At 40.9% G+C, this 60,948-nt stretch overlaps 6 protein-coding genes across 14 annotated transcripts in view; 3 read left to right on the top strand and 3 right to left on the bottom strand.

Annotated features, from left to right (window-relative positions):
- The window catches only part of LOC119137430 (MAGUK p55 subfamily member 7-like), a 21,272-nt gene extending 1,226 nt beyond the window's left edge, over positions 1–20,046 (top strand). The window contains exons 3-16 of the mRNA XM_037276728.1: positions 588–668; positions 2,088–2,222; positions 6,751–6,832; positions 7,154–7,239; positions 8,549–8,623; positions 11,588–11,784; positions 11,853–11,911; positions 14,534–14,587; positions 16,258–16,431; positions 17,866–17,946; positions 18,038–18,131; positions 18,237–18,345; positions 18,888–19,031; positions 19,163–20,046. Coding sequence (XP_037132623.1) covers positions 588–668; positions 2,088–2,222; positions 6,751–6,832; positions 7,154–7,239; positions 8,549–8,623; positions 11,588–11,784; positions 11,853–11,911; positions 14,534–14,587; positions 16,258–16,431; positions 17,866–17,946; positions 18,038–18,131; positions 18,237–18,345; positions 18,888–19,031; positions 19,163–19,393 — 1,602 coding nt within the window. The 3' untranslated portion in view covers positions 19,394–20,046. The remainder of the gene's footprint in view (positions 1–587; positions 669–2,087; positions 2,223–6,750; positions 6,833–7,153; positions 7,240–8,548; positions 8,624–11,587; positions 11,785–11,852; positions 11,912–14,533; positions 14,588–16,257; positions 16,432–17,865; positions 17,947–18,037; positions 18,132–18,236; positions 18,346–18,887; positions 19,032–19,162) is intronic.
- A 6,381-nt stretch (positions 20,047–26,427) lies between these two features.
- Positions 26,428–32,908, top strand: LOC119136826 (homeobox protein Mohawk-like). Of its 2 annotated transcripts, none has more exons than XM_037275590.1 (6): positions 26,428–26,945; positions 27,057–27,216; positions 27,294–27,447; positions 27,574–27,867; positions 32,236–32,269; positions 32,342–32,908. In XM_037275590.1, the coding sequence occupies exons 1-6, from the start codon at positions 26,776–26,778 to the stop codon at positions 32,673–32,675; spliced, it is 1,146 nt and encodes a 381-aa protein (XP_037131485.1). In that variant the 5' UTR covers positions 26,428–26,775; the 3' UTR covers positions 32,676–32,908. The 2 variants fall into 2 exon arrangements, with proteins under 2 accessions (XP_037131485.1, XP_037131484.1); XM_037275589.1 differs by having other exon boundaries at positions 26,431–26,945; positions 27,535–27,867.
- A 1,571-nt stretch (positions 32,909–34,479) lies between these two features.
- Positions 34,480–37,786, bottom strand: LOC119136827 (ras-related protein Rab-18-like). Its single transcript, XM_037275592.1, has 7 exons — positions 37,568–37,786; positions 37,213–37,268; positions 37,055–37,116; positions 36,633–36,705; positions 36,349–36,467; positions 36,128–36,194; positions 34,480–35,632 (listed from the first exon to the last, which is right to left on the bottom strand). Exons 1-7 carry the CDS (start codon positions 37,633–37,635, stop codon positions 35,460–35,462), a joined length of 618 nt encoding a protein of 205 aa, XP_037131487.1. The 5' UTR covers positions 37,636–37,786; the 3' UTR covers positions 34,480–35,459.
- A 38-nt stretch (positions 37,787–37,824) lies between these two features.
- yme1l1b (YME1-like 1b) lies at positions 37,825–43,054 on the bottom strand. The gene is made up of 18 exons (XM_037275588.1): positions 42,892–43,054; positions 42,140–42,271; positions 41,870–42,050; positions 41,596–41,688; positions 41,348–41,457; positions 40,996–41,146; positions 40,828–40,911; positions 40,482–40,655; positions 40,248–40,400; positions 40,013–40,145; positions 39,820–39,882; positions 39,641–39,753; positions 39,389–39,544; positions 39,135–39,286; positions 38,927–39,053; positions 38,778–38,851; positions 38,596–38,682; positions 37,825–38,503 (listed from the first exon to the last, which is right to left on the bottom strand). Exons 1-18 carry the CDS (start codon positions 42,922–42,924, stop codon positions 38,360–38,362), a joined length of 2,160 nt encoding a protein of 719 aa, XP_037131483.1. The 5' UTR covers positions 42,925–43,054; the 3' UTR covers positions 37,825–38,359.
- Positions 43,055–44,211: 1,157 nt separating this feature from the next.
- Positions 44,212–49,631, bottom strand: LOC119137698 (acyl-CoA-binding domain-containing protein 5-like). 3 transcript variants are annotated; one of them, XM_037277229.1, is made up of 14 exons: positions 49,502–49,631; positions 49,194–49,311; positions 48,796–48,919; positions 47,501–47,573; positions 47,029–47,173; positions 46,892–46,924; positions 46,355–46,468; positions 46,037–46,219; positions 45,859–45,941; positions 45,212–45,365; positions 44,904–45,103; positions 44,776–44,826; positions 44,570–44,685; positions 44,212–44,488 (listed from the first exon to the last, which is right to left on the bottom strand). In XM_037277229.1, exons 2-14 carry the CDS (start codon positions 49,270–49,272, stop codon positions 44,476–44,478), a joined length of 1,368 nt encoding a protein of 455 aa, XP_037133124.1. In that variant the 5' UTR covers positions 49,273–49,311; positions 49,502–49,631; the 3' UTR covers positions 44,212–44,475. The 3 variants fall into 3 exon arrangements, with proteins under 3 accessions (XP_037133124.1, XP_037133125.1, XP_037133123.1); XM_037277230.1 differs by having other exon boundaries at positions 45,239–45,365; positions 46,346–46,468; XM_037277228.1 differs by having other exon boundaries at positions 46,346–46,468.
- Positions 49,632–49,743: 112 nt separating this feature from the next.
- On the top strand, positions 49,744–60,653 carry abi1b (abl-interactor 1b). Of its 6 annotated transcripts, none has more exons than XM_037277221.1 (11): positions 49,744–50,146; positions 52,808–52,975; positions 54,042–54,218; positions 54,861–54,875; positions 55,059–55,165; positions 55,234–55,434; positions 55,736–55,836; positions 55,967–56,182; positions 56,946–57,032; positions 57,659–57,844; positions 57,915–60,653. In XM_037277221.1, exons 1-11 carry the CDS (start codon positions 50,030–50,032, stop codon positions 58,088–58,090), a joined length of 1,551 nt encoding a protein of 516 aa, XP_037133116.1. In that variant the 5' UTR covers positions 49,744–50,029; the 3' UTR covers positions 58,091–60,653. The 6 variants fall into 6 exon arrangements, with proteins under 6 accessions (XP_037133116.1, XP_037133118.1, XP_037133119.1 ...); XM_037277223.1 differs by having other exon boundaries at positions 55,294–55,434; positions 55,961–56,182; XM_037277224.1 differs by having other exon boundaries at positions 55,294–55,434.
- Positions 60,654–60,948: the final 295 nt, after the last annotated feature.

Raw genomic sequence — 60,948 nt, forward strand, 5'->3', positions numbered from 1 at the left:
ACTTGAATATCTCAAAGCAGCCTTTCCACCCGCGTGTCACACGGACAATAAGTCCTGCCACTTTTCCATACTGACCATCAACTCCGATCCTTGTCTCTCTCTTATTGCTTCTGATTTTGTCCGACAGCCACTCTCCGCCTGGCTTAAATCATCAGGACCTACTGGAATGGCCAAACCACGAGCCTGTTTCCCCTCAGAGACGCTCCCGTTTGCTCACAGTGGAAACTAATGACCTTCATGCTTGTGTCTCAAGAGTATGCCTGGACATCTTGAAGCAGTAGAAGTCATTAGAGTAACACGCTTGACAAGTGGGCGAATGCGCTCAGACACCGGCCGACTGTCGGTCAAGGCCGCTCTTTTTTATCTGTCGCCGCAGCTGTCGTGTAGCCTTGAAGAAGCCGGAGCTTCGGGGATTTTTTTTTCCTCGTGGCCAACTTGGGTTGAACGGGGACATTGAAAGTACTAATGATGTGCCGCTGTCGTCTGAATCAGTTCCGGTTCCCACCCGACCCATATATAAAAGCTTCCGTACATAAAGTGAGGCTCATAATATTAAACTACTCTTGTCTGTTTTTCTTTATTTCCAGTTATTCCAAGAGCTGATTCACCATGAATGGAGAGATGAAGTCAAAGAACTTTTCGCCCTCTTTTGTAAACCTCACTTCAAGGTACAGTTTCCATCAATGAAGACCTTCGTTGTTGAGCCTTTTTATCAAAAATTTGCTTTAATGCATGTGTGTCAAACTCAAGGCCCGGGGGCCAGATACGGCCCGCCGCATCATTTTATGTGGCCCCCAAGACAAATTTCGACTTTGTGTCATTACTAAAATTACAAATTGTCTTCACTTTTAAAAAATAGAGATATTGCAAGCAATTTCTTTTTACCATTTGTCTTTTTAAAATATTTGAACAATTTTTGGCCCTCTGAGGGAAACTATGACTACAATGTGGCTCGCGACAAAGATTTGTTTGACACTCCTGCTTTAATGGATTATGATGCGGCTATTTCATCTACAAACATTGTTGTAAACATTTACAAAATGCTTAATGATAAATGTACAATATAAAGAGTTTTGCAAAAAAAAAAAAAAAAAGCAGTATAAGCTCAAGGCCTACTTTCTCTTCGGTGAGTTAACAGGGATACTATAGCGCTCAGAGCAATTACAAGTCTAGTTTCCGACATTTCCCTCTCATATGGGTCATGTGAAATAACAAATTTGTTCAACTTGATTGCCCCTCTTTGTCCAAATGAGGGGTTGCTGCCTTCGATCAACCCTAACCTCTCACTTGTGTTTATTAGTGTTCACTGATGTGGAGGCGGCCTACTTCCATACAGTTGTCCTACGAGTGAACTGACAACTAGAACGTTTATTTGAATAGTCCTAATGACCTGCTTGTTCTTGGCCGAAGCTCAGCTACGTGAGCGTACTTAGGATCGACACCCTGTTTTGATGTAGTATTTGTTTTTTAAAAAGGCTTGATTGTAGTCACAGGCACGTCTCAGGTAATAGCAGTGTCTAAGCAGAGCAACTGTTGATAGACAACAAGTGCACCAAATGACAGATTTCTGAGTCACTGTTAATAATTAGAGGCAGATATCGAAATATTATTTATGGTAATACGTACATACTTCCAATGGAGAAAAACATTCACATGCCGAATACTCTCGGCAATGATACTCATAGATGACCGACATATATTTATATTTTCAACTGTTTTGCACTCAACACATGACATAAGACATGATGTTTGAGCAGACCCACTTGGTGGTGTCGAGAGTTCTTCCAGGTGGCCAGCAAGCTGGCTGTGCATTCCAAACATAATCACATTTGGCATGTTGCGAACAGAAAGTGCTGCATTTGTCGACCTAATGTGTTGTAATGGGTCAGACAGGCCAAGAGAACATGTTCAAATGTTTGCACTTATTCACCTCTGATTTGTCAGGAAAGCTTAGCTGCACCTGCTATCTAAATATCTAAGGTTTAAATATATTTTTAAATGACCATCATTCGTTCTTCGATATGAAACAAAAATACCTGTCTGACCATCTTCCACATTGTGATTGTACATTTGTTCTTGTTGGCCAGAGTCTTATATTCGTCCATGATGCAGTAGCTCAGAGGGATTATGAGCCTACTCTGCCACAAGTACCTGAGGGCATTATAGATGACGGAGAAGATTCAGTGAAGATTGTCAGTCTGGTTAAAACCAAGGAGCCACTGGTCAGTAGCTATGTTTACATTAATAGGAATTCAATAATATAGCAATAATGTATCGTAGTACAATAATAAAGCATAATATACATGTACAGAAAATATAAGTGTCCTACTAGATACTAGGGTTGGGAAGATTCACCGATATGCATCGGAAAATCGATACGACCTGTAAGATGCAGTTGCATCGATTTGCAAACGTCTGCATCGGTAAAAAGCACAAAAACTCGAGATGCATCGTATCTAAATTATTTGCATTGATAAAAATCGATTAATATTTATAATTATAACTTTTTAGAAACGGGTCTCTGGGTTTCAGTCACTCCTCCTACTCAAGTCTCTGCTCAAGTCTCAGCTCAGGTCTCGCGCGAATAGGCGGGTCCAAACTGGCCTTCTTCGAATTGTACGGAGGCGGCAAGTCAGCCATATAGCGGGTTAGCATGGAGGAAAACGAGACGGAGATTATACACTGCTCAAAAAAATTAAAGGAACACTTTGAAAACACATCAGATTTCAATGGTGAAATTTTTTGGGGGGGATATCTATACTGATATGGACTCAGGAACAAAAGGATGCCACATCTTTTGATGGAAATAAAAGTTTTCAGCCTACAGAGGGCTCAGTATACAGACACCCCAAAAATCAAAGTGAAAAAATGATATGGCAGGCTCATCCTTTTTGCCTAAATTCAATTTCTGCAACTCAAAATTCTTTTCAATATCTTGTGTGGCCCCCACGAGCTTGTATGCATGATTGACAACATCGCGGCATGCTCCTAATGAGACGACGGATGGTGTCTTGTGAGATGTCCTCCCAGATCTGTCTAAGGGCATCAGTGAGCTCCTCTAAAGTCTGAGGAGCAACCTGGCGGCGTATGATGGACCGAAACATTATGTCCCAGAGGTGTTCTATCGGGTTTAGATCAGGTGATCGTGAGGGCCATTCAATTGTGTCAATTCCTTCATCCTCCAGATACTGTCTGCATACTCTTGCCACAATAGGCTGGGCATTGTTGTGGATCAGGAGGAACCCAGGACCTACTGCACTGTCTGACCATGGATGCAAGGATTTCATTCCGATACCTAATGGCAGTCAGACTGCCGTTCTCTAGCCTGTAGAGGTCTTTTCGTCCCTCCATGGAAATGCCCCCCCAGACCATCACTGACCCACCACCGAACCGGTCAGGCTGAATGATGTTGCAGGCAGCATAGCGCTCTCCTTGGCTTCTCCAGACCCTTTCACGTCTATCACAGGTGCTCAGGGTAAACCTGCTCTCATCTGTGAAAAGCACAGGGCGCCAGTGTTCTATGGCAAATCCCAATCGAGCTCCACGGTGCTGAGCAATGAGCACAGGAAACACTACGGAACGTCGTGCCCTGAAGCCACCCTCGTGAAGTCTGTTTCTGACTGTTTAGGCAGAGACATTCACACCAGTAGCCTGCTGGAGGTCATTCTGTAGGGCTCGGGTAGTGCTCAACCTGTTCCTCCTTGCACAAAGCAGCAGATATCGGTCCTGCTGATGGAATGAGGACCGTCTACGGCCCTGTCCAGCTCTCCTAGAGTAACTGCCTGTCTCCTGGAATCTCCTCCATGCTCTGGAGATTGTACTGGGAGACACATCAAATCTTCTTGCATGGATGTGCCATCCTGGAGGAGTTGGACAATCTGCGCAACTTCAGGAGGGTTAAGAAATCGCCTCATGCTCCCAGTCGTGATAATGACTCTGGCTAAAGCCAACACTTGTGGAAAAACAGTTAAAAAAGATCAAAAGGGAGGAATTTGAAATGGCCTCCGCCTGCAAAATCAGTCCTGTTTTGGGGACCATCTCGTTGTTGCCCCTCTAGTGCACCTGTTGTTAATTCCATCAACACCAATGCAGCTGAAACTGATTAACAACCCCCTCTGCCACGTACCTGACCAAAACCTTATCAGAAAAGTCTAATTGAATTTATGCCATACCCTGATAAAAAACTGTTCCTTTAATTTTTTTGAGCAGTGTACATTCGGTGGTGGGCTTTAAGTCTGCAGTGTGGAAAAATGTCGGGTTCTACAAACGAGATGGAGAGCTGGATAAGACAACGGCCATATGTAAACTCTCCCGTGCAGCTATAAGATACACAGGCAGCACAAGATACACACAGATAATGAGTACACCTCTTATTATTTATTATTATTATTATTTCCAAAATGTGCATGGAAATGGAAAAATATGTAATTTAAGTTATATAATTAACCTTACTTTTCTGTTGAAATGCAATGTCTCCCTTTGTTAGTTTTTTTTTATCTCATGGCCTTCACCTTTTTTATTAGCCCATTCTGTTTTACCTCCTGTATAAACTTAATGCACTTTTAAAAGCTTAACTTGAAAACATGGCTTTGTGTAGGCCCTAAATTGCTCTACAACATGCACTTAAGAGAAATCTTAATTTTTGTTAAAGGTTATACTTATACCCTAAAGTTCCAGAGAGACCTGCAATTAATCACTCTCTATGTTGTACTTCCTGTGTTTCAAAATAAAAAAGCACAGCCAGCTTTAATGCTTCAAGTGCCAAAACTTGAACTATGTATTCAATGGTGTATTTTTCTTCTGCATTGCATCGTATCATATCGCACTGGATCGCATTGTTTTAAAATTAAATCATACTGTATCGCAGGAGATGGGAGAATCGTATCGCATCTTATCTTTGGCAATTCCATGAATTGTGAATGCATCGAATCGTTGGCAGTGTATCGAGATGTGTATCGTATCACTTTGATGGTGAAGATTTCCATCCCGTCCTAGATACATACTTTTTTTTTCATATTGTCAGGTGGGCGCGAACGTCAAGTCATGCACGTCACAACATAAAGCAGAAAAATACACACGAAAATGTTCTCTCAGAAATGTTGTGAAAGTAACATGTCATTGTTTCTATGGATCTCACATGGAAGCAGAGTTTGAGTATGGTCGTCTGGTTGTTGAAACCACTCGATCATTTTGTCGCATTAATGTCGACTGAGATCATCCCTCTGCTGCGTCTGATATAGATTAACTTTCAAGGTTGCTCTTTAATCATGACTAATTTTCTTGGTCCTACCAGAACATTTTATTCCGCCATGTTCCAAACTATTGTCACTCGTATCTGGAAATTTCCTGGATCAGGTGGAACTGGACTGAACAAGGATGAAAGTTCAAAGAACACAAGTCCACCAAGGCCGCAAAGTCCTCTAAATTTGTTATTCTCCTTAAAATCAAAAGGACCTGAATTTTGTGGATTTTAAACATCCATCAAGGTCTATATAAAGCACTTATAGTGGTTGTCTGCTGTGAGTAACATTTCCCAGATTTTGTTCCATGAGCAGGTCCAGTAGTTCATTAGAAAATCACAGCTACATATTTGATTCCTGATGGATCCCCATCAAAAGTAAAGCATTTGTTTCTAATCATATAGTCTTACCGTAATTTTCGGACTAAAAGTCGCTCCGGAGTACAAGTCGCATCAGCTATAAAATGCCCAAAAAAGTGAAAAGAAACATATAAAAGTCACTCCGGAGTATAAGTCGCATTTTGGGGGGCAATTTATTCGACAAAATGACGCCGGCCCCCGACTTCTATCCACGGAGGTGAAAGAGAGCTCCGTAGAGTAGGACCGGGCGTGCGTAAAAGCCATAATAGTTTTTCAAACCTTCTGTGTCACTCCAAATCACTAAATCCTTCAAACTCTTCGTCCTCCGTGTCACTTAGAAACAAAGCCGCTAATGATGCCGGTAGTACGTGGGGCCCTTCGTCATCCCGTGATCAATCTTTGTCCTTTTTGTAAACAACCGCCGCGCTGCGCTGCTGACGTCACTTGAAATTCAAATTACAGTAATCCCTTGCTACATCACGGTTCGTTTATCGCGGTTTCATTTTATTTATTTTTTTTGAAAATATTTGAAAAAAAATCACATAAGTCGCTCCTTATTATAAGTCGCCCCCCCACCCAAACTATGAAACGCGACTTATAGACCGAAAATTACGGTACTTCCCATTCAATATTTTTGACAACTGTTGAGAGCTTGGAAGAGAAGTGGAAGATTTCTCAAATGACAGTGGTCATTTGAAATATACTTCTTCATCGTGGATTTATTTACTAATATGATTAGCATTCAGGGTAAATTTGAAAATGCAGTAATTCACTTAATGAGTGGCATTTTCTTTGCTCTATGAAGGGAAGAATGAAAGCAATAATGGGGAACAGACGCTTGTATTGATCCCAAAAGCTAACTGGAAAGAGCGTGACCTTTGTCTGACATGCCTGTTTTGATTGATGCAACATGTTTTCCACACAACAGGACGACACCCCAGTCTGGGATGATTGTTTTCAAGTACACAAGATGCTTTTTCCAGTCTGATTTTCACTGTATATTTGAAATACTGTGAATAACCTTTTCCAGTGTTACATTGACGGCTCCATCTTGCCTCAAATAACCTTCATTCAAATCAAGTGACTCCTATTAAGAATCTTACATTAGTTTTGTTTGACTTTACACTTCTGCTCCTCTCCACATGTTGAAGGGTGCTACGATTAAGAAGGATCAATCCACAGGGGCGATTGTTGTGGCGAGGGTCATGCAAGGAGGTGCTGCCCACAAGAGTGGTAAGCTTAAAATTACTCAGAGTGTTAGTAAATCATGTTTGACATTAAGAGTCTCCAAATTTCTTCTGTGATGCTCCATGTTGCTGGTTGAAGACTTTTCTTTGAGCTGAGATTTGAATCTAAAGTTGTGTACACATATCCATTTTATAAATATATTTTTTAAAGTTTTATTTATTTATTTTCTTTTTTTATTATTTCATGATTTTTATTTTTTATGTCGATTGTAAATATCAAACAAGTTTAGCCTGTACAATTATCTGTCACCAAAAGAGAAGCTTTTTACTGAAGCTCATGATCCATATGATATGTACCACTCTGAAGGTCTGATTCATGAAGGAGATGAGCTAAAAGAAGTCAACGGCGTCTCCCTGGATCGCAGGAAGCCGAAAGAAATTCTTCCTTTGCTGGTTAGTCTCACTGCATTTCAGTGCTTTACAGGCACATTTTGCTTCAAATTTATAAACATCCTTTTGTCTATTTTCACCAGTGTCTCCCAAACTCCCAACGGGCCATGGGTTATAAGGCCCACATTTACTGAGTCTCTTAATTGTTCAGAATACAATGTACAAGATTTATTTTAATAATAACACAAATAAAGCAAGTCAAGTGACTCCGACTGTTTCAGGCTGAACACGGTTGTTTGTGAAAACTGAGAATGTGTGCTAACACAATACCTAAGCATCAAAATAACAATGGTGAACTATTATGTCTAGTGGTGTCACATTAGTTATACACAGTAAATTTTACACTAAACCTACTCAAAAACTAAGGGAAAATCTTTCTTCTGTTTCCACATTTGGCTCTTTGTATGATGTTTATGACAAAACGTAATTGTAGTTGTGTGTAGTGAAACAAAATGTCTCATTGAGTTTTTCCAAGTTTTGGACAACACAAGACAGACCAACAAAGTATTTCCTGTTTTGGCTACGCAAACAATATGTGTCAGTAAGATTAATTTCATGTTAGGTTTGCTCTTTTTTTTTTTTTTATAAAAATATGAAACATAAGAATTTGACGCTACACAGCCAAGAAATGGTTAGTTCAGCGTGGACAAAAACACTTTCAATGGATATGCCAAGGAATTGTCTTTTCCTCCTAATTTGCATGAAATATGCCTGACATTGCATGCTGATGATTGAGTTTGGAAAATGCAGATGTGAAGACGGCTGGCAAAGAAAAACTTGAATATTTTAGACACATGAGAAGATTTGAGTTAGGAATTATTGATTGTGATGCTGAAGGCATGTTTGTATAAATTAATGTGTTTCTGTAGAAAGACGATGCAGACTAATGCAGTATTTAAAAAATGCATTGTGTCAATGAATAAGGAATATGTGCATAAGGCAAATCTTTGACTGATATGGGTGACTACGCTCCATAATTATGAACAAAAACACAAAAGAATTTTTCTTATTTTTGCAATAGCCTTTTATAAACTATGCCAAGGTATTGATGCTGGCTAACCACTCTACAAAGACACTTAGAATTCTTTTTCCTTGATTTCCCCCGCCATCTGTCGGTACTATTCCACTTTTTTGTTGACGTTTTTGACAGATCTAGGTCTGCCTAAATTTTTTTCGGTGCAAAGTTAATGTCACCCAGCTGCACCTTTATGCCCGGCAAACAAACACAGAAGGAGTAGCAATCAAGTCTTGTAAGACGATAACAAAGCAAATCAGTTTTTTTTTCCTGACTAGTTCCTTTCATATGTCTCAGGCACGCTCGCAGGGTGACGTTACGTTCACAATTGTTCCTGCCTCCTCCAAGCAAGAAGTGCAATCCAATAAGAAGGTACAATAGATGACGTATTCTCTTTCTTTTACACGAGCCCTCCATTGTGGTTTTATGCGCAGAACTGCTCATCTGGTTACAGTAAAAGTAGATGGAGAAAAGTGTCATGTCATGTTTAGTGCTGCCACAATCATGACAGCGACCACCGTGCAATTATGCATCAGATTTTTACAATTTATGGAAAGTGTCAAATAAATTAAGTGCAATGGACGAAGACAAATTATCATCGGTGACTATATGGTCATTTCTCAAAGCCATCAGATGATGACATAAGGCAGTGTTTCCCAACCTTTTTTCATTCACGGCATACCTTTTCATTGGAAAATATCTCGAGCCACACCACCAACAAAAATCTGTTAAGTGTTACACCAGCTTCTACATTAAAATCAGTTATATTACAACGAAAGACGTAAATTTCTATTCCTATATATATATGGAGAGTTGAATAATTGAATAAAAATAAATACTAAATATTCTTTAAATTGTATTTCTTCTGTAAATAAAAGTGACAGTTTTTAAAAAAAAGGTTTTAGACAGTATAAAGTCAAAGTCTGCTTTATTGTCAATTTCTTCACGTCAAGACACACAAAGAGATCGAAATTACGTTCCCACTATCCCACGGTGACAAGACATAGTACACAATATACATACAAGTAAACAACACAAAAAGTAAAAACAAGAAGGCACAAACAATGAATAAATAAGAGTGATGAATAAATAATAAATAAACAAATAACATTACAAATAAGAGGAGCAAAAATGGAGCAAGTGTGCATACAGCAGACAGAATATAGCGCAAAAGTACAGGACGCTACGCAGAAGAGGGGAGAGAGTTCAGGATCCTAACAGCCTAACAGTATGAAGCTGTTGGTGAGTCTGGTGGTGCGGGAGCGCGGGCTCCTGTACCTCTTCCCAGAGGGCAGAAGATCAAACAAAGAGTGAGCGGGGTGACTCACATCACTCACAATCGTGGTCGCCTTGCGGGTGAGATGGGAGGTGTAAATGTCCTTCAGGGAAGGGAGTGAAGCACCAATAATCTTACCAGCCGTGTTCACTATGCGCTGCAGGGCCTTCATGTTGTATTCAGTGCAAGGAATAAACTATTGAAAGTGATTGTGATCAAATTCCAAAAGAATCAATATGACTTTGTTTACTGTTTTAGACTAGCTCTATAAATATTGCGACATTAAGAACAAAGTCACCTTTAAAGACGCTCTGCTGTTCTGACAGCGGCTATCACAGTAGAGGTGTCTCGACCTGACTGTGTATTTTATGTTGGTGAAAAATGAACAATCCAGGTTCTCCCGTTGAATTACATGCTCTGATTTCCATCGGACCGAAAACGCACCACAGCCGTCATAGTGTCACTGTTAGTAAAAGTACACAGCAACACACACATAAACTGAGTACCGTAATTTTCGGACTATAAATCGCGTTTTTTTTCATAGTTTGGGTGGGGGGGCGACTTATAATGAGAAGCGACATATATGTGAATTTTTTTCAAAAACTTTCAAAAAAAAAAGTGAAACCGCGATAAACGAACCGCGATGTAGCAAGGGATTACTGTAATTTGAATTTCAAGTGACGTCAGCAGCGCGGCGCGGCGTGGCGCGGCAGTTGTTTACAAAAAGGACAAAGATTGATCACGGGATGACGAAGGGCCCCACGTACTACCGGCATCATTAGCGGCTTTGTTTCTAAGTGATAAGTGTTAACGCTACAATATAGTTATATAGTAGATCTGTGGAATAACGACGAGGCTGACGTCAGGGCGCACGCACGCGCGGCGTTGTTGACAAAGGATGAGGAATTTGATCGATGGATTTAATGATTTAGAGTGCACAGATGGTTTGATAATATTATTGTTTATATAATAGTTATCCATCCGTCCATCCATTTTCTGAACCGCTTAGTCCCCACGGGGGTCGCGGGAGTGCCGGAGCCTATCCCAGCCGTCAACGGGCAGTAGGCGGGGGACACCCGAACCGGTTGCCAGCCGATCGCAGGGCACACAGAGACAAACAACCATTTGCACTCGCACTCACACCTAGGGACAATTTGGAGTCTTCAATCGGCCTACCAAGCATGTTTTTGGGATGTGGGAGGAAACCGGAGTGCCCGGAGAAAACCCACGCGGGCCCGGGGAGAACATGCAAACTCCACACAGGGAGGGCCGGAGGTGGAATCGAACCCGCACCCTCCTAACTGTGAGGCGGACGTGCTACCCAGTGCGCCACCGAGCCGCCTTATAATAGTTATTTGATATCTAATTTATATATCGTTATATGGGCCTGTGGAATATTTTGAAGTGCAAGCGCCGTCAGCGGCGCGCACCCATTGTTGACAAAGAACGATCGATGGATTTAATGAATTGGAGTGACACAGATGGTTTTATAAACGTGTTATTTATGTAATAGTTTTTTTTAATAACTCTGAATGTTACGTCAGGCCCGTTCTCAGCTCTTCGTTTGTGTTTATGTCACGTTAGCATACCTATCGTTTAGCCTGTTGTTGCTCGTTCATGTCTGTTCTTGGTGTTGGATTTTGTCGAATACATTTCCCCCCAAAATGCGACTTATACTCCGGAGCGATTTATATATGGGTTATTTTCACGTTATTGTGCATTTTATGGCTAATGCGACCTATATTCCGGAGCGACTTTTAGTCCGAAAATTACGGTATGTGCCGATGCCACAACATGAAATCTCAAGAGTCTCCGATTTGCCCCGCATGCACAATAAGCAAGTGGCTGACCAGGCCTTGTGCTAACTGACCAGTGGTTTGGCGATCCTGTTTACAATGCGCTCCGTAATTAATGTTGGACAATTTCCCACGGCACAGCTGAACATCTCTCACGGCACACTGGTTGGAAAACACTGACATAAGGAAACGCATACGTCTGAATATACAGTAGATATTGTGATATTTCTCATTGTTTAAAAAAAAAAAATGTCTTTTTCCTAGCTATTTGTCAGGGCTCTGTTTGACTACAACCCCAGTGAGGATCCCGCTGTCCCATGCAAGGATGCAGCAATTGCTTTTAACAGAGGCGACATCCTCCAGATTGTCTCTACAGAGGACGATACCTGGTGGCAAGCCTGCCATGTTGGGGGTGGTGACACACGAGCGGGGCTTATCCCCTCACAGCAGCTTCAGGAGAGGTAGAAATTTTTTATCATGTCATCATTCCACGACGCACTTTGTTTGATTAACATTCAACAATCTTTAGGAGAGTTGCACTGAAACGACCCCAAACCTTGTTCCGACAACAGCAAGTCAAGGCAGCAGGTGATCTGCAAACATTTTCTTTCCACATCACTGGCAAAATGAGCAAAACACTTATCAATTGCAGCCAGTAAACCAGGGCTGTCAAACTCATTTTTGTCGCAGGCCGCATTGTAGTCATAGTTTCCCTTCGGAGGGCCATTATGACTACCGTAATTTTCGGACTATAAGTCGCGTTTTTTTCATAGTTTGGGTGGGGGGGCGACTTATACTCAGGAGCGACTTATATGTGTTTTTTTCAAACATTTTCCAAAAAAAAATAAAAAATGAAACCACGATAAACGAACCGCAATGTAGCAAGGGATTACTGTAATTTGAATTTCAAGTGACGTCAGCAGCGCGACGTCAGCAGCGCGACGTCAGCAGCGCGACGTCACCAGCGCGACGTCACCAGCGCGACGTCACCAGCGCGACGTCACCAGCGCGACGTCAGCAACGCGACGCGGCGTTGTTTACATAAAGGACAAAGATTGACTCGACGGAGCGCTCTTTCACTTCCGTGGATTGAAGTCGGGGGCCGGCGCTCAGCCGGGGGGCTGTCCAGGGACGGTGGATGGGGCTCGGACAATGCTTTTACGCACGCCCGGTCCTACTCTACCGAGCTGTCTTTCACCTCCGTGGATGGAAGTCGAGGGCCGGCGCTCGGCCGGGTGGCTGTCCGGGGACGGTGGATGGGGCTCGGTCATGGCTTTTACGCACGCCCGGTCCTATTCTATGGAGCTCTCTTCCATTTCCGTGGCTGGAAGTCCACGCCGCCACACGCCTGGAAGTTTGTTTTGTTAAATAAAGAGCCGTTTACCAAACCCACGTCTTTCCTTGAACTTTGTTAACGCTACAATATAGTTATATAGTAGATCTGTGGAATAACGACGAGGCTGACGTCAGGGCGCACGCACGCGCGGCGTTGTTGACAAAGGACGAGGAATTTGATCGATGGATTTAATGATTTAGAGTGCACAGATGGTTTGATAACATTATTGCTTATATAATAGTTATTTGATATATAATTTATATATCGTTATATGGGCCTGTGGAATATTTTGAAGTGCAAGAGCCGTCAGCGGCGCGCACGCATTGTTGACAAAGGACGATTGATGGATTTAATGAATTGGAGTGACAGATGGTTTTATTGACGTATTATTTATGTAATAGTTTTTTGAATAACTCTGAATTTTACGTCAGGGCCGTTCTCAGCTCTTAGTTTGTGTTTATGTCACGTTAGCATACCTATCGTCTATGGAGCTCTCTTCCATTTCCGTGGCTGGAAGTCCACGCCGCCACACGCCTGTAAGTTTGTTTTGTTAAATAAAGAGCCGTTTACCAAACCCACGTCTTTCCTTGAACTTTGTTAACGCTACAATATAGTTATATAGTAGATCTGTGGAATAACGACGAGGCTGACGTCAGGGCGCACACACGCGCGGCGTTGTTGACAAAGGACGAGGAATTTGATCGATGGATTTAATGATTTAGAGTGCACAGATGGTTTGATAACATTATTGCTTATATAATAGTTATTTGATATATAATTTATATATCGTTATATGGGCCTGTGGAATATTTTGAAGTGCAAGAGCCGTCAGCGGCGCGCACGCATTGTTGACAAAGGACGATTGATGGATTTAATGAATTGGAGTGACACAGATGGTTTTATTAACGTGTTATTTATGTAATAGTTTTTTGAATAACTCTGAATTTTACGTCAAGGCCGTTCTCAGCTCTTCGTTTGTGTTTATGTCACGTTAGCATACCTATCGTTTAGCCTGTTGTTGCTCGTTCATGACTGTTCTTGGTGTTGGATTTTGTCGAATAAATTGCCCCCCAAAATGCGACTTATACTCCGGAGCGACTTATATATGTTTTTTTTCACTTTTTTGGGCATTTTATGGCTGGTGCGACTTATACTCCGGTGCGACTTATAGTCCGAAAATTACGGTACACAACAAACTGATGAATGACTAGTTTCAAAATCAGAGTTGTAAAAACGGTTAAAATATTTTTAAAAAATAAATGGTAACAAAATTGCTAGTAATAGCTCTATTTTTAAAAAAGTGAACTCAAATTTTAATTTAGTATTGACACAAAGTCGATGCACAATTTATCTTTGCGGGCCACAAAAAATGTGGTGGGTCGTATCTGGCCCCCGGTCCTCGAGTTTCACATAGTGACTTGTTCAGGGGGGAATGACACCTGATCTGTTGTGTGTTTTCCTCTACATATGCTGCAGATGAGGGCAAAGGTACGTTCAGATTCCTTTACATGTAGACATTTACTTGCGCAAACAACCAGGAACCTCCAAAGTCAAAGCAATCCATTATGTGACCTTAGAAGACACCTGACAGACATAAAAACTAGAGAGAAGAAGAAGACACATTTTTCAAGATTTACTTGCCAAAACAAATCCTCTTGCAATGTCCCCACTGTATTTTTCCCAACATGCGGCTGATTCAGTTAGTACGAATAAACACTCGTAATCAAATTATTAATGTTTCTAGATTCTGTATAGCATGTGTCAAGCCAACTGTAATTACAATTTCCAAAGCAAAATAGTTGCGTGAGAACATGTGCTAATACTTTGAGCGTGACATTTCAGAGCTTTATGTTCACGATTTCCCCTCACTCTAGTTTTTCCAGTTGACGAGGATGTTGACTATGGAGCTATAACTGGAATCCACATTGGTAAGATGTTTGACTTGTTCCACATAAATCCCAATGATACTGGAAAGAGGAGTAGAACACAACACAAGTTGGGGCAATTGGACATGACAAGTCACAACTACCGTCCCCAAGAAAAACAGATAGAAGAGGCCGCTTGATCTGATGAAGCATTTTATGGATTTAACGATTTAAAGGAAAGGACAAGAACAGCAAATGTGGTTTTGAGCCCGCTAGTTTCCCCATCTGACTCCAGCAAACGTTTGCGCCAATTGTCATGTGTGCGCGCGTGAGCAGAAAAAGTGTGAGCTACTGTGCCCAAATCCTGACTGTAAAAATCGTATCGAGTCGGTGCAATCCGAGTTGCACTGTAATTATGTGCAAATAATCGTGTGCATTTTATCTACTCTGAGGCCAGAGGCTGAATTACTTTGGATCACGGTGGTGAGAGGGCAGAAGGGATGATGCAGTTCAGCAACTTTTTCCACAGACACCATTCGTTCGTTCATTTGTTCGTTCGTTCATTCATTTCTTTTGTTGGTTCATTGATTCGTTCGTTGGTTCAAGTTTAAAGATAAAAGATTTTGCTAAAAATTATATAATTTTTCCGTCCACAAGTTATTTGATACCAAACGTTATTTTGATCAAAATAGTGGTTTTGGCTTTCTTACATTTTTATCAACCTATGCCAAATCCTCCCAGATGCAGCAAACCGTTTTGTTTGAGGTGTCAAGATGTTTTCTCCTTCAACTTGTTTTGACTCTAAGCAATAGAGTAACTTTGTCCGAACGCTTGAAATGGCCACTCACCGTGTGACGGTGCAAGGAGAGGAAACAGAGAGATGTGCTTACAAAGTCAAATTACAGCCTGTGTCAAAGAAAGCCTGGCATGACTGCTGCTGCGGTACTTAACGTCATGAAAGAGAGCGTGCAGGCAAAGACGGGCCAAACCGCAGGCGCATGGCAGACGCTGGCTGTCAGACTGCGGACAAATCACCTCTGGCACACTTGGATTCTTTGATTCTGGGGGGCCTGACCTTTGGGGTCCAAGACTGTTGACTTGCTGAATGACAACACGTTTGGGGTGGAAACGGTTTATGGGCCATTGTTAGTAACATTACTGTATCTTGTGTAAAAGTTGGAGCCACTGCAAATGTTAAACAAGTCAGTCGGTCCAGAATTATTGGGCCAATAAAAGTGTTAGTGATTTTTTGCCACAGTGGATTTGAAATCAAGCAAGCAATGTGATTAATGAGTAGATTAAATCTTTAATGTGAGTGGAATTGCAGCCATCATATGCAGATAAGATACATTTCCAACACCTTTCAGCTTTCAGTTCACTTGGAAAAGGCTCTAATCATGAAATGATGGAAATTAAATACAGACTGGGAGTTGAGTGAGCATGGAATGTTCTCATGTAGGGTTGATGTTCTTTTGAGCCCAATTTTCCTAAAAAATTGTCATTTCTGTGCTTTCAGATTTGCATGAAATTCTTGTGCCCTTGGGGAGCATGTGTGCCTCACAGTCAAGTTTTCTCAGGGTGCATCAGCTTCCTCACTCCAAATAACCATCGGTGTAGAACAAATAAATAAATAAATAAATAAATATAAAAAGTGGCTATGCAACCTTCTCTGACCTACAACAGTACCAACTGACTGACAAAGCTTAAGGCCTCACTCTTTCTCCTTTCTCCAGCTGGTTTAAGAAGTAGTTTCCGACTGGGCAAGAAGAGCAATTGGGTCAAAGAAGCAGCTCGGTCCAAAAGGTGGAGCTCTGGAGTTCATGAGTCCATTTGTCCTCCTACCTACATAGAAGTCATCCCTTCCAATAAAGACTGTGGACAAAGACAGCAACTGGTTGTCTTGCTTGGTAAGTTGAGGATGCAAACCTTCTCCATCAGGAGCGTTTTGTTTAACATATTAATAAAAGATTAAGTTTGTATAGAATTAACCTTGTACTCAACTCTGCTCTATTTGGGGTCATGCCCACCGCATTTTGTTGACTGCCGTTATTGAAATTGATCAAAGGGAAGAAAATAAAGCATTGGGTGAGATTTATGTTCTTCGTTATGAATGCAAAATGATCCTTTCCCATCACACACACACATAAAAACTCACAATAGTTTGAATTATTTTTTTAAGTTGTGCAATGGCCCACCCCAGATTTGGCTTCTCTGCCAATCCTGCAGGTCTGCTCTATGTATTTTATGCTTCCTTGAGAGTTTACGTTAAACTCTGCTGAAGGTCTTTTTATGTCAGAATATTCAGACAAAACTAAAGGTTATTGGTAAACAAGCAGAAAGAAACAGGAAAAGGTTGAAGCAATTTAGGGAGGAAGACAGGTAGGTGAAAGGGGAACAAATAGATTGTGAAGAAAATCCCTCCAAATGTCAGCCAAGCGGAAGACTTAAAGCAGCTTGGATTTGAATCTCTTTTAATTGGGTCGGATTTTACCCACACTCAGGACTCAATTTCATTGTCTGCAGTGCAGGCCAGAGGTCATCATTAAAAATCTTTTGGCATTGAGAAATATAAAAACCCACAACCACAATACTTAAAGTAGGACCAGCCGGATAATATTTGAGCAGGTTGGAAGAGCCATCCAACGCGCTCTGAACAAAACAATATTCCTTTATGCCCCGCATAAGATGGTGGAAATGACTACCGGTGTTAAATGTCATGTAACTTAAGGAAAAAGGTCAGTAGACAGTATCCACGCGTCACCATGCGCCTTCTCTCTGCTTCTGAAAAAGTCATTAGTGGTGTAGAGTCTTAAAAACTTTACATTTTGAAATGTCCCTTCAACACTGTGATGGAAAAGGCAAGTATTTTAGGAATTCTTACAACTAAAGAGACTGATGCAATGCAAGGCTGCGGAAGTTGTGTGTGCCTATGTTCATCCAATGACATGCGTAACTTTGCAGATGTGATGCTATGGATTTTCTGGGGCATTAATCGTGCCACAGGCAGACACGAAAAGGAGTAAGATGGGTTGGAGAATCACTCTCAGACTCACAACAGCATGAAATCAGAGCTCCATCTGTCTGAATGTTCTGCTCATTTTTTCTTTTATTCTGATGGCAAATGCAGATGCGATCATCAAATCTATGGGATGCTGGATTTATTGTTCAAGTGCACGCGTGGAATCATTTTTGCTGCCGTTTTTTGGAATTAAAAATCAAAATCATATAAATTAAAGTCAGATTTCTGGCCCTGTGAGGACAAGCCGAGATGACCTTACATGTCCTGACCATCCATCACTGCAAAACATAAACAGCGCAATGTTTTTGCTCTTTGCCTTGAGGGCCCAGCGGTGTTGGTGTTAATGAACTGAAGAGGAGGCTCCTGATCTCAGATCCGGACCTCTATGCTACAACTGTACCATGTAAGCCAAAAAAAAAGCAATCTTGTCACTTTCAATGTATGTGTCACGTTTATTATAAGGGAAGTGTTCTTGCCAACATCTTATCTTCCAGACACCACACGTGAAAAGAGAAGCCAAGAGAGCGAAGGGATGGATTATCATTTTGTATCCGTCCACAAATTTGAAGAGGACATTCTCAACCGCAGGTACATTAAACTGTAGTCTGACATGTGTGTTGGCCATTCCATACTATTCATCTGTGTTTTGCAACTTTTATGTCCTTGTCTGGCCCCGTTAATGTCTACCTTCAGATTTATAGACTACGGGACATACAGAGGCCACTACTATGGAACAAATCTGGACTCTGTTTATCGTCTGATGGCTGAGGGAAGAATTTGCCTACTGGATGTGCGTCCTTGTGTGAGTAATGAGCTGTCCGGAAAACACTGTCATAATTACTGTACTCAATTAGTATTATTGTGATAAAAATATACATTGTGACACTAGATTGTGTCTGCAAAAACATTTGCTTTTATAATGTACAACACTGAAATAAAAAAAATAAAAGAATGAATAAAAGAAAATAAAAGAAAAGAAAAAAAAAGTCTCTCTTTCTGCAGTGAAAATGTGTCTTTTATCGTGACACACAGGACCAATGCAAAACAAGGGAAAAATTGTCCATCAAAATTTGAGAAACTCTTTGATACTGGAGACTACAAGGTCTGTGACGGTGCAAGTAGAATGTTCAAATGTTAAACGCTGCGGACCACGCTCACACCAAAAGATTTTTGGATCTCTTAAAAATGGTGCAAATGCAGTTGTGGCTCACACATCTCATTTTTCAATTGCGAAACAAGACGTTTTAACAATAAAATGTTAAAAAAAAATTAAACTTGTCTAGACAACAAGACCTTATCTCTGATGACTCTCGACAACCTCCGTTTGCTCTTTTCCACACTTAGAAACTGAAGCATGTCTACACACTGGAATTCAAACCATACGTGGTTTTTGTGAAACCCCCGCGTATCGAGGAATTACGCCTCACCAGGAGAAGAGCCAAATTCATCTGTGATGAAGAGGAGCCCAACCAAGTCAGGATGTTCTCGGTAGGAAACTACATTGACTCTGTGCCGTGTCTCGAGAGCATTTCCTGGAGAACATTCCCTCACCTCCAGGCTAACTGGACAATTATTCCGTCACTCAACAAAATAAACAGCCAAGTGTTTTCTCTCCACAGGAGGAAGATTTTGAAGATATGATTCACTCGGCCGAAACCATGGAAGCCCAGTACGGTCACATGTTTGACAAGGTGATGGTGAACGGCGATATCACCTTGGCCTTCAGAGAGCTTAAAGCGGATCTCCAGCGGCTTCAGGAGGAAGAGGTTTGCTGGATTCCCGCAGAGTGGCTTTGCTTCTCGCCAACAACGGCGAGGAGGAGTTGCGGCCTTTTGGGCGGCTGGATTTGAGCTGAAGTTGAATGATCAAGTGTAAAATAGGCACCACCGCTTCTAAATGTGTTAATAAGTAAGTTGAAGCACAATTTCCGTCATATATGAAAGGCTTTTACTTCTGTAAACAAGTCAAGTGATGAGGTTTGTCCCTGAACATGTTAATTGGCTAACCAGACAACCTTCTTTTTTTGTCGCAGTGCCAGTTTTCTATTGGCATTTGGCTGAAATAAGGTCGGCTCCAACTATTAAATTAAAAAAGGTGGGGAGAGTGGTTTTGGAGGGGGGGGCTTGCAGAGCTTGCGGCAGAACCTAGCCCAACTCTGCCAAGTCGCAAACATTAGCATGGAATTATTCTGACAGCTGCTGCACTTCAATTAACAGAATGTAATGCGCACCAGAGAAATATTATTAGTAGCAGGCGTAGGGACTGTACAATTTAGAGGCATAAACAAGAAAACATTCTTGCATTCAGTATTGAAAGTGGGCTCAGTCCAAGTAAATTCACTCACTCATTGTTATCTTTCTTTGCTGATATTATTCACAGGAGCTGCCTCATTGATTTTTTTTCTGGTGGCTGTATTCTTTCCCTAGTTTGTTTCTTTTGAATGTTTGAACAAAGTGGTGTTAATGTTCTTGGGAGGAAGAAGGAGCCGCATGATGTGAGGGAGACAGTACCGTTTTTCCGTGCATAATGCGCCCCCGTGCATAATACGCACCCTAAAAATAGTATGCCGATGCTGGAAAAAAGCCTGTACCCATGTATAATACGCACCAAAATTTTGACTCTTAAGTCCGTAAACGTAAAATTATTTCAGAAAAAAGATCATCTTTGGGAACAACCGGATGTTATTCTGCCGGTCAGTATCACTGCGCATGCGCTAGCAAACTCGATAGCGAAGAAATGTTTCGGATTTGTGTAGGGTACATTGTGACAGCAAACGAGCAGGTGATCGAGCAAGCGTCTGATACGAGAGCATTGTGTTCGTATGGAGCGTGTTTGAAGTGAACAGCAGAGAAGAAAGGAACAAGGCAAAGTGTTGTGAAATAAAATATTACCTGTAATACGCATTTTGTTATTTGCTGATTGTATTAAACTATCGCATTCATTGTCAGTCAAGAAGAGAAGAGGACTATTATTAATTTATTAATTTTTCTGCCACTTCAATGACTTTCTTTTGAAATGCTATACTATAACTTGCTCTCTTAACCATCTTGATGAAACTGCTAATTAAACTGTGAATTGAAACTAATAGGTAGAGAACTGAACTCTCGCTCTTTATATAGCTGACGTGTCTTGCGCATCCGTTCTGCGCATCGGATCCGAATTTCCGCCGCCGAGATTTTCTTCAAAAATTGTTGTACCCATGCATAATGCGCACCCCAGATTTTAGGACAATAAATTAATTAAATTTTGCGCATTATGCACGGAAAAAGACGGTAATTGCTTTCTTGGGGCTTCGACCTGCACCTGTGTGCTTTTAACCACACATAGGCGCACTGCAACGGTGGATTAGGCCTCGGAGATCATAAAAAAACATCAGTTGTTTGTTTTTTCTGCACTATGTCTTCAGTATTCAAAAGAGATGGAGGGGCGAGTTGCGCAATATGCCTGATCCCCAAAAGGCTCCAAACAATCTGTCAGAAGAACAGTCCCTCCATTGCCAGAAGCAAAGTCCCACCTCAGCAGAATGTGGCAGCCACGTAATTTCATCACAACATTGACAATCTGCAGGCACCCTCTGAGATCACAACAGTGCCAGCGGACCAATCCAATAAAAAGCCTTCGTTTTATGTTCGCTGCAGCTTCTACTTCAAACGGGACACGCAAAACTATGATGTCAGTTGGGTTTGGATCATTTGGCTCAATCATGGAAATGACGGTTAAAAAGTATGAAAAAAATAAACAAGATTAATGTTAAACAATATGTTCGTGATTGAATGACATTAAACACAACGTGGTGAAAGCGGGACCAGAAAGTGTCAAAGATCTTTTTTGTGTTGCAGAAGAATATTCACCGCTGTCGTCTGCTGTGAATGCTCGCATCAATTTAGGAAGATACAAGACCCAAATATGGAAGAAAGTAAAAGATCTCATAGAACGACTTCCACGTCTCTGGGAAGACCCTTTACGAGATCCCTCAAGTTATCCCGCACCAAATTCATCCAACATACCGAAATGGGAGCAAGGTCATGATGGAACAGTAAAGACTGTTCCAAGAGTTATTCCAACAACGTTGTACACGTAGAACTATGCAAAAAAAAAAAAATGGTGTCCATAAAGTGCAGAAACATAATTCATCACAATGAAGGTATACTCACAATAATTTGCCAAAGGTCCTGTAATATCTCCCGAGATATAACGAGACTATCCAGAAAGCAAAATATACAAAGCCTGACCCGAACTTTAATCTACACATTTATCTTTGCCAAGAGCACTTTTTCCTATAATCTGTCCGATTTTCTTGAAACCCTCCCTGTACTATTTGTGCAGCTTTGACAATCAAAAGACAGCAAAGGGAACAGTACGACAGAGATTTTTTTTTTTTTTTGCATAAATGTGCTGACAGATGGGCACTTCAAATCAGTATCAAAGAAATTTGTTTTTTTCTGGAGGTGTTGCTTCGAATGGTGGTGACAGAAAACTGACAGCTGAGCAAATGCGCTATAAATGAACTCGTATGGAAAGTCTGCTTCTTATCCAGTTCTCAATAACCGATTTCAACAGCATAAATGAGTTTATTAGACGGATTACACTTTCATGAGTGCAAGCAGCTGAATGTCAAAGAGTCACAGCAGGACATTTACAAGGACTCACTTCGATGCCTTTCCGTGACTCTTTCAATCTCGCTGCAGTCAACAGCCAGTTGTGCAAAATGTCCACGCAAACGTTTTGAGAAGGTCAAATTAAGTTCTTCTATAAAAGTGATATTTCGCATTAGATGCGTCCAAAAAATTCAACCTGAGAGCTGGATACCCCAAACAATTTGATCAACCCTTTAACAAAAAAAATGTTATGTTAAAGGTCACGGCCATGTTTTTTGTCTTCCGTTGAAACCTCAAGAACTGTTATGAACACATGAGATGTTCCAAATAAAACTGTCTCTTGTCTTCTCCCCAAGTTTTTTTCTTTATTTTAAATCCAGAAATTCGCATCCGAGGGAAGCTTTCAGTTCACTTTTTACTGTCATATATAATCACAGATTTTCCTTCTAGTTTTTTTTCCCCTAGATAAAAACAAATGGCTCCGATATAATCTATTGTCAACCAAACGTTTCTGTTTTTAATAAAATATCATCTGCAACTGAGTTTGTGTCTCTGTGCAATGCGCACACACACAAACACACACACATTCAGTTTATGTACACTTCATTGCATCCCATCCATACAAAATATACTGTAAGTCTTTGCACAGTACTTTTTTTTTTTTATTGGTCTCCGGGATGTTAAAGGTGGGTGTGTTTCCAGCTAATATCAACACACAAGCCAGGGAACATGTCGATGAGGGACGGGACTAAATGGTGTGTAATAGCATGTAGCCGTCTGACAACTGCAGAGGAATGTGAGAGGAGGAATTTATAGCTGGAGAACAGGGATGCATCTGCTCCATGTGTTTTTTAGCTTGGTTAGCAGTCACAACTGGAATTCAATACTGCTAAACTATCAACCAGGAAGTAAATTATTGAAAGACGCTTAGTCTAATAGATAAATAAATAAATCACAAATAAATAAATAAATCACCAATAAATAAATAAATAAATAAATAAATAGATAAATAAATAATTTATTGTCTTTATCGTCAATATTGTATTAAATGTGATTAGATTCTAATGTTGCATGTCAAGGCCTTTTTTTGAAAGAATATTAGGATATTTCAAAAGTTATACTGTATACAGTAATCCGTCGTTTATCGCGGATAATTGGTTCCAAGACCACATATGTGAAAATCCGCAAAGTAGTGTCACCCTTTTTTTTAACATACATACATTGTTTGTGTATCAATAAGTGTATATTAAACCATATAAGTGCATATGTTATCATTAGAACATCAAATAATTCTTTCAAACATGTAAATATTATATTGATATGTAGTAAATGACATGCAGAAAATAATGTACTATAAATAATATAAATATGATACGTACAGTGCCTTGTGAAAGTATTCGGCCCCCTTGAACCTTTCAACATTTCGCGACATTTCAGGCTTCAAATATAAAGATATAAAATTTTAATTTTTTGTCAAGAATCAACAAGTGGGACATAATCGTGAAGTGGAACGAAATTTATTGGATAATTTAAACTTTTTTAACAAATAAAAAACTGAAAAGTGGGGCGTGCAATATTATTCGGCCCCTTTACTTTCAGTGCAGCAAACTCACTCCAGAAGTTCAGTGAGGGTCTTTGAATGATCCAATGTTGTCCTAAATGACTGATGATGATAAATAGAATGCACCTGTGTGTAATCAAGTCTCCGTATAAATGCACCTGCTCTTTGATAGTCTCAGGGTTCTGTTTAAAGCGCAGAGAGAACCATGAAGACAAAGGAACACACCAGGCAGGTCCGAGATACTGTTGTGGAGAAGTTTAAAGCCGGATTTGGATACAAAAAGATTTCCCAAGCTTTAAACATCTCAAGGAGCACTGTGCAAGCAATTATATTGAAATGGAAGGAGTACCAGACCACTGCAAATCTACCAAGACCCGGCCGTCCCTCCAAACTTTCATCTCAAACAAGGAGAAGACTGATCAGAGATGCAGCCAAGAGGCCCATGATCACTCTGGATGAACTGCAGATAACTACAGCTGAGGTGGGAGAGTCTGTCCATAGGACAACAATCAGTCGTGCACTGCACAAATCTGGCCTTTATGGAAGAGTGGCAAGAAGAAAGCCATTTCTCAAAGATATCCATAAAAAGTCTCGTTTAAAGTTTGCCACAAGCCACCTGGGAGACACACCAAACATGTGGAAGAAGGTGCTCTGGTCAGATGAAACCAAAATCGAATTTTTTGGCCACGATGAAACCAAAATTGAACTTTTTGGCCACAATGCAAAACGATATGTTTGGCGTAAAAGCAACACAGCTCATCACCCTGAACACACCATCCCCATTGTCAAACATGGTGGTGGCAGCATCATGGTTTGGGCCTGCTTTTCTTCAGCAGGGACAGGGAAGATGGCTAAAATTGATGGGAAGATGGATGGAGCCAAATACAGGACCATTCTGGAAGAAAACCTGTTGGAGTCTGCAAAAGACCTGAGACTGGGATGGAGATTTATCTTCCAACAGGACAATGATCCAAAACATAAAGCCAAATCTACAATGGAATGGTTCACAAATAGACGTATCCAGGTGTTAGAATGGCCAAGTCAAAGTCCAGACCTTTAATCCAATCGAGAATCTGTGGAAAGAGCTGAAGACTGCTGTTCACAAACGCTCTCCATCCAACCTCACTGAGCTCAAGCGGTTTTGCAAGGAAGAATGGGCAAGAATTCCAGTCTCTCGATGTGCAAAACTGATAGAGACATACCCCAAGCGACTTGCAGCTGTAATTGCAGCAAAAGGTGGCGCTACAAAGTGTTAGCGCAAGGGGGCCGAATAATATTGCACGCCCCACTTTTCAGTTTTTTATTTGTTAAAAAAGTTTAAATTATCCAATAAATTTTGTTCCACTTCACGATTGTGTCCCACTTGTTGTTGATTCTTGACAAAAAATTAAACTTTTATATCTTTGTTTGAAGCCTGAAATGTCGCGAAATGTTGAAAGGTTCAAGGGGGCCGAATACTTTCGCAAGGCACTATATGTGACATTTGTATATGCAGCTAAAGTGTACATACTGTAAATATGGTTTTAGAACTCTTATTATTATAACATTTTTTTTATAAAAAGGTGCAAGTGTACATACTGTAAATATGTTTTTAGAACTCTTATTATTATAACAATTTTATAACAAGGTACAATACTGTAAATATGTTTTTAGAACTCTTATTATTGTAACAACTTTTTTTATAAAAAGGTACAAGTGTATGTACTGCAATTGTGTGGACACTCCCTGCCTTCTAGCGTGTGGGCAACTTTCGTGCCATAATTCCTCAATTTAGAAGGTTTATTTTGAATTTGTGATTTTTTTTTAAATTTATTTTGGAAAAAAATCCGCGATGTACTGAATCGAACCGCGATGTAGCGAGGGATTACTGTACTCTCAAATTGATGAGGGTATTCTGCTCTACTTTGCCCTCTGAACCTTTGACTAGTTCATTCAGAAATTAACATAGAAGCTAGCCACAAAAACATTTTACTGAGCTGAAAAAGATATCTATTTTTCAATTACACCCGTCCGTTCATCCAACCATGGCAGCTAGAAGTGGAGCGAAACCCTGCACACAAAAACATCACGCCCCTCAATTTTACAAGAATGGAACAAGAGGAACACAATCTTCCTTCTTAATAACATTAAGTTCTCCCACAATAAATCAGAACAATTTGTTTTCTCTTATTTGTTGATTTCACAATGTGTCACATTGCTATGATGTCACACGATTACACCACACACTTCTCGCCATCCTGCCTACACACACACACACACACACACACGTGCAAGTCACTGTCGAGCGTGGTAACACGAGCCAAGTCAGTCCCAAACCATACTGAAATGATATGTCCCACTTCATGGAAAGAGCTCCCAAAAATTGTGCAGACTGCAGACATTGCAAAAGATTTGCAACCCCTAAACCCCACTGCACATGGTTGCGCACAAAATAAGCAGCACTTGCCGAGGATAGGATGAGCAAAGCCAGTGCTATTTTTCCAGCGCTGGTGTTGACATTACTATGGCCCAATTTGCTCTGGAAAGCAGGATTCGCTTGCTGGCATGCAGCACCGCTTGGTGGTTTTGCTGGTTATTAGGAAACTTGTAATTCCAGCTCCCGAATCCCCTGGTAAAACATGCAATGTTATTTGCTGACACGATTGTTGGTCAAACCGCAAGCTGCGAGAGGCTGGTATGCCTCATGTAGAAAATATGAGATCATGCTCAACAGCAGACAGAATCTAATAACCACGTTTGCCATGCAATAGTTTGCATATCTTGGGCCGCTCCTGCCGCTGCTCAGCGAGGGTTCCCCTCACGGTCCTGATTGGATGGTGGGAGGACCAATGGGCAGGAGTGAAACAAGTTATCCGAACTCTCCAAAGTGCTGCTCAACAAAACCAGATGACATCCACTGACTTTTCAAACATTTTTCACTCTGTAACTGACGTGCTCCAGAGTAAAGCCCGAGGACTATTTTGATCATTTTGTTGACTTGAACTTCATCCAGGATGGGAGCCTACCACAGCTATTTATTTCTGTAAATCGACAGATGCACCTGTTGGTTTAGGGGAAATCTGCTTGCTTGAGGATGAACTCAGTTGTTGGGATGGCATCTGATACTCTTCTTCATTTGGAGGATGAACAGAGGAGTAGACTGAATTGTGTAGCTCACAGCAGCTTAGCTAGCCGTCAGAATGCAGAACTGCTGCGATACCAGGAGACTGCTGAAGACGACTCCTCCAAGTACAGAAGATATGGGTAGGCATAGCAGCGATATTTTGATCAGCTTTTACCAAATTTAGAGCCAACATTTTGGTACATTTGATTATGTTGCGCACTGCTAGAGTCTGAGTTTCTGAAATTCTCCAGATCTCGCTTGGGTGGGGTCAAAGTTCGCCACAAGAGACAGGTACTGCAGGACATGGCCCGGCCTCTCAAACATTGGCTGTACAAACACCGGGACAACCCGTACCCCACCAAGACCGAGAAGGTTCTGCTCGCTCTGGGCTCCCATATGACTCTCGTACAGGTGAGGCCGGTCAGTGGAGAAATTTCAGGCAAAATGTTAGCTTGTCTTCATTTTTTTCACCATCCAACTCTGTTTAGGTGTCAAACTGGTTTGCCAATGCTCGGCGGAGGCTGAAGAACACGGTTAGGCAGCCAGACTTGAGCTGGGCCCTAAGAATCAAACTGTATAATAAATACATCCAGGGAAATGCTGAGAGACTGAGTGTATGCAGCGATGACACCAACTCAGAGGGTGAGCCAAATTTTTTAAAATGATTTCATGCCAAACAACTGCCCACAGGCAAAAAAAAAAAGTTTTTGTCCATGTGCTTTGCTGCAGATGATGACTGTCCATTACAAACGCCCATCTGTTCATCAGACTTAGGAAGATCCTCATCCCACATGTGTGGGATAAAGAACCAGGGTGGCGTGCTCACCATGGCCGACCCGGCCAACAGCGACGACGGCACCTCGCCGCCGTCAAAGTACAAGAGCAGCTTGCTGAATCGTTACCTGAACGACACCCTGCGGCACATGATGGCGGGCAAGGCGGATGGCGTCGCCCTAAAAAGGCGGAACCACTCCGAGTCCTTCAGTTCAAACGAGTGCGACAGAGACGCTGTGTCCCCAGCGTCCTCCTATGACACAGACACCAACTTCATCTACCAAATGGGTAAGAGACTCCAAAGCGTCACACACCGCTGGTGGAGCTAGGGTTTTTTTTCTTAGGGGGGTGGGGGCAAGGGGTGGCCAAGGGAGTTCCTCAAAAAAAAAAATCCAAAGCCCAGAAATTATTTTAAAAATACTGATACAAATTCAAAATGTAGACAACTAATTTAAGAAAATAAATAAAATAATCTCAGTTAGCTCATTTTGTGACCTGAATACTTTCTGCCGTGCTTAAATGCCTGCCTAGTTAAATATTTATTTTTCAGTAGAAAAGTTTAAAAAAAGTTCAGAAGTGATGGGAGAAAAAGTGGTCAGTAGAATTAATACAACATTAAACGATTAACAATTGAGACATCCTGCTGCCTTTTATGATAAACCAAACACTCAGAGCCAGATTTTTTTTCATGAACATTACTAAAAATGTCCTGCAAACACACAAATCCGTCATATAAAGTTTGGATGGAATTGGAGCTGGCTTCGTCTACTGCAAATATAATTTCCATACGCAACAATGTGCCATTTGTTCCGCTTGAGCTTCTTGCCATGGTGGAAATGTCCAGTTGGGCCTCGACAATTACAGAATGTCTGAGATTTTATTTTTCCCAGAGTGAGAAATGAAAAACTCAGCCAAAATATCAAGAAATAGAGCAGTTTGTCAGCAGGGCACACAAACAAGTGACAACTCGACATTGAAAGAACGCAGCTCAAGAGCATTAATATCCATTTGGCTCCATCCCAGTTGCTTTCTGCCCGAGTCGTGTAAACGCTGGCTGCCTGTTTCTCTCCATCCTGGATTCCTTTTCACGCTCATTGAAAAGTTACATTTCTATAATTGTGAAACCACTATTCATTTCTTACAGCAATGCATTAAGTTCCGATTTTATTACACTCAGCTTCCCTGAAAACAAATAAATTTTTCCAGTCGCACGAGTGTTGGTGAAGTTATGGTCTGTGAAAACACTTAAACTTCAGCAACCTCCAGTTCAACCTCAGACTGACATTTGAACCGATAATGTGAATTATAAACAGCATCATAAAAGATATGCAGAGCCATTAGCAGAAAAGCAAACTTATATTATTCATTCTTTTTTTATTTCACGACAATGTCGTTCCATTGAGAGACCACCTCTGAGGCCTAATGATCATAATTTGGATAATCACATTGTAAAAAAATCCCTCACTGATATTCACTACTCGTTTTGCTTTTATGGTTAAAGCGTCACTGTACTCACGGCAAATGTAAAAAAGAAAAGATTGATCAGCCCCTGCCAGGATAAAAACAGGATCAAGTATTGATGAATCATTTTTGCATCACTCTTCTATGAAACGCAAAAAAAATAAAACACTCAGAGAAAATATTATTTGAATTTTTTTTATCAGCTGTAATTCTGATGATTTCGACATTTGAGAAAGCCAAAAGATGCCAGTGAATTCATTTATGACTTATTGTTAGTGTAAATAAGAGGCTAAAGTTAGCCGCTGGTTCACTTAGCCTAGCAAAACAATGAAAGCCAACCGCAATTCTTTACACCGCAAGGAACATGTAAACAACACACATTTTGTAAAAAAATAAAATAAAATAAAAAAATGTTAGCGCGTTAAAAAAAAGCTCGTTAGCTCGTGGTCACATAGCGCCATATCAACTCGGCACTGACTCAAGGGTAATATGTAAAAGTCTTCCCCTAAACATGTCAGTTAATGCACCTCAAATCATATTTCCTTTGGCCTATTCTGCGCTTTCTTGAACTAATTACCCACTGAAATGTTTGTGAACACTTTTAATGTATCCCTGCTGCTCATATGATGACTTTTTTGCGACTCCTCTACGTAACTGAAGTGGAAAGTCAGCCTGCCAGATTTATGACAGGCCCGGACCCCATTAAAACACTGCGCTAGCATAGCACAGGAAGGCTAAAAAACATGTCAACGAGTGATCGTCTTTAAAAAATGATGTCACAAGGTCACCTCAAACATATCTGTCAAGATTTCACAGGCTGGAAACATCATGTTACCTCACATTTCCATAAAACAACCAAGTGTGTTTATATTCCTGTACGAGACATGGTCTATACCTCCCTGAGGGCCATCATGTCACGAGGATTGTGTTTTATAAGACACAGAGCAATAAAAAAAAAAAACAGTATGGACTAATAGCTGGCAGCACAATGTTTCAAATGTATGCGGATGTATGAGTGTGGAGTTTTTTGTTCATAAATGAATATCCACATCGATATGTTTTTGTTACAGTAGTTATTGAATTCCAGAGTCTTTTCAGACTTTGCAATGCAATATTAGATGTGATAACATTTTCCTACATGCTACTGTGTTTATAATGTAGTATAAATCAGAATCAGAAGTGTCTGCTGGTTCTGGCGTACAGCGCTCTGTAACGCCGTCCAGAGGGGAGTAGTTCGAACAGACTGTGCCCTGGGTGAGAAGGGTCGGTAGAGATTACCGTGAATTTCCATGCATAATGCGCAAAATTTAACTAATTTATTGTCCTAAAATCTGGGGTGCGCATTATGCATGGGAACAACAATTTTTGAAGAAAATCTCCCTCGAAATAAAACTTGAAATCACCTTTCTTCTTGTTTGTTGTCAATCGCGCATCGCATTCAGCCATCCTGCCCAACACACTTAGTCAGTAAAATTCATAATTGACGACACATCGTTTGATGCGATGGTGCAATCCTTGATGGTGTGTTATTGTCAAATATTGTTTGTTTTTTAATCTCCATCGCAGACCGGATATCATACGGAGGCCGCCATGACAGTATGCGCAGAACGGATGCGCAAGACACGTCAGCTATATAAAGAGCGAGAGTTCAGTTCTCTACCTATTAGTTTCAATTCACAGTTTAATTAGCAGTTTCAATCAGCAAATAACAAAATGCGTATTACAGGTAATATTTTATTTCACAACACTTTGCCTTGTTCCTTTCCTCTCTGCTGTTCACTTCAAACACGCTCCATACGAACACAATGCTCTCGTATCAGACGCTTGCTCGATCACCTGCTCGTTTGCTGTCACAATGTACCCTACACAAATCCGAAACATTTCTTCGCTATCGAGTTTGCTAGCGCATGCGCAGTGATACTGACCGGCAGAATAACATCCGGTTGTTCCCAAAGATGATCTTTTTTCTGAAATAATTTTACGTTTACGGACTTAAGTAAGAGTCAAAATTTGGGTGCGTATTATACATGGGTACAGGCTTTTTTCCAGCATCGACATGCCATTTTTAGGGTGCGTATTATGCACGGGGGCGTATTTTACATGGAAAATCACGGTAACCTCCATTTGGGCTTTATTGTGATGAAATAGATTAGATAGATAGATTTCAGAAAGTGTTAGCTGGCCTATACATGAATTCCTTTTTTTTTTTTTTTTTTTTAAATCCACCTGTTGCTGTTCTTATAATGTCATGGGTAAGCCTCATTTCAGTATATTTAGTTTTTGAGACATTTTTGTTCGGTGTGAGATTTTTCTAACATAACGGTTGCTTTCGCTCAATATAGGTCGGGAAACTTTTCATTAGAGGACCTACTTTGTCCTTTGGATCAGATCAATTGTGAGATGAGGTTTCAATTAAAACCACATAGCTGCATATTAATTATGTCGGTGAAGGTAACTAAAGTAGTTCCTGTACAGAACGATGTGGAACTATAGATACATGCATTTTGTCTGTTTGATTTCCAAAAACAACAAAGAATAAATCATGGCTACTCTTTTCATTTCAGTTACCTTGTCAAGAAATGACCAGGCCAAAATCAAAAGTCGTTCTGCAACACTACTGGACAATTTACTATCTATAAAAAAGCAGCAAGCCCTCTCATTACCCTCGCTACAAGTTCACCATGAAGTAAATTTAAAACTGGCAAGAGGTAAAACAATGTTTTCTTGCTGTTTAAAATAAGAGGTTTAGAAATAGTCTATTCGAAAAGGATGTTGCGGCTAAAGAGAAAAATGCTTGAGGACCTTCAGTAGCAAGGAAACAAGAAAAACAAAGCGGACATGATTTAGTCGATTGTTAGTTACTCTTGGCTCCTGGCCAACTAAAGACATCCTGGATGGAATATTTTGGACTGTGGGCAATTAAATCTTTAGCTGATCAGCTTAGTTTTACTTGATTTAAACATACAGAGGGTAGCACAGTGAGGACTTTTCTTTTGAAAAAGACAATGACAAATATAAACACAATCATAAAAATGATTTTGGTCACAAAAAGTATCAAATGCAATGTGTTTCAAAAAGAGCCTTATATAATGAATCCAAAAAAGCGAATGTCCAATAATTTGTCTGTTTCCAATTACAACCACCAAGGAAGCTGGTTTAGACATAATTGATCAAATTTCTTCTTCTTCCTTGCAGAGACTTTGGACTATGCATCATCAAAATGTGACAGGTAATTATTAATTGTTTTTTGTCTACTACCGTCAGTGAAGGATTATCAATCAAAGCAACTTTTTTTCTTTAGTGGTCAGCTTCAGGAAAGAGGTCAGGAGAGTCAAAACAACCAAGACTGGCGAGAGATCAATGCGGCCGTGGCCTTGACCAGTCTGGCGCACGGGCAGAGTTGTCAGAACAACACGTCGTCGCTTGGCACAACCCCCGGGCTGAGCTGCCACAGGGAGCCCCTGTCCATCGCAAGGAGCAACATCCCTGGCAGGAAGCCTGTCACGACGCCCCCCTCAGTCCTGAAGCAAAGCTGCACTTCTGAGCAGTCCACCCTCACCAGTCGCATCATCCAAAAGTCGTCCCACATCTCCGAAGTGCAGACTATCAAAGCGGGTCTGGCCAACAGTGTGTAGGAATTCAACATGCGACAATCATGTCTGCCTCAAGGCAGCCTTTGAGACTTTTGAAATGTTTGAGAAATGTAAAAAAATATATATAGACTGTATTCTTCCACAATGTTTTTTTTTTTTTTACAATGTTGCTGATGTATTTCTATTGTGTTTTGTTATAAGTTAACTTCTTTGAGACTGGATCGTCATCCAATGCCCTTAGTTTGACCGCAGCTTTCCAATAAAGTCAATGTTAAGTTTCTTCAACATGGGCTCTATTTTCACATAATTTTGACAAGAGCTTGGGACAATCCCTCGGAATCATAGTAGAAATCATTCATCTTTATTTTATCTATCCATCCATCCATTATCACAGGCACACTGGAGCCTATCTTAGCTGACTCGGGCAGTAGGCGGGGTACACCCTGAACTGGTTGCCAGCCAATCACAGAATCAAACCCTGCACCACTACAAATGCAAATGCTAACATCCATCCATCCATTTTCTGAACCGCTTAGTCCCCACGGGGGTCGCGGGAGTGCTGGAGCCTATCGCAGCCGTCATCGGGCAGTAGGCGGGGGACACCCTGAACCGGTTGCCAGCCAATCGCAGGGCACACAGAGACAAACAACCATTTGCACTCGCACTCACACCTAGGGACAATTTGGAGTCTGCAATCGGCCTACCAAGCATGTTTGTGGGATGTGGGAGGAAACCGGAGTGCCCGGAGAAAACCCACACGGGGCCGGGGAGAACATGCAAACTCCACACAGGGAGGGCCGGAGGTGGAATCGAACCCGCACCCTCCTAACTGTGAGGCGGACGTCTTACCCAGTGCGTCACCGAGCCGCCCAAATGCTAACATTATACAGAAAAACACACATACAATCTGCACATATGGTCATGCATAAAAAAAGAGGCAGCGTAAGGGAGCTGTGCAAATGTTATACTACACCCATGAGGAGTTTCAGGTCCCTTGCTCAAAATCAACTTTGTTGTGCTTAGGAAGCATCTGACAGACAACCAAGCCTGGTTGATTGGTAATTGTTTGGTCTGCAGCAGTCATCTCAATCCCCCCGCCCCAACATTTTCCTGTCTACTACTTGATGGGACAAAAGAGACTGGACTAGGTCCAACATCGAGCATGAAGGTCATAACAGGCAACACTGAAACATATGCCAAATGTTTCCTTTCCGTGATGTACTGTAGTTGTCTGTGTCGTATTAAGCTCTTGCTTTTGCTATAAACACGTTGAAATTGTTTTTAACTGTCTGGCAACAATATGGAAAGAATGCTCGGCTTTCTGAGTGATTGTTTTAAGCACAACTTCGGCAACCTGTTTGCAGAGAGTTCCTCCACCACTGCTGGAAAGAAAAGAAGTGTTTTCCTCACACTTGACAAAAAGATGCATTCTTAGTTTGTCTCACAAGAACGAGCCCTTCACTTGTAATTTACAAACAGATACAACAACTCCCTAGATAGACACCACAAGCCGCAAAGGGTGATGAGGAGGAAAAAAAAAATGCCTGGTACACTGCGTGTGCCTTGAGTGGAGCATCCTGTTCCGTATGAGCACATCCCGACACCAAACATAAGCTTGTAATCACACATAAACGGCTGCAGTTATTTGACTAAAGATCATTAGCAGGATCTTTCCACTCACGACCTACTTTGAGATTTTTTTTTTTACATTTTGTACTGAGAATATTTGCAGACTCGCATGTTCTCATCACTTCATCAACTGAGTTGCCAATGAAAAGGCACCTCGTCATTATGTGGGCCTTGAGAGCAAATGGAAACTGCATGACAATTAAATCATAGTTTAGAATGACTGCACCCCAAGTGTCATTTTATTTCAGTTTGAAACAGGACAATTTTGACAACACTGGAAACAGAGAACGTCATTCGTTGTTAAGGCAAGATTCATTGCGACATTCTGCATTGCAAAATTCAATTGATACAGAATGTAAAACATTTGCAGAGAGTGATTCAGATAAACGGAGAGGGAAGGTGGCATGGAAAGAAGTTGACAAATAATGACAGTACAACAAATCGGTATACTGCAGAAGAGAAAACGCTTGGGAATGATCTTCCATCATGTCTGAAACCATCACCTTGAAGACTAAATATGGACCACATTACATACAAACAAAATGAAACGATAAATGGTGAACTGGACTGAATGATGACTAAGAAAACATGATGTTAAATAACTTTCTTGTATTACGAGGTCTATACAGCACAAATAGGGGGATAGTTCCACAACCTTTAATGAGACTATAATGATCAACTAGTTTTGAGGATTCTGCACTCTACATAGAAGGAGTGTATCAATACATTCTGATTGCAAATATTTCATGAATAAGGCCATATAATGACATTAACTGAGTTAATAAAAAAAAAATGTGGATGTACTGTATCCACAGTGTTTTTGGAAAAGATGAAAGCTTTTCATGGCCAGAGGTTAAATGAAGGGTATCCACCCCCCATATAAAATGCTGCTTGATACATAGGGGATGGTCAGGATTGGTTCATATTATCAGCTTCACTCTCACATTCTCTGTTGTAAAGTGACATCATGCGTGTTGAACCCAAGCACACACAAAAGTCAAACTCTATCTTACGAGGCCAAAAGACTTTTTTTTTTTAAACTAGATCCATTCATTGAAACGGAAAGAAGTGTCATGTGCAAAGAGTCCTCCCCTGCCCGATCTCTCGTACCAACTCACATTTTTCATCTCCTTCCTGGTTCCGGACTAAGGTAATTTCTATCGAGCTTTTATTTTTGTTTGTTTGTTTTGTCCACTTTCAAGGTATGGAGCAGTATCCTCCGCATGCCCTGCCACCGCCTTGCTCTTGATTACCCAGTTGCAGTGTCTGGGCCTGGCTTTCGCTCTCCCAAAGCCCCGGAGTTTGGAGGATCTTCTCTACAAGCTCCTCAAAGGCACACTGTACGCCGTCTTTGGTCTTTGCACTTGCCTCTGGGGAAAAAAAACGGAAAAAGGTTTCCATCAAACAAAAACAAGAAAATCTCCACAAGGCTTTCATTTATAAAAAATCAGGGAAACTATTCCTTCAATGTGCAGGTTTTAATGATAATGACATTCAAGGTATTCTACATGATGACTCAATTTAAGAAGCAAAAGACAAGCGGCGGGCTCACAGTGGATCGAATCGAACACATTGTTGCCTGGCTCGGCCCAAAGCCACTCATTAATGTTGCTGCACTAAAATGGAAACTCCAAAGCACGTTAACCTAATTTTGCAAATGGAGTAAGCTTGGATAAGGGAATTAGAAATTTGGGAAAGCGTGCAGACATACATTTAAAGCAACAACATTTAAAGCCTATCTAGATGCTAATCATAATGCAAATGATCTGGAGCAGCTGCATCCAACCAAAAGACCAAAACAGCTAAATCAGGCCAGAAAGACAAATCAAAAGCATCACTTGCTAAGCTTTAACATGGACACTTACCGATAAAAAGCATCGAGTGTTTTCTCGCAAACTTCAGGCCTTCATTTCTGTCCACTTCGTGGTCATCCTAGAAACCAAAATCATGAAATTCACACTATTTCCACCATTTCACATAAACAGAAGCACAGTGGACGTTGCGGTGAAATGTCCTAAATAAACATGCTTTCACATTTATGAAAATTGTCTTAATAACTGCGAAAGCAAATCTTTTCCAGACTCACCTGATCAATCTTGTTGCCAACAAGCATTTTTACAATATCATTGCGAGTGGTGTAGGTTTCCAATTCATTCAACCAGTTTTCCAGCTTTGTGAAGGTGTCACGCTTTGTAACATCATATACTGTCAACCCAAAAGAAATAATGAGTAGAAACAGAACATTACGCAAGAAATCATATAGAATCAAATGACAGTATTCCTGTGATGCTAAAAACATTCTGCAATCATAAAATGCAAAAAATGTAAAATATGGCACACTACTAATGTGCTTTAAAAAAAATTACTTACCAAGTATAACTCCCTGGGCACCGCGATAGTAGCTGGGTGTTAGCGTACGAAACCTTTCTTGTCCAGCTGTGTCCTATACAAAGATGACAATATAAGAAATGTTGGGGGGAAAATATCTGTGAAAAGTTGAATCCACAAGTGCTATGTAGGGGTAGAAGTTTTTCTGTTGTTGCCATATTTGAATTGATATCTAAATGCAAGAGAACCGTTTGCAGAGTAAAATAATAATAATTTTAAAAAAAATTGTGGATTGTTTTTGTTCACTTCAAACTATTTGTTGTTGAACGGTTCTTTTACATATGCATTTTATGTACTGTTCTGTGCAACGTCGCAACCCAGTGGACAGATATTGTATTGCACTATGTTTTTCATGAGCTCACATTCATAATAAAAAAACATGACAACATAATGACCAGTCTTACCCATATGGCGAGTTTTGCTTTGTTTCCATCGATTGATAATGTTTTCACTTTGAAATCCACACCTTAGTCGGCGTGCAAGAGAAAGGTAACAAGAGGGTTTTAGACAATTAAGAAATGTTAAGTTAAAAAATATGGAAAACTTGGGGTATGAAATGTACCTATTGTCGCTGACTGCTCTGGGTCAAATGTGTCTTCTGTGAATCTCAGGAGAAGGCTGTCGGGAAAAGAGATGCAGTTAGCAAAATGGACTAAAGCCTTTCAACGTTTTATGTAACAGTCGGCACCGGTGGCGAGCAGCATCAGCTAAAATCAACACGCAGTGAAAAGTTGGCAATACATCTTTTGATGTTATTGCAAGCCAACAACACTACTGAAAAAAAGAAATGAATTTGGAAAAAATATAATACCATTACGTGATTCACGAAAAGTACCGCAGGGCAACACAGTGCTAAGAAACTGATGTCAACACACTTCACAAGCTAAGCTAGCATGCTAGCTCGGGACAAAACATACCTAGACTTCCCCACTCCACTTTCGCCTATTATCAGCAGTTTCAGAGTTGTCAGTACGTCTTCATCCATATTCCGATGTAACGCAAGTTCGTCAGGCGATTCGCTTCGCTTTTGAAAACAATGTACAGTAAGCTTGTTTTTTGTTTAGTAATTCCCTTGCAGCTTTTGACAACTTCCGCCCAACGTGTACACCTGACGTCATGGATAACTGTTGGTCACGTGTAAATGTCGTGACATTCCTAAAATACTCTTGCCATGTCAAAACTGAGATTTTATTTAGTCAAATGCATAGAACACTACACATGAAAGATAGCAAACTCACGTTTGCTCGCGTTTTGCACTCAAGTAAAAGCAAGAGGACAAACCCAAATTGGTAACAGACATACAGTACACGTGAAGAATTAGACGGATTAGCTCCAAATGCTTAACTCACATGCATCTGAATTTGAATAATTCCCAACCCATAATTTACAAGCCAGTATCTTTTTTTTTATGATTATGATAAATATTTACATTCATTTACTGAGTGGCCTGAGCGAGCGACATTTACAATCTAAATAAATACACAATATGTATTGATTATTCTGCCACCATGATGACTGATATTCATTATGTTAATGCACATGTTTACCTTTACAACACTTGGGGTTAAGTAAATTTAGCACTACCATTTTATAACGCATAGATTTACAGCTCTTTCCCACAAGCCCCTGAGTCCTTAGAAAATCCCAAACCAGACCCCCCACCCACCCCCTACCCCACCCCTGCATTTGTTGTGTTTCACTGGCTGCTTTCATCTGGTATCCAGGCTCTTTCCCTCCAAGACCAGTTGGATCTCTTTGGCATCCAATGTCTCGTACAGGAGCAGCGCATCAGCAAGGTTCTTGTGCTCTTTGGCGTGAGATTTCAGGAGGGCTTTGGCTCGCTCGTAAGACTCCTAGTTTAAAAAAAAAAAAAAAAAGACAATGTCAATTTAGAAAGAATCAAAGGACATGTTCTAATCAGCTGTCTTAAAACAGTAGTACAAACCCTCAGCAAAACTCTGATTTCATGCTCCACAGCTGCTTGAGTCTCTGGACTTTGCTCTGTCATGCTCTTATAGGTCATCACACCTAACTGTAATACAAAAAAGGCCAAATGAAAACACATAAACCCATCACAAATAAACAAAACAGTCCTAACGTTTGGGTGTTTCTGTCATATCAGCTCACCTTTTCACACATGCCAAATCTTGTCACCATCATCTTAGCAATCTTGGTAGCGCTATCAAAGTCACTTGATGCTCCTAGAGAAGAAACCCAATCACTTTCTGTATCCAAGCTTCATCACCTGTGTGAGTTTGAGCACTTTTAATTCCAACCTGTTGTGATGTACTCATGACCAAATATGATCTCCTCAGCGACTCGCCCTCCCATGCTGACATCCATCTGAGCCAGCAACTGAGAGCGTGTCTCATTCCAGCGATCATTCTCTGGCAGCATTGACACCTACAAAAATGACAGTGAGGCAATTTTTTTTTTTTTTTTGGCAGAGTATATATACGTTGAAGCAGTGTTTGGTTTACTGACATGTCCCAGACTGGGGCCCCTTGGCATGATAGTGGCTTTGTTAATGGGCATGGCGTCTTTGGTGTAATAAGCCACAATAGCATGGCCAGATTCATGGTATGCAGTGATGATCTTGTTCTTCTTGTCAATTTCCGCACTCCTCCTTTCAGGGCCTGGAAGGATAAAAATGTAAGGAAATTAAGAGAAATAATCAAAGGTGAGAATTGTGTTACATTGTAAGAAGCTATGTGGCGGCCTTAAATAATGGGACTCACCCATGAGGATTTTGTCCTTGGCAAACTCCAGCTCCTTCAAGGTGACCATGTCTTTACCATCTACTGCAGCCTTCAGTGCAGCCTGGTTGACCAGATTTTCCAAGTCAGCGCCAGAGAATCCCACAGTCCCCCTTGCAATAATCTTCGCCTCAATGGCTGCAAGACAATTAATTACATTTGTTGATCTTCTACACAAACATTCACAATATGTTCAATTCATAATACAAAGATGCGCTGATGTTCATGTCACACCTGGATCCACTTTAATCTTTCTGAGGTACCAATTGAGAATCTCTGTTCGTCCTTTCACATCTGGTTTGGGGACAGTCACCTGCATGTCAAATCGCCCCGGGCGGATGAGGGCGCTAAAGAAGACCATCAACAGGTTACATAAGGGTACCTTTTTGTGTGTGTACTGAATGTAAACGTACTTATCTAAAGCCTCTGGGAAGTTGGTGGCTCCGATAATGATGACACCTTCATTTGGTTTGAACCTTCAACATAAGAACGCAATATTTAATGAAAATGTCCTTATAATTAGGTCACCGCGGTGATAAAAACGTGATTTTAATGCTTTTTCGTAAATTTAACGTCCGTCAAATTAAACACAATTCAAGTGTTTACCCATCCATCTCAGCAAGCAGTTGATTGATGGTTTGTCTGGAATAAGGATGCATGGGAGACTCAATCCTTTTTCCACCCACGCTGTCCAATTCGTCAATAAAGATAACGCACGGAGCGTTAGCTTTAGCTTCCCCTGGACAAAACCAGCAAGAAGAGTTGAGCATTCAGTGTGAGTTGTGTTTTTTCAAGCACTTAAAAGTAGAATTTAATTGACAAATGGTGAGAACAGATATACGGAAAAGATTCCTGATGCGGCTGGCCCCAACTCCAACAAACATTTCATCAAACTCTGAGCCAGAGGCATAGTAGAACGGAACATCTGCTTCTCCAGCAACCGCTCTGGCCAGTAAAGTCTTTCCGGTCCCTGGTGGGCCAACCAGGAGAACACCTAAAGGGTTTTGTGGAAAAATGGAGTAAGAAAAACAGGACCTCATTCAATGACTGGAGACAATTATTAATTTTGTCTGACCTTTAGGCAATTTCCCCCCCAGGGTTGTGAACTTCTGGGGGTTCTTCAGAAACTCTACCACTTCCTGCAGCTCATTTTTTGCTTCCTCCACGCCTTTGACGTGCTCAAATGTTACATTTTTCAGTTGGACAGGATCCACTGAGGAGTCCAGGCCTGTTGTGGTTCGGAACCGCACTGTGAAAAATGGTAAATTCGAAATCACACTGCACAATTTTCTTTCAGTTCACTTCAAGGATATTTTTAGAGTTCATATGTTGCATCATAACTACAGTTGTAGTGGAACGTGAATGCTTTTTTTTTTTCTTTTGGTAAAAAAATGAGTTTAAAAGCGAGAGGGTCGTCTTACCTGATATGAAGGGAATCTTTGAGATGCCATAGAGCCCAACAAGAAGCAACACCAACAAGATGAGCCGATTCCTTCTGAGGGAGTCTAAAATTTGGATGCATAAAGCCATCATCTTTTTCCAGTGTTTCTGCAGCACTGCTAGTATGTAATAAATTGGTTGTTACTTACCTTGTGTGCGTTGCGTCAGCGTTTGGGCTTTCAGAAACCCCTCAGCGAAGCCCCTTTTAAAAGCATCCTGCTGTCCATCGGGTATGTTCCCGCTCTTTGTTAGACTTTCAAGACTTTCCACATCGATCCCCTTGTCTCGTGTCAGGAAGCCCTATCAGAATGAGATATTGACAACTAAATAATAATAAAAAAATATAGGCCTGCTGACCTTCAAGCGCTTAGTGTAAAATGCAAGGTAAACACGAGTGACAAGCAACAAACATCCCAAAACATTTTGCATCATTACCAATTGTGATACCAATGAGAGAATTACAGTTGAAACATCATGCCCAAGACCTAAGTAGCAGTTCACCTTCATGAAAGATGGAGGGAACCCTTCAGATTCCACAGGGCGTTCAATAGCTGACTGCAGTCTTTTGGTTTTGCTCCTTAATGTTTTAAAGCCTCTGTGCTGGATCCACACTTTGCAAATAAAAACACAACAGTTAAAGCTTTCTGGGTGTGTGTTAACAGATCACATTGTGCCATTCGTGTACAACATCTTGAGTCATTCAGTGCCATTGACGGCTATAGAAGTAAAAGGTCCATTATTTGTGTCACCTGAACTGTGTTGCATTTCTGCGCAGACTAACTGAAGAGGAGAGGGCCTCTGCCTGGAATAAACTGGAGTTGACATTCGAAGACGAGAAAACCCTAGAAACAAGGACATGTGGTAATTATAGTAGTAACAGACATTATACTTTAAGTTTAACACAGTGTTTCTGTGACCTTATGGAAAAGAGGGTAAGAGATAAAAATAGAATTACATAATGTTCTTATTCGGGGGAACAGAACAGTGGTAGGTTAAGTAAAACCAGAAGCTACCAAAACTCACCATGCTTGTTGACAAAAAAAGAGTGGGTGGAAAGGTGGGATGTTCGCCAGTTTGTACGATTACCCACTACAGGGGCTTGTGCTTCCTGTAAATTTGAGTGTGGTAACAGCCGAATCGCCAACTCATTCAACTGCTGTGTTCCCAGGTCTGACAGACCAAGGTCTCGTAGGTTCCACAGGGGCTGCACACAGACGTTTTATCATAAATTTAATATTGCAGTTAGTATCAGTGTCCGGCCAAAGGTGCATGATTGGCAATCAGACTAATAACCTCAGAGTAATGTAGATCTGACTGACAGGCCTGTTCATTTGGTATTCTTGATTTGTTGATGGTGCTGCTGGATCCAACTGAGCTTTTCAGAGAGTTGAGAACGTTGAGGAGGTGACTCAGGGGAACAGTCACCTGGCATTTCAAAAGAAGAAGAAAGTTTACATTTGACCATTAAAGTTTATATTGCATTTGTGGAATGTGAATCAAATTTCAAAATCCATCCATGGCCGTCACATGACCAAACAGGTGAGCATGACTGGTCAATTCCTGAGCTTGTTGATCGATGTCCATTGGTCAAAGTATGGAAAGTCGTTCAAATGTGATATCTATGTGATATCTTTACGTTCATGTAGTGTCAAAAACATTACTACTAGTAGTGTTCTTATTGTTCTATTAGTGCGTCGAACTGTTTAGAGTGGACAAAGGGCCCACGAGTACATGGACGCGATCACCTTAAAAATACCGATCCATGCTCAAACGACTTTGGAGAGTCAAACGTGCTTGCGCAATTTAGCCTTCAGTAGCCCATCTGTCTCCTCTCACTAAAGCGCACGATCACGCACGTCACGTAAACTTGCGCATTTTAGGAAAAGAATAAGGTGTTATAAATGAGGAAAACAATAAAGGCAGGTACGTCGTACACACATTGAAAGCTACGGTTAAGGTTAGCTAGCTACAGGATCAACACTAAGGTTAGAAAGTACAAAACACTGGTATTGTTAGCTCTCGATAAACTTCTAGTGTTTTCTTACCTGTGGCTGAACAGCCGTTGACAAAGAAAGCATTTTAAGCCAACAGCGACCGTGAAACCATACAAATGACTTGTCTTCACACGTATTTGTCCGCGGCTGCCACTTTTACTTTTGCAAGAGCGACAGCTAGCATCGAGATCCGGATGTGACGTCTGTTTTTTTTTTTTTTTTTTTTTTTTTTTTTTTTTGTAACCTTGTTTTGTTTTCCGGATAGATTACGTCACCGACGACCATTCATTCACATTCACACCCAAGACACCCAAGTCTAAAACTTCACCTAGCATGTCGTATTTAGACCGCAACAGAGCGCACTGCAAACACAGGGAGAATATTCAAACTCCATAAAGGCCCCTACAGGCCTGAGTGAATATTGTTCAAACCTACCTGTTCTTGCAGTGAAGAGACTCTAATTCATAGGTGTCAAACTCAAGGCCCGCGGGCCACATCCGGCCCGGCATGCAATTATATCCGGCCCGCGAGATCATTTTATATTATTGTTACTAATGGCCCGACGATATGAAGCGATGATAACACAATAAACTACAGATCCCATAATGCAGTGCTTTCGCTGCCTTGCTGCCTTGCAGCGAAAGCACTGCATTATGGGAGCGTTTTTCCGCGGCGATCCGGTCAAGTGCTTGTTGCTGCAAGTTATTGCGAAGCTAGCCCCTCATGATGCCGAAGAGAAAAGTTGATGCTGAAAACAGAGCCTTTAAAAACCGATGGGAGGTTGAGTATATGTTTACTGACATTGCCGGTAAGCCCGTTTGTCTCATTTGTGGCGCTAATGTGGCTGTATTGAAAGAGTTTAATCTAAGACGGCACTATGAAACAAAACATCTGGATAATCTGAAAGACCTGAATGCAGAGCAGAAGATACAGAAGGTAGAAGAGTTAAAGAAGAAGCTGACATTAATTAATGTTTACTTGAAGTACAAGCACTGTCACCATTTTAATTTATTTTTTCAGGCGTTTTTTTTTTGCAGCATGTTCCAATTTCTAACTTGTATAATTTTAACTGGATATATTTTTATGGAGATCAAGATATTTTAAGTTATTTAAAGTTTAAGTTTATTTATTCCAGAATAACATTCCTGTCCGTTTGTATTTATATTTATGTTAAAAGTTAGTTTTAGTGTGTTCAATAAATGTTTGTTCTGTTCGGCCCGCGACCTGAAGTGTGTTTTGAATTTTGGCCCCCTGTGCAATTGAGTTTGACACCCCTGCTCTAATTGTAGCTTTAACGAATTGTGCAGTATGGTCCTTAGGTGTTTTACAGAAGTAAAAGAACGATTACGTTTCAACAGTCTCAGTTTTTTTATTGTAATTCTAATGAGGCATCTATAATTGTTGACTTTTTTATTGTTCATTTGACAAAAAAAGAGAATAATAAATAACATGGTCTGTTGTACTAAAATTAAGTGATGAATCACCAAGCTCTGACAAAATGTTCAAATCTTGCCATTTTCATCATGTTCATTTGTCATGTCTAGCCAAAGTTCCTCCATGATGTTTTTTCTGTCAGGTAAACAAGAGTGGAACTATTACACCCAGGGATTATAATATTTAAATATGAGGATAAACTCAAATGATTCTCCTGGAACCAAAAAAAACACTCTTTTACAATGTTGTCAAGTAAAAACAAAAGATCAAGCAAAACATACTGTAGCTTGCTTACCGTCTCTTTCGTCGTGAATATAGCTGGACCAAACCATATGCAATAGCAGGCCAAAGTGCTGTCATCACCATTGTAATTGGAGAATGCTCAAATGCCCACCAAGATGGTGTCAAAAACTGTGGAGAAGTTATAACATAAACTGAGGAGAAGTTATAACATAAACTGACAATCTTTTATTTACAGATAGAAATACTGTATGCGAATACCTTTCGTGCTATAGGTAGAGCATCTGCACACCTTGCTAACGATGATCTTGACTTGAAATGATAAAATACAGAACAACACTGTTACCATAACCCCTGTTGCACATTTTTTGAAAGACCTAGAGTTTTACCTGCTCTACGGTGAGTTCTTCTAAAGTGTGCAGCCGATGTAGCACATCAGTCATGTCATCCTGCAATCTCAAAAGAGCTGTAAATATTTGCTCATTGACGTTCCCCCAAGAAGTTGTGCTGGGGCGTGTGCAGTGTGACGCATTGTCACGGGTAGGCAACCATAGTTGAGAGCTGCAGGCGGTCTTTGGCGACTGAGAATCTGAAAGATAACCCGCAAAGTCACAGTATAAGATAAAATGTCCTGCTTACACCTTTGAACTCAATTTATATTTAGGTGTAGATGTGCTACAGTTATTGCTTTATTTACCTCTAAGAAATGTGTGAGTCTCTTTACTGTAAGAATCAACTCGGAGTAAGTAGTCTTCTGCTTTAAGGTCGGAGGAGCTCTCAAACCAAAGATCTTGCTCCTTTTCCAAAGCAGATGTTGCTCCACCTGACCGGATTTGTGATGTCGACAGAATCTTGTTGGAGAAACATGACGTAATATCAACTCAACTCAGTTTGGTTTGTAGACCGCTTAAAGAAAATAATGCAAATTCAGAACTGCACACGAATAGAATATAAAACAATTGAATATATTCAAATTCAGAAACATCAGCCGCATCCACATGCACCACTTAATCTCAACAGGGTAAACAAAATTAAAACAATACAAACAAATGTGACACTGAAACAAGAGTAGAATCTCAAAATGTGTTAAAAGCTCAATGAATAAAGTATTTTGTAAATCATTGTGTGGAAGTTTTAGTTTATCTAGACTCACATTTAACTGAATATAATGTTTGCTATGTGTTACAATTAGCTATGACCTGGTAAAGGATTTTTTTTTGGGTTGAGCACCGTGAAGAAACTGTTTCATAGCCGCAGGGAACTTTCTCAGCTCATTTCCAGAGCAAAAACAAAATATGCAAATGTTCCACATTGTGGAACGTAATCCTTTAATGCGGAACAAACCTTCTCCATGGCTGGATGATCCATTGAATCACAAAATTCCTCATCATCAGAGTCTGCCAAGTGGTAGTTCTTCTTAACAGCATCTTTATGGTTGGAAAAAAAAAAAAAAGATATTGTAATATCCAAATATGATGAAATGCTCTATAGTATTGTAATCATTTGAAATGCACACTGTTACCAGTTTGTTGCTCATTATAGTTCATGTCGGTGGGGCTGCACGTGCTGTGTTCTTTAGCGTAGGCCAGCTCTTCCTCCTCCACGTCACTATTGAGCGAGCTGTGGGTCAACGAGGACACGCTCGCTTCCACGCTGCTGCTCGACCTCCTGGTTGAACACCTCAGCCTGGGCTCAGGGCTCCACGCTGTAACGGGAGTGGAAAGAAAAGACAGGATGTTTTATAAACTACAAATCTGGCAATGCTGATGTCAATTACAATAGATTCATTTTCTATCTGCCTTGTCTTTGTTGATTATGTTGTCCTGCTCACTCATTTCACCTTTTTGGGGATATTGACCATCATCCTTGCATTTGACCCCCTCTGCTCCATTAAAACTCATGGCACGTTCTTCTTCTTGAAAGTTTTGTATATCGTCCCACAGATCTCCATAGCCTGTAAAGTGACACAGAAAATTCTCTGATTAAATCTTTATCAAATTAAAAGAAGCACCAAAGTTTGTAACGTTTATATAAAAATCTGTGTCAATGTCAGACAAAATATTGACTTTATGAAAGACAAATTTGCTCTAATATAGTTGAACAAAATCCCGAGCGCGGCACCGCTGCTGCTCACTGCTCCCCTCTCCCCCAGGGGATGGATTAAAATCACATGGGGATGGGTTAAATGCAGAGGACAAATTTCACCACACCCAGATGTGTGTGTGACAATCATTGGGACTTTAATTTTTTTTAATGAAACAAAACTAAATAAACAAGGGCCAGCAAGTGGAACAAGGATGTAAAATTACAAATCACATATGACGTTTGACTTTAAGCACCAGTTGATTATTTACTTTTCTTGATACTAAATACTTGCCTTCCAATGCAGGTTTCGTTGGACTGAGCAGCTCTATACGCAAGATAAAAGAAAGAAAGAAAGACTGTTAGTAAAGCTACCACTAGACAATTAAAAGAAGTATTTGCATCCCTCTAGCACCTAATTACTTTATATACCTGCTTGCTTTGCAAAAGGCCTTGTGAAAGGTCTGCTGTTCACCTCATTGTCTTCACCTCCATCCTCCTCTTCTTCCAAGTAGAAGTTGCCAAGTTGTTGCACCAGGTCAGACACTTCATTTGAGACTGGCATTGTCTCTAAAATCTAACATAGAAGAGTTGGAATAATTTTAGTGAGTAGTAATTATTTTAAAGAGTAAATGAATACTTTACAGTATTTCATAACTATATTACACCACTGACACCTGTAAGCTCTCAACATCATCACCATCTTGACCAGTCATGAGGAATTTTAAACTGAATTCATCATTTTACAGTCATGCATAGCATTCTACCATTCCAAGATTAGTTTTTGTTCAGAAAAACTCAATAGCTATAAATCTGACAAATGAAGCAAGTTTTGTTTTTTGTTTTTTTGTAAAACAGAACATCAATCGTTTTAATTGGTTATGAAAACAAAACAAGAAAATACCAGCTGGATGTTTTCAATATAAATCTTCATGGCTTCTTCTTTAGTCATGTTTCCCAAAGAGCTCCATGCATTCCTGGCAATAAAATAAATAAATAAACAAATAAATAAATAAATATACTGTATAAATATAAGGCGGCTCAGTGGAGCACTGGTTACCACGTCCGCCTCACAGTTAGGAGGGTGCCGGTTTGATTCCACCTCTAACCCACCCTGTGTGGCGTTTGCATGTTCTCCCCGTGCCCACGTGGGTTTTCCCCGGGCACTCCGGTTTCCTCCCACATCCAAAAAACATGCTTGGTAGGCCAATTGAGCACTCCGAATTGCCTCTAGGTGTGAGTGCGAGTGCGGATGGTTGTTCGTCTCTGTGTGCCCTGCGATCGGCTGGCAACCGGTTCAGGGTGTCCCACTGCTGGGATGGGCTCCTGCATGCCCACGACTCCCGTGGGGACAAGCGGTACAGAAAATGGATGGATGAATATAAATAAAAAAAGTCAAAGTGTGGTGAAATTTGTCCAAGTTTTGATCCATCCCCTGGGGGAGAGGGGAGCAGTGAGCAGCAGCAGTGCTGCACTCAGGAATCATTTGGTGATCAAACCCCCCAATTCCAACCTTTGATGCTAAGTGCCAAGCAGGGTGGCAATGGGTCCCATTTTTATCATCTTTGGTATGAACATCTCTACAGACCCTTCTCACCCAGGTTGCAGTCTGTTTGAACTACTCCCCTCCGGACGGCGTTATAGAGCTCGGTACGCCAAAACCAGCAGACACCGAGACAGCTTCTTCCCCCAGGCTGTTGCTCTGATGAACTCACACCACTCATAGAGTCTCAGAGGCATTACTGTGCAATAACATCCTGCTCTTCACACCTTTTGAATTTGTCTACACTGTTTTTGCCATTATTCACATGTCCTGAGTGTTGTTAGTCACCTATATGTTGAACAGAGGGTGTGTTTTACCAAAGTCAAATTCCTTGTTTGGCACGCTCAAACATGGCGAATAAATACTCTTGAATCTTGAATCTTGAATGACCCGGCTGGGGTTGGAACCCACAACCTTTCAGTCTCAGGGCGGACACTCTACCACTAGGTCACTAGACTGGTGACAAATCTCACCAAGGTGAGAGTAGTACATATAATATCTTTCTTACAGGCCATATTGTGGCCGAAGGAAAAACTAGTGACAATTTTTCAGATTTTCGATTTCAAATTGAAAGCAAATTGATGCAAAATTAGCACAATAATATATAGTACATATTTGCCATGCAAATAGAAACGGCACTTTTAAAAACTGCTTACCATTTGTTTTTTTCATGTGACTCCCAGAAACCTGTTGGTCTGGTAAAGCTGCAAGGCCCCATGGTGGCTTGCTTGTAGTAACTATAAAACATCAGCATCATGTCATCCGACAGCTGGAAAGGGCCTGAAGAAGATAAGTATAATTGTAAACATGAGTATTACAATCATTGTCTATTACAATATAGTATGTCTTCTGGAGGGGTTATTACACTTGACTGCTCCGTTAATCAGCTTGATGAACAGAAGGTGAGCCTAAAACTCTACATGTAGGTCAGCTTGAACTGATACTTTACACAGTAGCATGTTATTCTGTGTTGAACAAATTCAGCCAATTAAAAAAAACGTAACGCCATAGTATCAATTCTTTACCATGATGAACAGAAAAAAAAAGAGTGTACCTTCTTTCGGCAAGCTCCTGATCACTTTGACAGCAGCAGCGAATTTAGCCTGCAGGGTGTGTTGGTCCTCCTGTGCCATGGTGACAGCCGTCAACGCGAGAGTCCTCACCTTTCAACAATTAAATTACAATGAAGAAAATGTTAAAAACTAACTCCAATATGATATAACAGTGCTTTTCATTTGACAGTAATTGTAAATACGAAATGATAACCAATCTAATTTAATAATAATAAATGGTTTGCGCGTTTTGTCAGGTTATTGATAACAAATAAGCACATTGAAATATATGGGAATTGTTTTAACTCACCATTAAGTGTACTTCACACTGAAAATAAGCAAAATGTTAAAAATGAATGTCGAGTCGGAAGAGCCAAATAGACAGGGCACGTACGATACAATCAGTTTGGGATATGTAGTTTTTTTTTTTAATCAGATGAGCTTTGGGGGGCGTTCCGCATTTCCCACAATGCTTTGGGAATGGGGGGATTTAAACCGTATTCATTTGTGGGAAATGTAGTGCATCGGCGCGGTTTGGGTGAGCGAACGCAAATGAGTTTTATTATTTTAGCCACGCACAAATGTGTGACGGAGTTTATATATATCACTCCCTTACATAACTCTTAAATTTAATCAAGTAAATAATCTAATGGCCTAATGACTAATCCTGATCCGTATTATTATTGTATTATTATCGTATTGGCTATTGTGCATCACAAGTTACGCTCCGCTATTCCAGACGGGGGAGCCGCTCTCTTTCTCCCGGCCACAGAGCAGCATCATCGCCTCGCCTCATTGAACAAGGCAGGGAGAGGAGAGAAATGCAAAGGGATGTAAGATGGCAGAACTACAAATGTTGTTAGAGGACGAAATCCCTGCCGGTAAACACGCTCTTGTCGAGAGCTACCAGAACCTTTCCCGGGTAGCGGAATATTGTGAAAACAACTATGTCCAGGTAAGATATTTGACATTGCATTCGATGATTTGATGATTATGTTCGTCGTGTCTGCGGTGCCATGGTGGGAGAAGTGTGTGAGACCACAGCGACAGGAAATGCGCGTCTTACAAGGGAAATGATCTTCGAAACGATACAAAAGTGTCATTTTCAGCCACGATTACAATCTAGGCGTATAATGTAGCGAGAGTGGGACAAATAATTTGTAGTTGGGGAAACCGAGGCTGCCATCGCTGTGTTACGAGCTACTGCTGCTTTTGTACAGTAGAGGGTGTGTCGTTGTCCGAGTGTTTAGTCACTGACTGCAGTTTACGACGTAACGTGCTGCGGATCGACATATAAATAACACTTTTTACGAGGTATTTTTTGTCAGTTATGTCTAAACAAATGTCCAATTGCCTCATTGTAGCGTTAATTTTTTTTTTTTTTTTTTTTAGTAAGAATCGTAATACAGCATTTTCTACCGTTTATAAATGGTGAGCGAGCATCCAATTTCTTTTTACAGAATACTAGAAAAGATGGGACTCAAATCGCCTAACCACCCCGAATAGACAATGTATGGTTCGTATCTCCAAATATTACAAGTTGAATGTGATGGAATTGAATGTATCGGCTATTTCCAATGCAAGTGAGTGAGAGGACTGCATATTTGGTTATGTACACACATAATGGATTTATGATCCAATGCAAAGGCTTTGTACTTGTATTTGTGCACAAATGCTTTGTATTGCAAAGGTTAGCGTCTCTAATCTATTTTCCCTTTTTGAAGCTAAACGAGGTAACCCAAATACTGTGCGCTAGGAACACGTCAATGTGATGTAGTGCAGTTCTACACCATTTTTAACAGCAAGTTTCACTCGTCGCATTAGGTTATTGCTGCTTCATTAATGTAACTCTAAACTCATCAAAAAGTCATTAACTCATATATCAAGGTATCAGCATGGAGTGGATCTCAGACTGCAGGTGTACCGAATATGTGCATGTATGTACAGGTGTATGAATGGCATAGCCATTTAAATCAGATTCAGCTGAAATAATAATGCACGTGTTGTTACCATTCATCCACCCAGAAAACAGTGTACATGACAGTGTTATGGTAAAATGTGGGAAATTTGGGCATTACTACTCAGATGACCTGTTTCCTGATACAGTATATAAAATAATGCTCACCGTGAGTGCTTTCACGGGCAAGAAACAGGACCAGCATATTGTGGTTTGAGAAGAATAAAAGTTACAATTTAATAAAAACTTAAGTGCGGAAGACAGGTCAAATACAAACTGATGGGTGGTCAAATACAAACTGATGGGTGGTCGAATAAGTATCTGACTGTTCCTCCTTTGGCAAGGTCATTTAAGATCACATGATTAGGCAGTTGCTCTCTCTCTCTCTGTCTCTCTGTCTCTCTCTCTCTCTCTCTCTCTCTCTCTCTCTCTCTCTCTCTCTCTCTCTCTCTCTCTCTCTCTCTCTCTCTCTGTCTGTCTCTCGCCAAAAGTATCTCTGGTACAGTGACAACTTTATCTTAATACCCAAAGAATAAATAATGGTGGTATTATTACACTAACACACCTTTTAAATGTTAGTAGATGGTCAGTGATCGTGATTTTTTTTGGCATTTAAACAACATTGATGAGATTTTCGATGAGAGAATTAAAATGAGCGAAAGGATAATCCCTGAGCCTGAACAGAGTAACATGAAATCCAAGTGTTAAAACCTTTAAAAAAAACATGGCAATTTGGATACACTATTTTTAGCTGCTTAGATGATTATTGTGTTCTTATACTCGCATATTGTATACTCGCATAGTGTAGCATATACTATGTATATTGAGAGAAAGAGAGAGAGAGAGAGAGAGAGAGAGAGAGAGAGAGAGAGAGAGAGAGAGAGAGAGAGAGAGAGAGAGAGAGAGAGAGAGAGAGAGAGAGAGAGAGAGAGAGAGACTTATAATAATGACCACCACAGGCTGTTAATGCATTCATTCATCATGGGACATTGGTTTATTTCTAGTCTAAAAAGAGTAGCTCAATGTGGAGCCTTATTTTGCTTCCAAACTATAAATATGTCTTTCAGTTCCTCTAGCTCACAGGTGTCAAACTCAAGGCCCGGGGGCCAGATACGGCCCGCCACATCATTTTATGTGGCCCGCGAAGACAAATTGTGCATCAAATTCGTTTGTCATTACTAGAATTGCAAATTGTCTTCACTTTTAATAATATCTTTTTTTTTTAAATATTTGACCAGTTTTTACTCGTCTGATTTGAAAACGAGTTATTTGTCAGTTTGTTTTGTAGCTTTTACTGTATATAATATGAGGTGCTCATACATTTATTTGGGTTGACAGTCATAATGGAATGGCCCTCCAAAAGAAGCTATGACTACAACGCGGCCCGTGAAAAAAAATGAGTTTGACACCCCTGCTCTAGCTATTTAAAGACACACGGAAACAGATGGTTCAAGCAGCCGGGTGAAGGTGTGTGATTATACGAAATGTTTTGGTATTCCTACTCACTTGGCTGGACACTTGTCTCATGATGTCCATCTGGAGATTCACAAAGTTGTTAGCACCGAGATCCATCAACTCGTCGCTCGGCTAATCTTGACAGAGTCTTCCAAATAAAACAAAGAATGTACTCTCTACTGTCTTTCTGTTCTCTTTGCTCAGGCTCAAGACAAGAGGAAGGCCCTGGAGGAGACCAAGTCGTACACCACCCAGTCTCTGGCGAGCGTGGCTTACCAAATCAATGCCTTAGCCAACAATGTGCTCCAGCTACTGGACATCCAGGCGTCGCAGCTACGACGCATGGAGTCCTCCATCAACCACATCTCCCAGGTACAAAAAAGTACTAGTCACACCAGCATCATTCTATTTTGATGACTAGATAGTTTCCAAAATAACATTAAACTACTCCATGGACCAGCATTACTGGCTCACAAGTCCGCTAAGGTGAATTGAAAGGAACGGAACTGCAACGACAGCGACTTAATATACCGTACCGTCAATCTCAAGCACTTAGCTTGCAGGTATCAAAACCAAGCCGATGCCAAGCCGTCAGTCCAACTATAAATTCCCAATTACAGCTGCACAAAACAGTGCATGGAAAGGGCATCAATCATACAAGAGCTGCCAATAATCCCCAACCCTTCTTTCTTCATTACTCGTTTTCCCATGCTCTTTGCGTGCTACACAAAGCCATGCCCCCTGCCTGTCATAAAGTGAATGTTCTCTCCACTGTGTGCTCCATTAAGCCTGTCAAGGTCCAAATGAAATCCCGACACTGGCACTCACGCTTGCTTAGCATTTTCAACTGCCGTTTTACTCCACAAGCTTCAGGACAGAGCACGGTTTGATGCTCTCTGCCCTTCCACGTTTTTCCTCGGACGTGCTCCAAAATGGCCGCTCTTCCTCTGAACACTTTTGCTCGTGTATATACTTGTATGCTATTTCCATTTGCTCTCCATCTTACAGCTAAATTCAGGTTGTAGGGTGGAACAGGCTGCTATATTTTCAGTGGCCTAGTGGTAGAGTGTCCGCCCTGAGACTGGAAGGTTGTGGGTTCAAACCCCGGCCGGGTCATACCAAAGACTATAAAAATGGGACCCATTGCCTCCCTGCTTGGCACTCAGCATTAAGGGTTGGAATTGGGGGGTTAGATCACCAACTGATTCCCGAGCGCGGCACCGCTGCTGCTCACTGCTCCCCTCTCCCCCAGGGGATGGATTAAAATCACACGGGGATGGGTTAAATGCAGAGGACAAATTTCACCACACCCAGGTGTGTGTGTGACGATCATTGGGACTTTAATCTTTAATCTTTAATATTTAGCTGTGGAGAAAAGAAACTGAGTCATTTAATGGCTTATCTAGTAGCTGTTAATTTCTTGCTTTATCTCCCGCAGACAGTGGATATTCACAAGGAGAAAGTTGCCCGTCGTGAGATTGGCATCCTGACCACCAATAAAAACACCTCCCGCACCCACAAGATCATCGCCCCGGGCAACATGGAGCGGCCCGTGCGGTACATTCGAAAACCAATCGATTACACACTGTTGGATGATGTGGGCCACGGAGTCAAAGTAAGCCGGATTGTGCTCATTTCTGCCCAAATAAAATCAATGACATTTTTTTTCCTAGCCAGTCTTTTAATACAAACTCATACTGCATTTTAATGCTAGTTTTTTTTCTTAGCATGCTAGTAAATGTGCTGATAGACAAGCTTACAATTGGCCTTTAGTAGCGCAGAGGAAGCAGTCATGTTTGCCAAATGTGACCCATCGCTTTCTCTGTAGAATCCAGAGGAAATGTTTTGTTGACTCTTTCCTGCCTCACGCTTGATGCGTATTCTCTCTCCACATGATCCATTCGCTGCTTCCTCTTTTTTCATTTTTTTGACAAAGCAGTGTGTGTGTTTGGGTCCTTTTGAATGTTATCGGCATTGATTGCTGGCATGTTTAATCTTCATCCGGCTTTCTGAGTTTGCCAAGATAGTGTCTGTCTTCTGGTTTGCGAACATCTCAGTCGCAGATTCAGTTCATCAAACAAAATTACACCATTGATTATTTCTATTTTAATGCCAGGCAGACCAGGACATTTTTCCTCTCATTATATCTTAACAGCTTGTCACTTAATGTTGCTGAAAGAAATGACTGCCTATTAAACCATTAACCAATGAGCATATGTTTTTTTTCTTTCTTCTCTGTTTTTCTTCTTCCACTCAGTGGCTTAAAGCCAAGGTAAGAGATAATATTTACCTTTTCTCTTCTCTTTACCACAATGCATTAAAACTGCACCTGATATGTGCATTTGTTCAACTCACATGAATGAATGAACCTTTTGCTCAATAATTAAAAGATTGTCACTAATAGGGAACATGCCAATGTCTGTCAAGTGTTCTTAACAGCTCTTTTTCCCCTCAGCAAAATGGGAACAATGCTGCAGGACGAGGAGGAGGGACACTGTCTAGGACAAACCCACCAACCCAGAAACCCCCGAGCCCCCCAATGGCCGGCCGCGGTACCTTGGGGTAAGAGTTGATTTGAAAAAAAAAAAAAATTCAGTAGGTGTTATTGAGACACACCTCTTAAAAAAAAGGAATTTAAGGATGGGTTCGACCTCCCTGGAAGACAGCATTTTTTTTTTTTTTTGGTCTAGGCGCAACACCCCTTACAAAACGCTGGAGCCAGTGAAGCCTCCAGTGGTGCCCAATGACTACATGACAAGTCCAGCCCGACTGGGCAGCCAACAGAGCCCCGCACGTACAGCCTCCCTCAATCAGAGGCCCCGGACACACAGGTACAGCTGATCACACGTTTCTTCATCCAGGTGCAAACACACTTTAGGGACCTGGAGTTAAATTAACCTTCTCTGACGAATGTATTTTCACACACATTTCAACAACAAGGATGTTAATTCATTAAGTGTCAACAAAGGCCACACTTTCTTATGATGGGAGGCAGACGAATAGGTAGCCTTTCAAACCTGATTTGGCATCTGACAAAGCAGACTCCGTTACCACGGTGACATGTAATGGCAGGGTGAAACCATTACGCTTGGATGGACTTTGTCTCATGTCTTTTTTTTTTTAAATGCGCAGTGGCAGCAGTGGCGGTAGCGGTGGCAGAGAGAACTGTGGAAGCAGTGGCGTGGGTGTCCCCTTGGCGGTCCCGACACCTTCTCCTCCCAGCATGAGCCAAGGTGAATCGTCTTTGCTATCTTTTCACCTTCTTACTATTTGAAGCCTACAGAATCTCATACAGGATGCCATTTGAAGTTAATCACAGACCGGATTTGTCAGACTGTAAATTTGTTATTCCTGCTCCCACAGCGGCGGCATCTTCTGCCTCAGTGCCACAAGGTCCCGGGCTGGGTCCGATCCCCATGTCCCAGTTTGGCACCATCTCTCGTCAGATCTCACGTCATAACTCTTCCACCACCTCCTCGGCCTCCATGGTGTCAGCCACGGGGACGTATCGCCGCGCTCCCTCTGTTTCTTCTCAGCAGCCTCATATTAACGGGGGCCCGGCATTCTCACAGAATTCAGGTAACTGGGTGTTGCGCAATTTTAGCTATTAGTCCATGGTTATGCAGAAGAGCTCAAAGATCTAATGTTGGCTGTTCATGATTGCTATTTCCGATTGGAATTTTAATAAGTGTCCTTTTACAACGGAATAAGGAAACATTTCAGGTAACAGCTGCTTCTAATTTAAAAAAAAAAAGAGAGAAACTCATTTTGTTTTGTTGATTCGTTGGAGAACGGCCCAGTTTATCTTAGCAACATCACTCTGAGCAATTTTGCTCTAATGGCTTCTCTCATAGGACAACATAAAACAGAGAGGAAGGAGGTTTGGGATCTTACGTGGGAAGCGATAATGACCCAGCAGGCTACCAAAACTGGGACATCCTCTTTGAGAGTGTTGAAATGTTTTTACAGCAAACGGACATAGACAGTACACGCTGCCTGGCGTGTGTAAAACCTTTTCTGCTTTTTCTTATTTAAACTGTAGTCACTTTTGTTTTTATTTAAATTAATTGCCAAATATTTTAATAATTCGGTAATCTTTAGAGCCAATTTACCTTAGAACAGTCCAAATCCTCTGTCAGCTTCTCAACAGCAATTATTCATTATTTTTTTCAATGCTTCTGCACTACACTTTTCCTCACATACTTTATGCTTTTGTCTTCACCTTTATTCAGTCCTCACTCTTCCATATTGTTACTTGGCTCCTCACTTGTTCTTTTCTCTGTCCACCAACCACATCAACATTCTCTCTGCTGCCGCCTCTTCTCATCTGGTGCCGCTGTAGTCTCTGTGGCTCCTCCGCCTCCCCCGATGGTCCAGCTGACCCCACAGATCCCTCTGACTGGCTTTGTGGCCAGAATGCAGGAGAGCAGTAAGTACTCAGATGAGATGTTGCTGCTTCAAGACGTTGTTGCTCGGTGCATTCGGTTTTAAGCAGCATGTGGATTGCTGAGAATGTTTCTCAGCATGCATATACTGCTTAACATTGACTCCGCTTGCTTGGTGACTTTTTGCACTCATACCTCCGCTTGCATTTATTGTGTGCTGAGTCCCTGGGATTTCTTTTCTGTTGCCATGGTGATGGATCACATAAAGCTTGCAACCAGTTCTCGCTCCATTGACGGGTGAAAATGTGACCTGACGCTAGTTCCCGGTCCACCCTCCGCCTGTCTCTAAAAAATACAGTTTGATGTTGAGATTTTCTGTTAAATAGTATAGAAAAATATCATTCTGGACTATATACATGCTCCAGATTTCAAACAAATGAATTCTGTTGCCCTCTACTGAGGAGAAAGATGACTGCATCTTCTTTTTAATTCATCTTCACCATTATACAAGGTGACTGCCGATTGATGAGAATTTAAAATTGCTGGAGTGTGATCAAATTAATTTAATCTCCTCTGTTATTGTCAGTTAGCAGTATTTTCAAAGTATTTTTATTTTATTCAGCTTTAATTTTCATTCACTATAATAACGTTTGCTTTTGTTGCCCTTCAGTAACAGACAGCCCAGCCCCACCTCCTCCGCCTCCGCCCGAGGACATGGGTGTGTTTGAGGAGCCCTCTCCCCCACCTCCTCCTCCTCCTGTCGACTATGAAGAAGAGGAGGCCGCAGTTGTCCATTACAGTGACCCCTATGCCGATGGAGATCCTCACTGGGCCCCTAAGGCCTATTTAGAGAAAGGTAAGTCGAAACGACCTCCTTTTTGAGGAGTGTTCATTTTATTTGAATGGTCTTTTCTGTCATTTCTTAGTTGTGGCCATCTACGACTACAGCAAGGACAAAGAGGATGAGCTGTCCTTTATGGAAGGAGCCATTATTTATATTATCAAGAAGAACGACGACGGCTGGTTCGAAGGCATCTGTAACGGAGTCACCGGACTCTTCCCGGGAAACTACGTCGAGTCCATCATGCACTATGCTGACTAGGGAAAAATAAAATAAAACACACCTAAAATGGATTCTAAGGTAAAACAATGAAGGTGTACAGATGAATGCGGCTCTTGCAGCTCTCATCTCTCATTTTGAATGAAGTGCCATGGCAAAATGTTTGGAAACGTACCATTTTGGCTTGAGAAAAGCACAATGGCTGCTGAAGCTTTTGGAAGAGCCATTTCTGTAGTTTACAACATGAAGGGAGGCGATAAAAGCATTTCAGCAGCAATTTTTCATTCCAAACTTCAACTATTTGCCTCGTCAGACATGAGAAGGCTGAATATTTTTAAATGTTTGAGTTCATATGTTAGTGCAGCACAGCCAGTATCATATTTGCAGTCCAGTTCTTCCACAAAGTGCTGCATCACTGAGAGTGAAACTTACCGTTGTGTTGCTGTGCCCTCTTGCGCTGTATACCCGCAGACTGGCCACGTGGTTCCCTCTACCTGAAAATTCCACTCTACCCTATCAAGAAAAAAAAAAACAATCATTAGCACACGACTGAATGTCAAACTTGTTTTGTCGGACTCAAGCGATATTACAGAGGGAAGAAAGCAACATTACTTTTTAGGGATTTATTATGATATTACCTAAAACACTGAAAATGGTTTAGTAGATCTGCTGTGGTAAACAAAACCTCCTTTTATTTCTGCCACTTTTATTTTTTCGCGTGTGTAAACCTGAGCTTCTCCTTTTCCATGAGTGGAAGGCTACATACTGGCCACTCAATCAAAGGACAGATGCACCTAGCACACACATTTTTCAAGCAGGAGGAAATAAGACTAACCTGGATAAAAACTCACAAAAGCACAGGAAGAACCCAATACACAAAAGTCTGAGCCACATTGAAGCCCAGAACTTTTTATTGTGAGGCAGACATACTAGCCACCTCTGTAACCGTGCCACTAATGGATAAATAACAATAAGTTAACAAATCTTCTAAAATGTACAATACACGTTTTCTAATGTTTTAGATGATATTTGTGGGATCCCTTTAAAAATATTCAACTGGGTGTATGTAGAATCCCAAAATATTCTGCTCTCTAACTTGTACATAAAGTGTGACGTGAGATGCTAACAGTACAGTAAAGTGCATTTGTCTGCTTTTTTTCCCCTAGTGAATTTCCATTTGTTTCAATGGAGGTGGTGCCAAGAGTAGATTACATAGTTTAATTTGTTTCACTTGAGCATGAATTTTTTTTTCATCGGTCCAACGTGTACCGTGGAAACCGTCAGTCATCGCCACTGCATATTGCTAATGTGCTGTCCAGACACTGTAGCAAATTTGTTTCGTCTTCAAGTGTATGTGTGCGTGAGATCATGTATTTGCTCCTGTCGTTTTCTCTGACTGCATCGGACTAGTCCAGAATCTCACACATACTTGTTTTCTGCTGGTGTGTGTGTGTGGTGCTTTAATACATCGGTGCTTAACAACAGTGATCATCAACCCAAACAACCTCGAATCAGAAGAGAAATGTAACAAGGTCGCCTTGTTTGTCTGTTTTTCTCCAGTGGGAGAACAATCAGCCATTTTGATTGTAATCGTCTCTGCAATGCAGTGAATGTAGTTACTGTAGGAGTGGCGTGATTGACAACCAACAAACTGTATGGACAGAAATATTGGAACACTTTTTTTTTTCCAAACTCTTCCCACCAGTTGGATGTATAGAGTTTCAGAACCAAGAGCTGAAAAATGCCTGAGGTAGCTTGCTGTCTGATGCTATGATACAATCATTTACGGCAGTCAACATCAATGAGTACACTTTTGAAATTTAATCTCATGAATTGGTTATATAGCATTAGTCAATATGAATGCACAAAAATGACTGCAATAAATTACATATTTGGGGGAAAAAAACAATTCATATGGTGTTTAATATTCTTCTAAAAAAAAATTACGTTATCACTGAAATTGATGAAAATTTGACTTTTCAAAGGATGTGTACACATTTATGTTGAGTACTGTTTATCAAAGGGGCTTATTCAGAAAATGAACATAATCGGAATGCCTTTTGCTATTTTAATGAAGAGCCCCCACCCCCCCAAAAATAAAACATGCTGCCGATTCAGTATTCATTCATTTACGTGCATGAACGTTTGTAAACATTTCCTGTGAATACATCTCATTTATGATTGTACTTTTCCATCATGCGGTGACTCGCGTGGGGGAACTAAAATGACTTTTCTATGTATTTCTAGCTTTGCATTCCACTTGTTTTTACATCCACTGTTGCTTTGGAGTAGCGAACAAACGTTTGCTCACACTTTGTATGTAAATGATTTATTTATACTTTTTCATAGAGAAATCATGGGTCAACCACTAATGTGCAGAACTTTGTAATGTTTATCACATAGCGTCATTTCAGGGCATCACATGTCTGGATGCCGATTTCTTTTTTCTATGTGTGTCTTTCGTATGATGGGGGAAAAAGATTGGTAACTTAAGTGTTTACGAGAAGAAAACAGAATATTTGTCTTCTCTCAATTTGTACATAGGATGTGTTCATTGAAATTCATGTACAGTCTTTTTGTAATAAACAATTCATTGAAAAAAATACTTCATGTTAATAAAGAGATTTTTTCATTTTACATTATATAAGTTCAAGCACAAACTTTTTCTTTGGTGGACTTGTAGTTTTCTTTAAATCCAGCAGAGGGCAAAGTGCAGTAACAGCATATGGCATGGAGGAGTTCACCACAATGACATGTGTGTCATGATGATGACTGATCCTATTCCTTGGACTGCCCCCCTTCAGTTTATGCGCACAATAATGAATCAAACCTCGGGCTGTGATTGCCTCTGTCAGTTGTCTGCAATGTTTTTCTTGGCCACTCACTCTTATACAATAAGA

Source organism: Syngnathus acus, chromosome 17, assembly GCF_901709675.1.
Source record: "Syngnathus acus chromosome 17, fSynAcu1.2, whole genome shotgun sequence".
Taxonomy (NCBI): domain Eukaryota; kingdom Metazoa; phylum Chordata; class Actinopteri; order Syngnathiformes; family Syngnathidae; genus Syngnathus; species Syngnathus acus.

What these genes read in the sequence shown, in the direction of transcription:
- LOC119136826 (XM_037275589.1), top strand. Translation starts at nt 26,776, where the DNA reads ATGAACTCAGTTGTTGGGATGGCATCTGATACTCTTCTTCATTTGGAG. An exon ending in CAACTTCATCTACCAAATGG is followed by an intron (nt 27,868 to 32,235) that starts GTAAGAGACTCC and finishes TCTTCCTTGCAG; the next exon opens with AGACTTTGGACTATGCATCA. An exon ending in GCATCATCAAAATGTGACAG is followed by an intron (nt 32,270 to 32,341) that starts GTAATTATTAAT and finishes TTTTTTCTTTAG; the next exon opens with TGGTCAGCTTCAGGAAAGAG.
- LOC119136827 (XM_037275592.1), bottom strand. Translation starts at nt 37,635, where the DNA reads ATGGATGAAGACGTACTGACAACTCTGAAACTGCTGATAATAGGCGAA. An exon ending in AGTGGAGTGGGGAAGTCTAG is followed by an intron (nt 37,269 to 37,567) that starts GTATGTTTTGTC and finishes TTTTCCCGACAG; the next exon opens with CCTTCTCCTGAGATTCACAG. An exon ending in TGCCCAGGGAGTTATACTTG is followed by an intron (nt 36,468 to 36,632) that starts GTAAGTAATTTT and finishes TTGGGTTGACAG; the next exon opens with TATATGATGTTACAAAGCGT.
- yme1l1b (XM_037275588.1), bottom strand. Translation starts at nt 42,924, where the DNA reads ATGCTTTCTTTGTCAACGGCTGTTCAGCCACAG. An exon ending in AGAAATGCAACACAGTTCAG is followed by an intron (nt 41,458 to 41,595) that starts GTGACACAAATA and finishes TTATTTGCAAAG; the next exon opens with TGTGGATCCAGCACAGAGGC. An exon ending in AAAGATTCCCTTCATATCAG is followed by an intron (nt 40,656 to 40,827) that starts GTAAGACGACCC and finishes CATTTTTCACAG; the next exon opens with TGCGGTTCCGAACCACAACA.
- LOC119137698 (XM_037277228.1), bottom strand. Translation starts at nt 49,272, where the DNA reads ATGGCACAGGAGGACCAACACACCCTGCAGGCTAAATTCGCTGCTGCT. An exon ending in CAGGAGCTTGCCGAAAGAAG is followed by an intron (nt 48,920 to 49,193) that starts GTACACTCTTTT and finishes TATCTTCTTCAG; the next exon opens with GCCCTTTCCAGCTGTCGGAT. An exon ending in TCACATGAAAAAAACAAATG is followed by an intron (nt 47,574 to 48,795) that starts GTAAGCAGTTTT and finishes TTTTATTGCCAG; the next exon opens with GAATGCATGGAGCTCTTTGG.
- abi1b (XM_037277221.1), top strand. Translation starts at nt 50,030, where the DNA reads ATGGCAGAACTACAAATGTTGTTAGAGGACGAAATCCCTGCCGGTAAA. An exon ending in GCCGGCCGCGGTACCTTGGG is followed by an intron (nt 55,166 to 55,233) that starts GTAAGAGTTGAT and finishes CTTAAAAAAAAG; the next exon opens with GAATTTAAGGATGGGTTCGA. An exon ending in GGCCAGAATGCAGGAGAGCA is followed by an intron (nt 57,033 to 57,658) that starts GTAAGTACTCAG and finishes GTTGCCCTTCAG; the next exon opens with TAACAGACAGCCCAGCCCCA.